The following is a 72089-nucleotide window of genomic DNA, read 5'->3' on the forward strand; positions in this document are numbered from 1 at the left end:
AGATTCTTAATAAGTGGTGACCTACGATCCAAAAAATCCTTCTATGACATCATTCTACGGTGCCTTGATTAGCCAGAAATCAACCAAGTACTGACAGAGTTACACAATGAAGGAGGTCATTCTTGGGCAGCTGCCTTAGCTCAAAAAATCAGGCGCTAAGGCTATTACTTGACCACTATGGCTGAAGACTGCTGAAAGTTCATTAAGAGGTGTCCCAAATGTCAACTCTATGGAGACCTCATCCATGCACCGTCCGTATCACTCAACTCAATACGTCCGTATGACACTTCGCCATGTGAGGTCTTGATATCATTGGAATGATATCACCAAAAGCCTCAAATGGCCATCGTTTTATATGAACGGCTACAAAGTACTTCACCAAATGGGTAGAGGCCGCATCATTTGTCAAAGTTGAGGGACAACATGTTGCCCGTTTCATAAAGAACAACATTGTATTCAGATTTGGTGTTCTTGAGTCAATCATTACTGACAATGGATCCAATTTAAAAAATGAAAAGGTCATTAAGGTGTGTAAAAAGTTTGTCATAATGCAGAAATTGTCCACACCTTACTACCCTCAAGGAAACAGACAAGTAGAGGCCACAAATAAAGGACTTCTTAGAATAATAGACATAATAATAGAAGGTGGCAAAGATTGGCATGAAAAACTAAACGACGCACTATGGGCCTACTAGACAACTGAGAAGACGCCCACTGGCATAACCCCATACTCCTTAGTGTATGGTATGGAAGCAGTGCTACCCATCGAAGTTGAGATACCATCTCTTCGAATCCTTATTCATAAAAATCCAGGTCAGGAACAAAAGGTCGAAGCACGAATCACTTCCCTCATTAATTTGGATGAAAAAAGATTACAAGCAACACAAAATATCGTTGCTTACCAAAGTTGAACTGAAAGGGCATACCAATGAAAAGTTGTTCCTTGACAATTCAAGGAAGGAGACATGGTACTCAAGAAAATCTTCCACACTCCTGCAAATCCACACCCTTTAGGCAAGTTCAAACCTAATTGGGAGGGGCCATTCGTGGTTACCAAAGTGTATGCAGGCAATTCTTATAAAATAAAAAATCAGGAGGGGTACGAACTCAACGACCCCATTAATGCAATGTATTTAAGAAAATACTACCTGAAACGGGTCCAAAAAATGGACATGGTGAAAACCTGAAAGCGAATCACGAGTAAAAGAGAGAATAAAATCTCCAAGAAGGAGCTTTTGATGCAAAACAGTCAAGTACAAACAAGTACTTGCAAGTTTCAATAATACTGCACAAGTAGACCCTGAGGATGAAGACTCCTCTTAAACCCTGTAGGTTCCCAACAGAACCAACTCAGAAAGATGTAATAGGGTGACATGAATGGAAAACCGAAGTGATTTCGACGAACACTGAGAAACATCGAGACCCTCCAAGAGGAAAGCCCGACAAGAATCCAGAGGACTCTTCATGGATCCGTGAAATAGAGGATAAAAGCTCCAAAGGTAAAAAGACAACTTCGTGATTTTTAAGTTCTCACGATCCCACAAGGAAATCCTTTCATCATCCTTGGGTAAAATCTTGATATAGAAAATAACCACTAAAGGGGCAACAAGTGGCAAAACTGTAAGGTCCATCCCTTTTGAAAATGTTGTTTCAATTTGAGTGTTAAAACCATCCATTTTCAAAGTATTTTTCCTTTTATAAGGGACTTTCTCAATCACTACAAGAGGCTAAACTGCTAGTCAAACTAACCTCGCTCTCGAAGCCAACTTTCTATGCCTGTTATGAAGGATTGAAACTAGCCAGGCACTCCATGGTTGTATGAGTATAACTACCAACTACAACATATCAGAGATGGGTGAACCTCACCAATGATGATATTGGCTAGTCTAGAAGCGTTTTTCTCTCGACTGGATCCCCTGAGCCCAAATGAGGCAAGCTCGTCCCTGTGTGTGTATGATGACCCAATAGTGCGAAATTTGAGATAAAAGACCCTACAACTAGGGTATTGAGTTTGTAAAAATTCAGTTTGAAAAGTGTGCGCAAAGAAAGTATTCCGCTATGCTTCGACGAATCAATTGCACATGCACAAGTTAAAAGACCCCCAAATAGGGGGAATAAAAAAGAAAAGAAAAGGGGAAGGATATTGAGCAAGAGAAAGAAGCCGAGGTAGAAAAAAAAGCAAAGCAATATATATATATATATATATATATATATATATATATATATATATATATATATATATATATGAAGTTTCAGAGTAGAGAGTAGTCCCCACACAAAAAAAAAAAAAAAAAAAAAGAAAGAAGAAGGAAGATATATATAAAAAAAAAACAAAAAATAAGAGAGACGACGGTTACATCTTTGATACTGAATCCTCTTCAGCCGCTGTTGTAGGACTGCACGCCTCTCCCTCCAACCTCGGTCGAACCTGCCTAGAACCCCTCGTCATCTGAGTAGACACTCGAGATTGTGACTGATTTCGAATAGAAGATGGTAATGGAACCCTCACATAATGATTCACATCTGCTAAAGAAGGGTTGCCGCTTGCAGCCAATAGAAGCCCTGACAGTCTGCCACACTTGTCCATAAGACCCGTCACGTCCTCCTTAAGCTCGTGACATTCATCTTTGGCCAAATTCTGTTGAAAGAACATGAAATGAGAGAGGTTGTGATATATATATATATATATATATATATATATATATATATATATATATATATATATATATATATATATATATATAGACATAAAAAAAAAAAACAAAAGGAGATATAATAGCAACGCACACCCTCTCCGATCAGTAGCGGTCTATGCATCTCTCTAAATCTCTTATGCGGTCGAGAGATGGTCCAGGAAGTGTAGGAGCAACAAAAGAGGATGATGGTACTAATCGTACTCTCTCTAACTTGGCCCAGACCCTCTCCAGCTCATCCCTCATGAAGTCACGCTCCGCCACCACCCCATCGAAATTCTAGTGCAGATACTCGAAATCCTCTGCTATCGAATCCCGCTCCTCGATCGCTGAATCACCCTCAGCACGAAGCGAAACGATTTCATCAATAGGAGATTGGCCCTCATCAAGGTAAGTATCCCTCAGCTCCCGCATCATCCCCTCACCATGATCGGTCAAAGTGGCTATATCCCTCAAGATATCCTTATATTTAACCTCATACTGAGATAGGGAGATACCCTCCACCTCCTCCTCGCCAATAACTCGGGCAGCCCTACTCTTCCATTCCTCTATCCAAGGAGCCATCTCTCTCAGATAGGCATCCTCATCGGTGGTGCTAACTATAATGGGAGTCCAGGGCGGGGTAATCTCACAGGACATCTTAGGAAGGCCAAGCTGACGGCGAACTCGACTAGGGAAACTATGCATCACCAGAAACATGCAAATCAAGTGAGTTGTTGTCCTGAAAGCTTGAGAAGAAGACGCGTAAACAGCAGGGATAGGCTGAACTCTCATGGGAGTCCAGTTGATCTAGAAATAAGAAAAAAAGAAAAAGAAAGTTATGTCAAAGTCAAATAAAGAAGGAGAAAGGGGGGGAAGAAGAAGAAGAAAATAAAGAAAGAAAGGATAAAAACACATAACTCACCTCCCCTACAGCTTAAGTGTCCAAGAACAACGAGTAATACAATCACAAAGGGAGCCTCTCAGAATCCCACACTCTATACGACCAGCAATGAATCGTCGAGAATGATGGCGCCAGTTGACTAGGAAGAGGGCGAGGAGTGGTGATGTGCTCCCACGCCCAGACTTGGAGGAAGATTGCACAACCCCCCAAGTAGTGGGCTCCTCTACCCACACTACAAAGGTGATAATGCAGCCAGCCCACGATCGCTGGACCCCACGCCACTCGCTCCAAGTAATCTAACTGCTTGGTCACCCAAACCATTGACAAATGGGCTCGACCCTTCAATCGATCCACAAATAAAAACTCTTCAAATAAGTATGCAAGGAAGGACTGTAGGGAATATATCTCACTATCTGAAAGAGGACCATGATCAATGGTCAGATCCACCTCCTCCTGGAACACCTCCTGCTCGTCCTCGATCATAGTCCTCTCATGCGCATCCCGGATCCTCTCTCTCTCCTGCTGTCGCCACTCCTCAGCAACACCTGAGGAGGCACCGTATCCTCATAAACGCTCAACTCCTTCTGTGTCCCCTGATGATCGAGCCTCACCTCTAGCCGAAGGGTGACTAGACTCACCCTGCACCGACTCACTCACCCCAGCACTATCGTCCTCCACAGGGGCCTTCCCCCCATGGGACGGTCTCCTACCCACAGAAACTGAAATGTGGGGAGCATGACCACCTATCATCCTCTCTACAAGATGGGGTACTCCAGTAAATTCCCACCTTAGCTTCCCAAGTTGGATCTCTGTCCTGATCTTTTCAAAAGGAATACCGAATAATTCCTTGCAGTCAGAGGTATAACTAGTAAACTTCCCTAGAGGAATACTCAAGAAAGGCTTGCCCTCACTCCGAACCCCAAGAATCCGGTAACATCCTTAAGGATAGGCACAAGCGTGCCACACCGCAGTGGAATGGAACAAGTCTCCAGTCTATATCAGAGGCATAATTCGGTAATCAAGTCATGATCTAGGCTAAAAGGCCTAATCCGACAGACTTACCATAAACCAATTCGAGCAAGAGCCTGCCTCTGCCCAAGAGTCAACAACTCCGCCCATAATATTCATTCAAAATTACCTTGAAAAATAGAGTTCACACTCAAGGGTATTTTGATCATTTTGCACTCAGGGGTATTGGGGCCATTTTACACCCATAAGAGCAGTATGTTCATCCTACCATCCCTAGTTTATGGGGACAGAAACAGTCATTGAAAACTACCCTCGAAAAATAGAGTTCACACTCAAGGGAAAGAGATCTTTGGCCTAAGTATTCCATGAAATCTTTACGGTTGATCTTTTATTTCGGAAATTGGAAAACAAGATCCTTTTTTTTAGGCCCTCCCAAGTCTAAGAAGGTGATGTGAAATCCTCAAAAAAAAAAAAAGGAGCCAACATCCATTAGAGCATTTCATCAAACATTTCAAAAGTTGGAGGCTTACCTTCTCTTGGCCTTTTGTTCTTGATATATGACCGGATCCGAGTGTCCACTAACGTTCCTCATTGTCCATCCGCGACAATCAGTTCGAGTTTGATATGAAATGGAGCTTTGGCAAGGAAAACCCAAGTGGAGTAGAGTGGCAAGGTTTGAAATTTCAAACGAGAGGGGTGGCAGGACACCAAAACAAGTGAGAGGGGAGTGTGGGAGACCCACACTTAAAAAGAACATCACTTGAGCTGGGCGGCATGTCTCATGCCGCCCGGACGACATGGTGCGCGTTGCCCAGCCTTGGGCGGCACGTCTAGTGCCACCCGGGTGACACGGTTTGTGTCCCCCGATTTTTTTTTTTTTTAAAAAGTACAATAAACAAGAGGGGTGGGGTGGTGACACAGCCCCTGTTGCCCGAATTTAAAATAAAATAAATTTTTTTTTTGGAGGCACGCCTCATGCCGCCCGGGTGACAGAGCCTTTGTCTCCCAACCTAATCCTTGAAAAAAAAAAAAAAAAAATTTTTTTGCTTGGTGCCATGCCTTGTGCTACCCAGGCGACACGATCCATGTCGCCCAACCTGATATTATATATATATATATATATATATATATATATATATATATATATATATATATATGGGCGGCACGTCTTGTGCCGCTCGGGCGACACTGTGCAGGTAGCCTGCTTGGTGGCCTCGTGCCACTCAATTTTTGTTTTAACAAAAAGAAAAAAAAAACAAAAAAAAAAAAAAAATATATATATATATATATATATATTTATTTATATTTATATACACATGGGCGACACGTCTCGTGCCGCCCACCTTAGTGACACGCCTCGTGCCCCCTGGGCGACATGTCCCATGCCGCCCATCCCATTATAATAAAAAGATTTGTACAAAATTTTGAAAAATAAAAGAGGATTCCAGAATCTCAGGAAATCAATCAGAATGCAAAACAAAATTCTAGATAGGTCACAATTTCTGATCTTATTCATCCCTTGAAAAAGGCTTCATTACATGCATTCTCACAATCAAATCTGATCTTGAGACTGAAATTCCTATTGTTCTAACAAACTTCAGCAAAACTACTCAAAAATAGTGCTGATCATGAGATCAACTTATTCATGCCAAATAATAATAATAAATATACTAATAAATAAATAAAAGACAATATGTTTGGCTATTCCTTCTTCGACTTCGGATCAACGTCCTCCTTGAGTTCCGCCACGAAGGCCACCCATCGAGCCAATTCTGCTTCAGCATCTTCCAAACTAATGTTAGATACATCCTCATCCGATTTGATTCGTTTATTAGAACAAGAGGCGCTATCTTCCCGATGGGGCACGAGATCCAGAGCTAGAGCAGAAGACTCACCACAAAGTCTCGAAGATTTAGGGAATAGTGGAATAGGGCAGGCACGTTCCCACCAAGAATCATAATTCGAAGTAGTTGTGGGTCTGTCTTTCTTAGCCAGCCCCTAGCTAAAAGTGGACTTCTTTCCCTTCCATGATAAACTCCCCTTGACCAGAAGAGTGGAAGAATGCCAACGAAGCAGAAAGATAGGACGACGATCGATTACCTCTCCTGGAGAGGTAAAATTCTGAGTATGGCGAAATTGGCGAAGCACCCTCTGAGGGAAGTACCCCTCTGTGAAGTGTTGTCCCAATAGAATAAGACATGAATGCCCCATAGCAGGCAACAATAGTGACACATTTTAAGGACCCCTGATCACCCATTCGAATGACGACAGCTCGTCAAGAATCCAGCGATAATAATTGACATTCTGGGGTTGAGTGGTGTCATTGCCATATGCTAGTTTCAGAGCAGCAGATACAGCCGTCATTGATCGAGGAGGACGGACAATAGTGATGTGTTCATAGGCCCAAATCTGCAAAAATATGAGTTCCAAAAACCAAAACCAGACAAAAAAACAAAGACTTTGAGTTCCACGGGTAAAATAAATAAAATTATGTTAAAAAATATACCTGCCAAATCAAGACACTACCCTAAATAAATCAATCACCTCACGTGACCCTGTCATGAAGACCCCGGTATATGCCCGCCAACACGGTCGGAACAATAGTGTAACCCGCTCGTTCCCAGAAAGCATGGATTAAAGGAATAAGGGAACTGTAAACCGTCTTACGACCACTCAGGAAAAAAACAGAGCCCAACAGCACAAAAAGAAATATACGGTTCTGTTCGGTGGCTTGAGATTGCTCTCGATTCGGGACCGACAACCCCATATCAACCTACTGACCATGTGAAGGATAAGCAGACCCCAACAGTTGCACATCAATGATAGAGTGGTCGTCAGTGGCAGTGGAAGGTTGATATGCAATCTCGGCTAGGTTCAGGCCAGAAATCCTGACGACTTCCTCCAAAGTCGGCGTTGTCTCACCAGTAAGAAGGAAGAAAATATTTGTTTGGTAGTTAAACCTTTTGGCAAGAGCTTCGAGAAGTGGAAAGTTCACATGGCAAGAGGCCATGTTCAAGATGCCTTTCATCGAGATTGAGGCCAGAAGGGCCATGATCTCTGGCCATTGCTGAGCGAAAAGAAACCAACCCCAGAACCATGGCCCAATAACAGGGAAGCCCTTGAAACGTCAAGGACCTTCACCCGATCGAAGGCCCTGCAAAATATGAGAGGGCAGACCTTCCGGGAATTGCCAGACCCTAAGAAAAAGTGGCAAACCCTTCTCCTCTCTTTCATTGTCAACCCCGCTCGAAAACCTTTCCTTTGCCCTTGGATATCGCGATGTCCTTCTTAGGAGCCATGAAAGCTTGAAGTTGAGAGCTAGAAAAATCTGTAAAAACAGAGGGAAGATGATGAAGAAGGGAGAGGATGAAGTTGAGAGGAACAAAATTGAGTTCGAAAGAGGTGGGAAGAAAGGGAGGGGGATGATTTTTATACATAAAAAGAAAGAAAGAAATCCGACCCCAAACGCCTCCTACAGTTATCCACTTCGGCCAACAACAGAACTGGATAATCCTAAAGCCAAAAAAATAAACTATTTTTTTTTTTTTGGGGGCGACACCCTCCATGTCGCCCAATTCCGTACTCGGACGTGGGCAGCACGCCTAATGCCGCCCAGGCAACACGGTCTGTGTCGCCAAATTTATATATATATATATATATATATATATATATATATATATATATATATATATATATATAAAGGGGGCATATGGGTGGCACGTCTCCTGCTGCCAGCGCAACACAGTTCGTGTCGCCCAAAGTGAAGCAAAAAAAAAAAAAAAATTGGTTTTTTTTTTGCTGGACGACACACCTAGTACAGCACATGTGCTTTCCCAAACCAATTTTCCCAAAATTTTTAAAATAAAAAAATAATTTGTTCCATGGTAGCACGAGCTTAAACTGTCAACCAATTTTCCAAAATTTCAAAAAAGAATAAAAATAAGAAAGGCAATGCACCTTGGTGGCATGAGACTAAACTTCCAACTCGTTTTAAAAAATAACAATTTCAAAAAATTCAAAAAGAAATGCTCCTTGGTGGCATGAGCTTAAACTGCCGACCAATTTTTCGCAAATTTTGCTCCACAGTGGCATGAGCCTTGACTGCCAACCAAAGTCCAATCCAGTTCAATGCTCCACGGTGGCATGAGCTTCAACTACCAACTAAGATTCAGGAAAAATGTCAAAATCGTGCAACGTTAAAGAGCTGAGATAGGAAAACTGTCAAACTTGTGCGACGTTAAAGAGCCGAGACAGGTAATGTCTAGCCCCGTATGATGTAAAATGTCGGATGTGTTTAGGGCACAACCACCTTGTTCAATGTATTCCAGGCACAACCACCCTGTTTAATGTGTTCAGGGAACAACCACCCTGTTCAATGTGTTCAGGGCACAACCACCCTGTTCAAACGTTTAGCCCCGTATGATGCTAAAGGTCGGGTATATCCCATTCAACGTCAAACTCATGCGATGTAAAAGAGCCGAGACAGGTAACGCGTAGCCCCCGTATGATGTAAAATGTCGGATGTGTTCAGGGCACAACCACCCTGTTCAATATTGTTCAGGGCACAACCACCGTGTTCAATGTGTTCAATGCACAACCACCTTGTTCAAACTTCTATCCCCATATGCCGTAAAAGGGTCGGGTGTATAGTCCATCGCAGCATGGCGCTAAACTGCTTAGAGGGCTCTATGGTTGCAAGAGTTAAAATTTCTAACCAACCCTATTTTTCAAAATATCTTCCTCTTTTCAAAATTTTCATTATATGTCTTGTGTATTCAAAAACATTAATTTCTTTTTTAAAATCGCAGCCTATCCTTGCTTCGGGTTTTGTTCCAAATCCCTTCCTATATTCAAAAATTTTTAAAAATACTTGTAAAAACAAAGGAGCTTGGACACTCATATATGATGAACATCGCATTGCCGCGATTACCGCGTTGCTGTGTCGAGGGGCAACTATAGACACCCCATTTTAAATTTGAAAACTTTTGTAGTTTTCTGAACCCTTAGGACCACAATTAACCTAGTAAACCCAAATCCATAGTTCCCATATCCTACCTTGTGACTCGGAACCAGTTTGCCAACCCGGAACCCTGTAGAAACCCTGTTTTGACTTAGATTTGTGTAAATACCCTGTTTTACTAAAAAAATCATTAAAAATAGTAAAACAAATATGTTTTGACCCAAATTTTCTCTAAGAGCTTCATTAGAGGCTGAGGAACACACCAAAAGTGAAAAATCTCAAATTCAACAAAAAATGAAGTGTGAAACTCGTGCTGCCCAGCCTTGGGCGACACAGAGCATGCCTCCCAGGGGACACAATTCCTGCCGCCCAAATTCGCACCTCCCCAAATTCGAATTTTTTTTAAAAATTAAATTATTTTGACCAGGCATTTATTGGTTACGGGGATAACTCTGCCCCAACAAATCCCTGGTCGATAAAAACCATTTTGGGAATTTTTTGAAAGGGAAGTTGGAACAAAAAAACTCTAGGAGACTTTTAGAAACCAGAGAGACTTTGGAAACTTTATGCTGAAAAGATAAACCTAAGAGATACAGAGAGAACCTTTACCCCAGTTTGCACCTCAAACCTAAACTTACTCTAGATCCGAACATACGATACAACCATCCCAATGACATGCTGATCATCAACACTTCAATCAGAAGGGCGAAGAGGAACCAGTTCTGATATAGGTGAGCCCCAAGGGCTCAGGAAGCCCGAGCCATCCGGCCTAGCTTGGTAATATTTCTTCTCATTTTACTATTATGTCTTTGTTTTCTTCACTTAATTTTGATCTGAATTTTGTTATTTTCATTTATAATCATATTTTAAATGCTTTTGATCAAGCTGACTCCGCCACAGATCTGAGAGTAGATCTGCTCATTTCTGGGCAGATCTGAAACGACCAGATCTGGCCTGATATCTGAATTCGATTGTTCCCACTTTCTCTACCATTGCTTTTCATTTCATTTATCAGTTTAAAGTGTCAGATTAGAGTGATCTACATTTGTAGATCACCTTGATTTTGCATTGTAAACAACATGGAAGGGAAAAAGGGGTGTAGGTTGTAGCAGCGTATTGCCGGTGGACTTTCGCTCGCCTCAAAGGATTTTCAAGTCACTTTCCCCCATCGAGAAGAAGCGGGGAAGGTTGAATAGTGGGTTTTTGGCAAGTGAAGTGATTTCCCAGTGAGTAGGCGAAAGGTCGCAGAGGAGTGAATAGTTGCTTGAAGACGAAGGTGAACAGTCACGGTGGTGAGGGGTCTCGAGGACAGAGCTGGCGTTAGCCTTTGGGAAACACAGCCGGCGTTGGGCCTTAGAAACATAGCCGGCGTTAGCCTTTGGGAAATGCAACTGACGTTGAGTCTCAGAAACACAACCGGTGTTAGCCTTTAGGGAACGCAGCCGATGCTGGGCTTTTAGAAACATAGTCGGCATTAGTTTTTTGAAGACATAGCCGGCGATAGTCTTTGTGTTGTCCTAGTCAGTGCCTTAGTCGCACGTGGCTAGCAACATGACATGCCCGGCGTTAGTTGTGCACGGCGGTTGTTGTTTTCTCGATCCTTTGATGAACGACGGTAAATCATGTTCTGCTGTGATCGTGCACGGCGACGACTTGGGTTGGCAAAGGGTGGTTACCAATGTGAGGCAGGTCTTATGAAGCTTGTTGGAAGCCAAGTCCTCCAGCACAATTGTGAGCTCCATGTTGTTCTGTGGAAGGGCCCTCACTACGAGCAGGGTATGCTCTCCATCATAGGTCAGTTCCTTGCCAGGGAAGTCTGCTTTGTATGTCTGATATAGTCTGCTTTGCAAGAGCGACGCTTGAGGTCCACCATCTTCTTTTCTTCAAATGCACGAGTGACATTCTGCAACAGCTATTCTCTTTGCGAGAGCAATACTGCATGATAGATTTGTAACCTCTCGAATAATGGGCTTTTTGGCTTGTAACTCATTCTAATGCAAAAAGATTTGAACCTTGTTTGAATGTCTTGTTTGTCTTCTTTTTACTTTCCTTTAACTCTTTGTTGTTGCGCATTAAGTCTTTTTTTTTTTTTTTGAAGTATGCATCATGGGTAGTATTTCTTTAGGTATTGCCCATTGATAGGCGACATTATTGATAGGGGGCATTGCCTCCTTTCCATCAGGATGTGCCAATATGGAAGCTCCATTTGGCGAGACCTTCTTGATTATAACGGGACCTTCCTACTTGGTTTTAAATTTCCCTTTACGCCGCCCATGCATAACAATCTACCTCTTGATGGCTAGAACTAGATCCCCACGGGAGAATGAGCGGACCTTGACTGACTTGTCAAAGGCCCTCTTCATTCTCCCCTGGTCGAGTTCGAGGTTTAGCTAAGCTTCTGAGCTCTTCTCATCGAGTGCATCCAATTCTTGAAACCGAAGTGTGACTCTCTCATCTTCAGTTAGTCCTTGATGTATATTGACATGCAGTGAAGGGATTTGAATTTCAAGGGGTAAAACTGCTTCACCCCCATAGACTAGGGAATAAGGAGTAGAATCGGTGGCATTTCACATGGTATTACGATAGGTCCACAACGCTTCAAGAAGCTTCTCATGCTAGTTGTTCTTAGTTTTTGATACGGACTTCCTTAAAACATTGCACATGGTCTTATTGAAAGTCTCGGCTAATCCGTTGGCTCGAGGGTGGTACATAGTTGAGTACTTCCACTCAAAACCGAACTGGTTAACCAAGTGATCAATGTGATGACTTTTGAACTGAGGGTCGTTGTTAGATATAATCCAGTCAGGCACTCCAAACCGATATATGATGTGATGTCGCATGAAGATAGCCACCGTGGTCCTAGGAACTTGCTTAAGGGGGACCGCTTCATGGCACTTAGAGAAATAATTTGTTGCAGCTAGAATAAAGACATAACCCATTGCCGAAGGTGGGTCAATAGACCCTACAATGTCCATACCCCACTGTGAGAAGGGCCATGATGCCACTGTAGGGTGTAAGGGCTTTGGAGGCTGGAGAACAAGGCTCGAATGTATTTAGCACACCAGGTACCTCAGCAATATCATCCTTTGTTAGAAATTTGAGGCACTGATGGAGAGTGGACGGGACGACCAGATTTTCATGAAGCCATGGCCTCCCAAGCTTGGTATAGTTTAAGGAATTAGCAATCATCAAAGGCCAATAATACCCCAATCTGCATATCCGTTAATAGAGCTTAGGGTGGGACTGATGCAATCCACGGATGCCTGAGTGTACTTCTTCTAACACCTTATTTGCTTTTTCCGCATCCACACATCTAAGAAGAATACAGTTGAAAGACCGTCTAAAGAGAGTATCTCCTTCAAGGAGGGTATACTTGGTAGACATTCGATGCACACTGTTGCGCTCGGCACGATCTTCAGGGAGTCTGCCATGTTTTATAAGCTTAATGATGGGCACTTTCCAATCTTCTACATGCTCGACTTTCATGCTCCGATTCCCATTTTTTAACCTTAGCCATTTTGCGTTCAGTCTTAATAACTTCTTTGGTTGATAAAAGTGCTCTAAATGGATAAGGTGGGCACTCAGGGAAGAGATTCCTCTCATCATCCACATCTAACTCGGTTCTCATTCATTGTGTCTCCACTCTGCTACCCAGATAGGCGTGGGCCCTGGTGAGGACAATTCAATTATAGCCTCGAGTTTTGCGAGTGCATCGGCCTGCGAATTTAACCTCCTGGTGATATGACTCAAGGATACATCCTCATATTGAGCCATACACGATTTTGCAGTATCCTGATAAGGCTTGAGAATGTTGTTTCTCACGTCATAGATCTCCTTAAGCTGCCAAATAACCAACTCAAAGTTGCTATAGATCTTGAGCTGCTCCAAATATAGATCAAAGGTATCTCCATCCCAATTATAAGGGCCTGATATTCCGCTTCATTATGGGAACCGGCTTGGGCTAGAGAGAAAGAAAAAGGCAGTACTCCTCCTTTCGGACTCATGAATATGACTCTGGTGCCTCCTCGATCAGATTGGAAGGCTCCATCGAAGTACATCTCCCACGCATGAGCAAGTTCTACACAGAATATTTCTTCATCAGAGAGGTCACTAGATAAAGGAGATTCTTCCAGTACAGGATGTGCTATGCGAAAATCAGCCAAAGCTTGGCCCTTGATGGCCTTTTGTAGGACATATGTGATGTCAAATTCCATCAATAATAATGCCCATTTAGGAAGACGTCCTGACAAGCATGGGCATGTCATCAGAAACTTTACAGGATCTACTTTCAATATAAGTTTTACTTCATGATCAAGCAAGTAGTGACGTAGTTTTTGTACTACGAAGATTCAGGCCAAGCACATTTTCTCTATAGGGGGATAATTCTTCTCAGCCCCTTGCATCCTACGCCTGGGATAGTATAACGCGATCTCTTTTCCTTCGTCATTGTTCTGTGCCAATAACACCCCAAAGCGGCTTGACCAGGGTGGTCACATACAGGATGAGGGGTTTTCCCAGCACCAGTGTAGAGAGCACTGGAGGATTGAGTAAATATAGCTTGATGTCATCATGGGCGGCCTGACATGCTTCATCCGAGCTGAATGGGGTATATTTTTTCAACAGGTGTGTAAAAGGCTTACAAAGATCTGAGAGGTTTGAGATGAACCTGCGGATATAGGCTAGCTATCCTTGAAGGAACCGCAGCTCTCACAATGTTGTTGGCGATGGCATTTCCTAATTGCCTTGATCATAATTGACTCAACTTCCAACCCTTGATGTCTAATAATGAACCCCAAGAACTCTCTGGAATGCATGCCAAAAGTGCATTTCCACGAGTTCATTTTGAGCTAATGAAGGTGTAACCAGTCGAACACCTTTTCAAGGTCTCTCATATGAGCGTCTTTCACTTCGGATTTCACCACTAAGTCATCAACATAACATTCCACCTCTATGTTCGTCATTGCTCTCTGATATGTGGCATCGACATTCTACAATCTCAAAGGCATCATTGTGTAGCAGAAGACCCCTTTTGGAGTCAAGAACGCCATGGCTTCCTTATCTTCTGGTGCCATCCATATCTGATTATACCAGGAGTATCCATCTATGAAAGAAACGATCTGGCAGTGAGCCGTAGAATCAATGAGCATCTCCGTGAATGGCAACAAGAAGTCATCCTTGGGGCAGGTGGTATTTAGGTCGTGGAAGCTGATGCAAACCCTAATTTGGCCGTTTTTCTTCTTGACTGGAACAACATTTGCCAGCCACTACTGGTACTTGACTTTGCGAATGAAACCCACTTGCCTGAGCTTGGTCACTTCAGCATCTATCTGCATTTCGAGGTTAGGCCTAAACCTCCTTGATTTTTGCTTGATAGGTTTGACGAATGGATCGATCCCGAGACAGTGGACTGCGACTTGGAGATCTAAACCAGACATCTCATGGTAATGCCAAGCAATGACATCTCGATTTGCTTGCAAGAAGGCAGTAAAGTTCTCCTTCTCTTCTGACGACATATTTGTCGCGATAAAAGGGGGCCTAGGGTCGGCTTCATCTCCTAGATTCGACTTGTCAACCATTGATAGTCCATCATGGGCGGAGCAGACTCATGTCCTTAAGGAGAGAAGTTGTTCTTCGAGCTAGGGTTGTCCATAAACCTAGCGAGACAGATCAACCGCTACCAATGAAAACCATAAAGAGACGGGCACCAAGGGCTGCTCGTCAAAGAAAGAAGACTGCTCGACCACTAGTTGAGCAGCAATTTCTCAGGCCAAGCCCTCATTTCCATCTTTACAGGACTTTATCCCTGGCGTGGTCATCCTTCCTTCCTCACTTACTCAAGAGGACGTCCTCGAGCAATCTTCTTCTTAGAATATGTCCAATGAGGGTGATGACGTTAAAATAACTCCCCAATGGTCTAAGTAGGAGAAAGATATAAAAGACTCCCTGCACATGTCCAACTCTGATGATGACGTAAAAAGCTGCCCAGATCAGTCTGATGAGGGGAACGACCTTAAAAGTCCACCTACGGACCCTTCTCCTTCTTCTTCTTCTTCTTCATCTTCTCATTCTTCTTCTTTTATGTCTCCTGCAAGTACAACTTTGAAATGTCCAGACTTCGAGACTCTTGACAGAGTACTTGAAGGAACCAATATAAGCAAGACACATCGGAGGCGGTTGAAGAAAACACTAGCTCAGGCAGCTGAATTCTTAACAATTGCTAACCCCTTAGTTGCTCTAGCCAAAGAGGAGTCGTCGTCTTCAAAGAAGCACAAGAAGTCAAAGCCAAAGAAATACCAGTGGCCCTATGAGCCTGACTTTGGGTAAAGACTGAGAGAATCAAGAAGGCAGAGCTTCTATTCTCAAGAAGCTTGCCACATGGTACAAGTATATGAAGCATCAACTAACACAAGGAAAACACTACAGATACCCATGCAAAGACCGAGCGATTCATATGAGGGTGCCTCTGGCCCCACAATCGTTGAATCTCAACCTCCTTGTAACTTTCAAATCAAACTCTTGTAGCCTGATATGCTGTCCATGTTTGAGGTTGATCCTTCTATCCCTCAGTGCGAGAAAGGCACAGAAATCATGATCTACCCTAGACCTCTATTCGAAGCGGAGATGTCAGGATCATGGGTCTCTGGACTTGAGGTTAATGAGAAGATCTTTGAAGCCAATGATGAGGAGTTGCAAGACTCCTCAGAAGAATGGGAAGAAGGCAGCCAAGCAGCCGAGCCACAACTGATGAACTCGCAGAGATAAATCTAGGGGATGAGGTTGATCCCATACCCACTTTCATTTCTGCAAATACGTCATCAGAAGAGAAGGAGAACTTTACTGAATTCTTATGACTAAACCAAGATGTATTTTCCTAGCATTACCACGAGATGCCTGGTTTAGATCCTCAAGTCGCGGTTCATCATCTCGGCATCGATGCCTCCGTCAAGCCCATCAAGTTGAAATCAAGGAGGTAAGGACCTGGCCTCGATGAGGTGACTAAACTCTAGCAAGCTGGTTTCATTCGTGAAGTCAAGTACCCAAAATGGCTAGCAAATATTGTTTCAGTCAAGAAGAACAATGGCCAAATTAGGGTCTGCATTGACTTCCAGGACCTGAATACCGCTTGCCCCAAGGATGACTTCCCGTTACCGTTCACAGAGATGCTCATTGCTTCTATGGCTCACTGCCAAATCTTCTCCTTCATGGATGGACACTCTAGGTATAATCAAATATGTATGACACCAGAAGATGAGAAAGCCACTGTGTTCTTGACTCCAAAAGGGGTCTTCTACTACACAATGATGCCTTTTGGATTGAAGAATGCTAATGCCACATATCAGAGAGCAATGACGACCATCTTCAAAGACATGATGCACAAAGAGCTGGAATGTTATGTAGATGAATTGGTGGTGAAATATGAAGAGAAAGACACTCACATAAGAGACCTTGAAAAGGTGTTCAAGTGATTATGCCTGCATTAGCTCAAAATGAATCCACTGAAGTGTGCTTTTGGTGTGCTTTCAAGAAAGTTCTTGGAGTTTATTGTTAGACACCGAAGATTGGAAGTTGAGCCAGTTAAGATGAAGGTGATCCAGGAAATGGCAGCTCCAACTACATTATGAGAACTACAGTCTCTCCAAGGATAGCTGGCTTAGATCCACAGGTTCATCTCGAACCTCTCAGGTCGTTGTAAACCCTTTACGCACCTGTTAATGAAGGATACCCCATTCATCTGGGATGAAGCATGTCGGGTAGCCCTTAATGACATCAAACTTTATTTACTCAACCCTCCAGTGCTCTCAACACTGGTGTTAGGAAAACCCCTCATCCTGTACGTGATTGCTCTCAAAGAGTCGCTCGGAGCATTGTTGGCATGACGAAGGGAAAGAAATCGTACTATATTATCTCAGCCGCATGATGCAAGGGGCCTAGAAGAATTATCCCCCTATTAAGAAGATGTGCCTGACCCTAATTTTTGCAATACAAAAGCTTCGCAACTACTTGCTTGGTCATGAAGTAAGACTTATATCAAAAGTAGATCTAGTAAAGTTTCTCATGACACACCCATGTCTGTCAGGACGTCTTGCTAGTGGGCATTATTGCTGATGGAATTTGACATCACATATGTCCCACAAAAGGCCATCAAGGGCCATGCCTTGGCTGATTTCCTTGCAGCACATCTTGTATCGGTGGAATCTCCTTTATCAAGTGACCTCCCAGATGAAGAAGTATTGTGTGTAGAGTTTGCTCACGTGTGGGAGACGTACTTCAATGGAGCCTTCCAATCTGACTGAGGAGGCGCCCGAGTGGTATTCTTGACTTTGAAAGGAGGAATATTGCCTCTTTCTTTCTCTCTCACTGAAGCTAGTTCCCATAATGAGGCAGAATATCAGGCCCTTATCATTGGATTGGAGATAGCTTTCGATCTAGACTTGGAGCAGCTCAAGATCTATGACGACTCTGAGTTGGTCATTCACTTGCTTAAAGGGATCTATGACTTGAGAAAAGACACACTCAAGCCTTATCACGATACTGTAAAATCATATATGGCCCAGTTTGAGGATGTATCCTAGAGTCAGATCCCTAGAAGGCTAAACTTACAGGCCAATGCACTTTCAAAACTCGGAGCTACAATTCAATTATCTTCACCAGAGCCGACACCTGTCTAGGTGCAAGAGTGAAGACATATTGACCTTAGAACCGAGGTAGACGTGGATGATGAGAGAAATCTCTTCCTCGATTGCCCTCCTTATCCATTCGGAGCACTTCTATCAGCTAAAGAAGTTATCAAGACTAAACATGAAATGGCACAGAGTCAGGGATCTAAGGTTCAAAACCAAGAACCAGAGTTCTTCAACCCAATATGCACGGAAATAAAGCAAGTAGAAGATTGGAAAAAGTCCATCACTAATTTTCTAAGAAAGGGTAGACTCTCAGAAGATCATGCCGAGAGCAATAGCGTGCGCTGATTGTCTACCAAGTATACCCTCCTTGAATGAGATGCTCTCTTCAAGCGGTCATTTGACGGTATTCTTCTTAGATGTGTGGACGCGCAAGAAGCAAATAAGGTCCTGGAAGAAGTACACTTAGGCATCAGTATGGCCCTAAGCTCTATGAACGGATAAACAAATTGGGCTACTATTGGCTTCGATGATTGTTGACTCCTTAAACTATGCTAAGAAGTGCCAGGTGTGCCAAATACACTTGAGCCTCATTCATCAGCCTCAAGAGCCCTTACACTCTACAGTGGCGTCATGACCCTTCTCACAATGGGGTAATGACATTGTCGGACCTATTGACCCACCTTCGGCAACGGGTCATGTTTTTATTCTTGCTGCAACAGACCATTTCTCCAAGTGGGCTGAAGCGGTTCCCCTTAAGCAAGTTCCTGTGACCACGGTGGCTAACTTTGTGCGACATCACATCATATATCGGTTCGGAGTGCAATACCGGACTGTATCTTACAACAGCCCTCAGTTCAGAAGCCATCACATCGATCACTTGGTTAACTAGTTCAGTTTCGAGTGGAAATACTGAACTATGTACCACCTTTGAGCCAACAGATTAGCTGAAGCTTTCAATAAGACACTGTGCAACATTTTAAGGAAATCGGTATCGAAGACAAAGAAGAATTGGCATGAGAAGCTTCCTGAAGCCTGGTGGGCCTATCTCACTACCACGTGAAATGCCACCGATTCCACTCCTTATTCATTAGTCTATGGGGGTGAAGTAGTTTTACCTCTTGAAATTCAAATCCCTTCACTACGTGTCGCTGTACACCAAGGACTAACCGAAGATGACAGGGTCAAAATTTGGTATCAAGAATTATATGCACTTGATGAAAAGAAGTTGGAAGCTCAGCAGAATCTTGAACTCAATCAGGGGAGAATGAAGAAGGCACTCATTCGCTTGTGGGGATCTGGTTCTAGCCACCAAATGGAGCTTACATACTGGCACATCCTGATGAAGAGGAGGCAATGCCCCCTATCAGTGGGTGATACCTAAAGAAACATTACCCGTGATGCAGACTCAATGTGCAACAACAAAGAGTTAAAAAAGAAAATCAAGATAGTTCAAACAAGGTTTAACTCTTTTATTGCATAAAAAGGAGCTACAAGCTAGAAAGCCCATTATTAGGGATGTTACAAATCCATCATGCAGTGTTGCCACTCGCAAAAGAAAATAGCTGCAATAGAATGTCGCTCATGCATCCGAGGAAAAGAAGATGGTTGATCCCAAAATGTCACTCTTGCATCCGAGGAAAAGGAGACGGTTGATCCCATGCGTTGTTCTTGCATCCGAGGAAAAGAAGACGCTTGACCCCTAGCGTTACTCTTGCATCTGAGGAGAGGATGGTTACAGACCAAAGATTGCTCTCACATCAAAAGCATTGCTCTTGCATCTGAGGGACAAAGGACGGTTGCAAGCCAAAAGTCTCTCTCACCATTAAAAGCATCGCTCTTGCATCTGAGGGAGAGAGGACGGTTAGAGGCCAAAAGTTACCTTCACAATAAGAAAAGGTGGAAGCGCTTTCATGGGATATACCAGACATACAAAGCGGACTTCTCTGGCAAGGAACTGGCCTATGATGGAGAGCACTTCCTGCTCACAATGATGGCCCTTCCATAGAAGAACATGGAGTTCACAATTGTGCTAGAAGACTTGGCTTCCAACAGGTGTCGCAAGCCACACCTCACCATTGGTTATCCCCCTTTTCCAAACCCAGTCATCGTTGTGCACGATCACAGTAGAACACGATTCATAGACACTCATCAAAGGATTGAGCGAGCAAAACTGGACAAGACTAAAGCCAGACGCATCATGTTACTAGCCAAGTGCGACCAAGGCACTGACTAGCGCTACGCTTGACTTGCGCTGGTTGTGTTTCGAAGGCCTAGCACTAGCTGCATCTTCTAAGCCTAACGCCGGCTGTGTTTTTGAGACCCAGCGCCAGCTGCATATCTTAAGGCTAGCACCGGCTGTGTTTCTAAGGCACAGTGCCGACTGTCTATCTTAAGGCTAACGCCGGCTGTGATTCTAAGGCACAACGTCTGCTGCATATCCTAAGGCGAGCACTGGCTGTGTTTTCAAGGCCCCTCGCCACTGCAACTGCTCACCTCGCGGTCACCTTCGTTTCCCTATGCGTCTTCGGCTCCCGTGACCCTTTGGTTGCCTAAGACTCTTCGTCTCCCTGGTGACTGCGCACCTTCCTGAGAGTCCTCGTCTTCCTGCAATGGATCGAAATCCCAATGCGACCCTTCGACTCTTCACCTCTGGGGGACCCCGCGACTCTTCACCTCCGGGTGAGTCTTCGTCTCCAAGCGACTGCTCGCCTCCCTATGACCTCTCCTTTTCCCACAAAAAAACTCCCCCTCTCTTGCCAGAAACCAATTGAGAAACCTTTCCTCTTCTTGCGCCCTGTCGAAAAACCATCAGAAACCAACGAAAAATCCTGAGGTAGGCCCCTGTTGTGACTTCCGCCATTTTTCCCCTTCTGTGGAACCCCCAAAATCATGGTCGGAGTCTCTGAAGCTCCCTGACAAACTCTCTAGTTTCCTCATTACCCTAGCCAAAAAACTACTTCACTACTCTAAACTTCGACACAAAAAACCCATGTGCTCCATATGTACCTCTGTCGGTATTCTCTCTTTTAGCAAGAGTCCTCTTCTTCTCCCCAGAAAATTCCTGCAAACGTCACGAAAGACCTGCGTGCTCGTCGAAAATTTGTGCTGGAGTCTCATCTCTCTCTCTCACTTTGAAACTTGACATTCTTACCTTTGGTGAAAAACAGTAAAAATGGGGTTTACCACCTTTATATTGGCACAGTCTCCCTAAAGTGCCCCTTGCAAACCAAGAATGCTAGGCAACTCCTTGAAGATCACGCGGAAATGGGCCGGATCGAGTCGGGCTCTGACCCGAGACCCGAATATAGTTTACCACCGCCCATGGAATCCCACGCGTCAGAATCCAAGACAGGGTCGGGCTCGGACCAGAGACTCAGACACAACCCACCACCAGTTGTGTAATCTCAATCCATTGCCAACTGTGTTATCTTAACCTAGAACCGGTTGTGTTTTTGAAAGCCTACCACCGGCTGCGCACAGCGCCGGCTGTGTTCTCAAAAATTTTAGCGCCACATGTGTTGTTGTCACCCGTACTGGTATGTCAATGTTGTCACCGCCCATGATCATTATTGTACGCTCCCAGTGATAATGTGGGGCATGTGTTAGCACTTGGTTTCCCTCATGCACGTCTCACCACTATCTCTAAAGGAGTTGTGAGCACGCCATTGCCAATCATCCCCAGTCGAGTTACACCCAGGTCGTTGCACCTAGGTCGTGACTAGCCATCCTCCATGGAGTCAAGAATACGCTATTGTCCCTCATCCTCAGTAGGGATTACACTCCTACTATCATTTTATCCCCAGCGGAATTAAGACCGTGCTTACGCCTTTTATCCCCTGTGGGTCAGTCCTACACCAAGCTTCTTATCCCCAGGAATCGAGTTGCCTACCATGGAGTCATACTTGTCCCCTAATCCTCAGTAAAGTCTGCTTCCCATCTAAAAACCCTGCTATCATTTTATCCCCAGGGAGTGAAATTACTATTCACATACCTATTCCCCATGGAGCTTCACCTACATGGCAACCCACACAATGGTCAGCGCTGGTTGACTTTAAATTGCACAACCCAGGTCCAAACTATATGACCTTAAACTGTCGTGGAGGTCTAGTTGCATGACTGCATGGTCCGTACTACATGACTTTAAACTGCACAGCTCAGGTCCAAGCTATATGACCCTAAAGTATAGTTCACGTCCCGGCAGCAAGACGTTAAAAGTCTTAGCTCCATGGTCCAAACTATATGACCCTAAACTATAGCGGAGGTCTAGATGCATGAACTTAAACTGCATGGTCTTAGTTGTATGACTTAAAACTGCATAACTATGGTCCAAGCTATATGACCCCAAACCAGTGCATGTCCTTACCGCATCATGTTAAACTAATTTGCATAGGTCCTAGAGGCATGACATTAAAAATGCCCTTACACACGCGCACATGCCCTTTACGTGCATCTTCATGCACGACTTCCCTAACCGACCCGTCCATGTGCGCGCACCACCTTCATCAACTCCCCAGTAAATCAACCTTCCTTCACTACCATTCCCCAATGAGTTTCACCCATGCTTACAAAACGGAAAACCATCTCGCTATCCATACTCGCCGTCAGTTAGTGGGTCACCACTTTTTCACCTACCATTCATGCGTCTTCCATCTTTCGTAGGTAGCCCCATGCCATCTCCTCAAAGTGAGCTAAAAGCACCACCATACTCACTCCATGGCCTCCACAAACTGCCGTTCATTACCACCATGGTCAAGCTGTATGACCTTAAACTGTAGTGCATGTCCTGGCCGCATGACGTTAAACTGCTTCGTAGGTCTCAAAGGCATGACCTTAAACACTCCTTCACAAAAAAAAAGCAAAAGAAAAAAACAAAAAAAAGAATAACGGGCATGGTGTATACCTAAGCAAGGGAACGCCATGAGTAAAAATGATAGACGGACATGGTTACGAAACCATGAGTAAAAAGTCCATGAATAAAAATTCGAGCATAGTGAAAACCCCAAAAAGGGGAACTGTGAGTAAAAATAGAAAAAATAAGGATGGACATGGCCGAAAGGTCATGGGTAAAAGAGCCCCAAATAAAAAAGAAGTTGTGAAAACCGTCTCTACAGTGCCGCTTCCCAAATCCAAGTGAAAATCCGCAAAGGACGCTTGGACCAATAAACAGGTTAATGCAGAACTCGGCTTCACTTCACACTCAGAAGAAAAATCCTTGGTGTTACAATACCAGGACGCAAAAAATATGATCTTCAAGGAAAGCTTTTGACAGCCTGAGTCCATTCACAGAAAAAGGACTTAAAGGATAGAAGACTCACTAAGAAGGCAAGACCAGTCTCGTGAAAAAGGGCATTATTCCCACAAGGTCGCTAACACACTACAAAAAAGTTGTAGAAGCCCCAAGAAAACTAAGTCAACCATGACTTTGGACTTGTTATGCAGCAATTAGGATTGAATCCTCAGGGGTCGCCTTGGACAAACAAGAGAGGTATCTTGATTGTTGAAATTGCTAGCAGTGGGAAGGGGTTATACTCAAAGCTGGTCACCTCAATAAACTGAGGTAACCTGCCCACCAAGGAATATCTGATGTAAAACGTAGATAGCCGCTAACTAAAGGCCCTTCAGCAAACCATCCAAGACAAACAAAATCCTCGAAATGTGGATCAACACTAGAGGATACAACAAACCCAGACTAAATGGGAAAAATGCCCTTTAGCATGTCAGTCAACTGTCAGATGGGCCTGATTCTAACCAACGAGATCTGTACAAAATCCTCAGCTTCAGAATCACAAACAGTCCACGCGAGAGTGAGGACTTTCATAAGATCCCTCAAAATGATCTCTTCTCCCCTTAAAATCTCCATGGATGGACCTGTACATTGCATCTAAATGTCTGAGCATCCTAGTTACAACATTGCGTGAATCTCCTCGAAGTTCACGTGGTCCTGCAGCTAGGAAGAAAATAGTAGTAAAGCCGAAGGAAATTTTTCAAATGTTGTCCTTCTCATTTCTCTAGAAGCACAACATTCGACGAGGCAAGCTGTTTGAACACATTTTTCAGCACCTTGAGTCCCGATGCGGAATAAAAACGCAGCTAGTCAATAAAGCCTTAACATATAGTGGCATTCTCTACGCTCTCAAAATTCCCCCAAAACGGGTCAAAATCTTCCTAAGCACTCCAAAAGGTCATCTGCCAAGTTTCGTCTCAATCTGACATGTTTAAAGCAGCGCACACAAAGAAACAATTTTGGACAAAATCATCCTCTAGCACCGTGGAACAGACCCTGTAACTAGAACTCTATTTTCAGTATATCAAACAACTATGAGACCATCACCATTAGATCCGACACGATCAAAAACCCCTAAGGGTCAAGTTTTGGCTTAATTGGACGCTCCAAGACAAAGTTATGGGTGAAACATTAAAAAGGGGTAGGTCGCACGCTATTCCCGTGCGGCCTCCTTGCACCAATCTCCATTAAAGGAGACTGGTGTGCACAGTTTCGAGCAGCAACTTCAAAGACCCATATGTAACTTGCTCTAAGATAAATCACTTAAAAATTTGGTGAGCGTGTTCGTCTTATCAAGACGAGATTTGTGATATGTGGTATGATACTTTACGATACCCGAGCAAGGAGAAAAACTAGAGAGATGTTGATGATTTGTGAAAATAGTTGCAGAAAATTCAGCAATAGCATGCCTCGTTCAATCGGCCATATCATGACGCTTGCATATCCGATCAATGTGAAATCAATAACATTATGTACGTAAGGTCCGAGGCTATCTTTGATCCGAATCTCGTGTACGACGAATGTCTGGATTCGGCACACAAAGGCATCAAAGTTGTTGTAGATTTTGGCTGCCGGATTTTTAGATTTCTGCCAACAACCTAAGACGACAAAATCTTCATCCGGACATGAAATCGAGCTACGTTCATTGCAACATGATCGTGACGGAATGATCAGTGTGATTCAATGAAGAAATCAAAGAAAAACATCAAGGAAAAAGCACACTATTGATCAGAAGTTTTCAAGATCTATGCAAATTTCGAGTAGCACGATTGTGCCCTAAAAACACAATCCATGTCTCGAAGTTGGTATCAAATGGATCATCATGCGGAGCTAGACAAGAAAGCAATCATCTTTCGTCCCAACGGATGCCGAAGCAACGCCTAATCATCCATGGAAAATCACGCAAGTTCTAGGGCAGCAGCAGGGACTGTTTTGGAATTTCATCTATTGCTGGGCAAGGGCAAAACAGTCCTTTTGTACTAAATTTTAGAATTTTTTTTAATTCAATTAAATTGTAATTATCATAAATTTAGATAGTTTTTTGGCATAAACACATGTTTGGGCCCGATTCTTTACGTACATGTTAAACACAATTGTTGTGGGACCTCTTGATTTTTTAATACTCATCAATAAAATTCTGGAGTTTACATATTCAAATTGTGGGTAAGTCTTGGAGAGAGAGAGGAGAGAGAAGAAAACATCTGATACCCTTTGGTGAAGGTAATTTTCTCTCTTTCTCGCATCTCTTTCTCTCTCCTCCCCTTATTTCTCTCTCCTCTCATCTCTCTCTTTCTCTCTCCTCCTCTTATCTCTCTCTCCTCCTCTCATCTCTCTTTATCTCTCCTTCTCTCATCTCGCTTTTTCTCTCTCCTCTCATCTCTCTCTCGTCTTGTCTATAACTGTCTTTCCTTTTATTTCTCTGATCTTCTTTATCCACTTTCCTTCTCTCTCTTCTATCTTTCCTTTCTTTCTTCTTCACTTTCTTTCTCTCTCCTTGTTCTTTCTCTTTCCTCTCTCTGTTCATGTATGGTAGAGCCTGTCGCCTGACATGATGCATTCTCGTTTCTAGGACCTAAACAGTGAGTCAGGCCTTAACCCGAGTGGCGAGCCAGGCCTCTGTCAAAGTTCATCTTATTCCTCTTTGTCATGGACCTCAAAAGCTCATCGACGTCCATGTTTTATCTCCCTTCCAATTCTTGTGTCATGGACACAAAAGCTCATCGTCGTTCGTATTTTCTCTCTCCTCTGTCATGAACGATGAAAGCTCATCATCGCCCTTGTTTTCTCTCTCTTCACTTCTTTATCATGGATGGCAAAAGCTCATCACTGTCCATGTTTTCTCTCCCTTCCAATTCTTGTGTCATGGATGGTGGAAGCTCATCGCATTCTGTGTTTTCTCTTTCATCTTCTCTCCTCTATCATGAACAGCGGAAGCTCATCACTATCCATGTCTTCTATCTCTTCTCTCATTTGTCATGAACGGTGGAAGTTCATCGCCACTTATGTTTTCTCTCTTTTCACTAATCTGTCATGGACGATGGAAGCTCACCGCCACCCATGTCTTCTATCCCTTCAGATTCATCTATCATGGACGGCGGAAGTTCATCATCGCCCATGTTTTCTCTCTCTTCACTTCTCTGTCATGGATAGTGGAAGCTCAGCACCATCCATGTCTTCTCTCTCTTCTGATTCCTCTATCATCGATGGATGAAGCTCATCACCGTCCATATTTTCTCTTTCTTAACTTCTCTGTCATGGACTGTGGATGCTTATCGTCGTCCATGTCCTCTCTCTCTTCTCAATCCTCTGTCATGGACGGAAAAAGTTCATCGCCGCCCATGTTCCCCTCTCTCTTTTCTTCTCCTTTCTTCTTTCTTCTTTCTTCTTCCCCCTTTCCTCTTCTTTCTTATTGTTCCTTTCTTCTTCGTTTCCTCTCTCTCTTTCCTTTCTTTTTCTCACATGCACAACATCTGTAGTACTATGCATGCCTTTCCCCTTCCCTTTCTTTTCTCTCTTCTCTACTTTCTCTCTTGTTTGATCAAGGGAGGCGACGTCAAGCACTGCTATGGTAGTCTTATCATCAAGCAGTACTGTCGTTGTGCCAGTTTTAGTTATCGTGCCAGCCTTATTGCCACGATAGGCTAGCCATCGTGTCAAGTCGGTCGATGATCATGTTGTTATCTAGTAATATTGTCGTTGTGCCAGTCTAATTATCGTGCCGGTCTTACTACCACGACAGGTCAATCACTTACCGATCTAGCTATTGTGTTAGTCCAGCCACCTAGTCAAATCCATATCTTCCCCATTCTTCTATTTGATCTCTTTCTTCTTCTTTCATCAATTATGTTCCCCTATTTTTTGTTTTGAATGTGCATGACTTTGTGCATTCGCCCAAAGACAAGGAGGGGTCACTTGACCCACTTGTCTTGTAAAATTAACGATGTGTGTATGATTGCAGAAACAGAAGAGTACAGGCCACGGGAGGTGATTCAGAACCAGTTTTACTACTGGGGGGCTTTCTTCGTGGTCTAAGAGGGCACCCACGCAAGCCAGCGTGAGTAAGTCTCGAGCCCACATTAAATTCCTCTCTCATTGGTTGGTATACCTACCCTCGTTCTTGAGAAAAGTTCTTGAGAGAGCGATCTCAAAGTTTCGGGTTCCCGAAAAACCCGAGACACGTGTCGCCAGATCATCCGGATCCGGAGGGCGAGATCGAGGCACTTAACCAGCCATGACAAGGACTTAATTTGAATTTCAGGATTTGTGAGTGAGGGACAAAATCATCATTTTACCCCTAATTTCTTAATTTTCTTTAATTCATTTAATACCTATTTTTCGACAATTAGGTTTAGAATTGGGCATCCACCCATGTTTGAACTTAAAATCTATATAAGCACGTGATGCTTTCATGTAATAAACAGACTCTTGATCCCATTATGATCAATAAAAAATTTGCTTTTTCTCAAGTTTGTTAAGGGCAAGTCTCACTTCTTGGAGAGAGAGGGAGGAGAGAGAATATTTTAGTGGGTACCCTTGATCATCCAAATGACTTTCTCTCTCCTCTCCTCTCTCTCCTCTTATTACCCCTATTTCTCTCTCCTCTTTCTCTCTCTTATTTCTCTCTCTTCTTTCTTCTCTACTCTTTCTCTCTCTTTTTTCTCTCTCTTCTTTCTCTCTCTTCTTTCTCTCTCTTCTTTCTCTCTCTTCTTTCTTCTCTACTCTTTCTCTCTCTTCTTTCTCCCTTCTCTCTTCTTTCTCCCTTCTCTCTTCTTTCTCTCTCTTCTTTCTCCCTTATCTCTTCTTTCTCTCTCTTATTTCTCTCTCTTCTTCCTCCCTTCTCTCCTCTTCTTTCCTTTCTCTCTTTGCTTCTTTCCTCTCTCTCTTTTTCTTTCCTTTCTCTCTTTGCTTGTTTTCTTTTCCTCTCCTCTTCTTTCCCTTCTCTCTTTGCTTCTTTCCCTTCTCTCTCTTCTTTTCTCTTTTCTCTCTTCTTCTTTCTTTTCTCTCCTTTCTTTCTCCTCTCCTCTTTCTCTCTTCTTTCTCTCTCCTCTCCTCTTTCTCACTTTTAGTTGCTCAACTTGATGACAAGCAGAGCCGTTTCCCATGTGGCAGCCTTGCCGTCGTGCTAAACTCACCGTCATGTCGGTCTTGACGTCATGCCAATCCTGCTGCTGTGCCAGATTAGCCGTTGTGTCAGTCTTGTCGTCGTCCCAGTCTTGCTGTCATGTAGTCTAGCCGCCATGCCGATCTAGCCGCCGCGCCAGACTAACCACTGTCCCAGTCTTGTCGTTGTGTCAGTCTCGTCACCGTGTTAGTCTTGCCTCTGTGCAACTCTTGCTGCCATGCCAGACTAGTCGTCATGCCGCCGTGCCAGTCTTGCCACCGTGCAGTCTAGCTGCCGTGCCCGTCTAACGACCCAGTCAAACTAGCTGTCGGGCCAGTCTTGCCACTGTGCCAGTCTCAACGCCGTGTCAGTCTTACCGTCGTGACAGTCTTGCCGTCGTGATAGTCTTGCCGTCGTGCTACTCTTGTCGCCATGTAGTATAACCGCTGTGTCGGTCTAGCCGCCGTGCCCGTCTAGCTGCCGCGTCAGACTTGTTATCGTGTCAGTCTCACCGTCATGCTAATCAGCCGTCGTGTCAAACTTTTCCTCTCTCTTTCTCTTCTTTCTTTTCTCTCTTCTTTGTCTGGCATGATAGTGTCCACTGCTCAGCACGACATTCCTCTCTCTTCTCTTTTTCTCTGTCTGGCACGATAGTGTCTATTGCTGAGAACGACATTTCTCTCCCTTCTTTCTTCTCTCTCTCTCTTCTCTGTCTGACACGACAGGGTCCCCCACCGTGCATGACATTTCTTCTTTCTCCTCTCTCTCTTCTGTTTGGCATGAAAAGGTTCACTATTGTGCACAAACATTTCTCACCTCTCTCCTCTCTCCTCTCTCCTCTCTCCTCTCTATTTAACACAGTAGGGTTCGTGCAAAAACATTTCTTCTCTCTCTTCTCTTCTCTCTCTACTTTTCTTCTCTTTTCTCTCTCTTCTCTTCTATTTCTTTTCTCACCTCTCTTCTCTTCTTTTCTCCTTTTCGTCTCTTCTCCCCTTTGGAAGGTTTAGTGAGAGCGAAGCCAGCCATCATCCTCTTTTCTTTCTTCTCTCACTTCTCTTTTCTCCTTCTTTTCGTCTCTTCCCCTTCTTTGGAATGTTTAGCAAGAGCCAACCTAGACTTCACTCTCTTTCTTATTCTTTTTCTTCTTTCTCTCTCTAAAATAAATAATTTATTTCTTTAGCTTTGAAGAACTAGTGAAAGCCAAACTAGCCTTCATTTCTATTTTCTTTCTTTACTCTTTTTCTCTGAAGAACTAGGTGAAAGCCAAACTAGCCTTCATTTCTATTTTCTTTCTTTACTCTTTTTCTCTGAAGAACTAGGTGAAAGCCAAACTTGTCTTCGTTCCTTCATTTCTCTATTCTCTCTCTATTTTCTCCTCCTATGTCCCCTTTTCTTCCCTTTACTTTCTTCATCTCATCCCTTTCCCTCATTTTACTACTAAGGATTGTAGGTCTCTTGTCAAAAAGACACCAAAAGGTTGTTCAATTGACATGGACTTAGTGGCATCATTCTCTCATTTTTCCCTCGAATGTACATGCTTGTGTGCATTCATTCAAAGACAAGGTGGGGTCCTCTGACCCACTTGTCTGTATTTTAATATGTGTGTGTGGTTACAGGAAAGAAGAAATAGGTCAAGGGAGGCGATTCTGAACCAGCCACAAGTTAAGGGGACATTCCACGTGATCTAAGAGGATGGCCACACAAGCAGCCTGAGTGTGTCACGAACCAGCTGAGGTGTGTCCCACCTCACAACCCAAATTCCACTCTCACCGGTTGGAATTCCTGCCCGCGTCTCCTTTACATGGTTCCCAAGAGATCGATCTCAAGTCTCGAGTTCATCTCGAACCTGGAGCCACGCCACCAGGTCGTCCCAACCCGGAGGGCAAACTCCAGGCACCTAACAACTTGTCCCCGCGATGATCCGATGCTTGGATGTCGAGCTATGCTTCAGTGTATTCAAGGTTTCTTCTTCTTCTTAAACAATGATTTTTTCAGGTTTTGCGGGCACCTACTTTCTAAGAGAAATTTGAATCTAGGCAATGCCACAGTGCATGCCTTAGGTCAAAATGATGAGGCTGGCGTGATCTGGAACATATATGGATCTAGGCTTCTCCTAGTTTCAGCAGAAGGTGCCATGGGTTCTTGAAGCTACTCCCCAAACACAATTTCGCAGTCTCCATGTTTGCGGACTAGTTCAGTGAAGCTGCGTTGTGCTAGTGTGAAAGTCGCATACTGCTAGGCCGCATGGGCGCAGACCCCTTTCGGCTGGTCCAATTGAGCCCAAATTTGATCCTCTGGGGTTTTTTCGAAATTCTGAATGCGAGGCCATGGTCTGGTTTAGTTTTGAAGCCACTAGCATAGGGCAACAGTTGTAAGTTCCTTCCTTGGTGTGATGGCACCGTACCCAGGTCGTATGTCTCGAGGCTTTATTTTACCCCACAACTTTGGCCTACTAGTGTCATGTGTAGCTACAGGACTAGGCTATTGCTGGCTATCTCCTTTTCTTGTGGCAGGTGCAAGTACGTCAAAAATGATGTACAACACCTACACTAAGAGCTATGGGTATAATTCCCTCTGCTTGTCTCTTACTCCCATCATACGCAGTGATGGTGAGCTGAGAAGGCTTTAGGTAAGCTAAGTCAATACCTATTTTTTCTAAGGTCCTAGCTGGACAAATGTTGAGGGCTGCCCCATTATTTATGAGCACCCTCGTGATTTCATGGCTAACAACATGGACCGTGATGTAAAGGGCCTGATTATGCTATCGATCAGTGTCAAGAAGGAGTCGTCATCACTAAAGGTAATGGGCGTTGAAGCTGTTAGTTTTGCGATCATCCCACTGAGCTGCTCGAGTCTAATGTTGAGCTGTACATGCACTTTTTGGAGTACACTTTCAATTTGGCACCAGTGAATAGGAGAGCTCCTAAGGAGATCTAGAATGGATATGGAAGCAGGGATCCTATCTACGTGTATTGGGAGGTCATAGGTGTTAGGGAGACTAGTGGTTGCCCCCTCTTCAGTTGGTTGAGCACTAGAAGTAGGGTCATTTGGGACTGTTTGTGTGGCATGGGGTAGGATTCCCCATCCTTTCTTGTAATGTGTTGGCTCTGAACTAAGTTAGTTTGAAGTGTTTCCCATGTCATGTAAGCAAGGTAATAACCCGATTGGTAAGGGTGTAAGAGGGTTGATCTTTGATCCATGAGTTAACCTCTTCACATGCACCTTCGAATTGGATTGTTTTCTGAGTGCGATACCCCTCTTTGATCCCGATCACTGCCAAGCTAGTAAGAGACAGACAGTCATCTTAATTGATTTCCTCATTAAGGGTCATCTCAATGTATTGAAATTGCATTAGGGGTTCTTGAAGGGTAAACTCCTCTAAGATCTCTGGGGTAATTGTCATCATGACATCTTCTTTCCATGTCTGAGATTCTGAGGGGTAGGATCGCCTTGGTCATTTTAAGTGATTGGCATCGAGATGTATTTGAGAGGTTCTTGAGGAATGGTTTCCCTTGGAATCATTGGAGTGGCCAGTATTATGCACAAAAAGATGAAAAAGGAGGGGTCAATGATATAAGGATCTTCGTGGTTGGTGAAGACCATGACTTTGCCCTTTGAATCCGATGATTGGACTTTCGTGCTTGTAGATGGTGGTGGCGCAATTGGCTGAGGGTCACTAGTTGATAGTGGGTCGACATAGATTCCCATCTTTTGATTGGCCTCTGTAACGAGCTCACTAGGTTTCACTACTTTAATGACCCCTCTCTCTATTAAATTTTCGATTTGATGTTTGAGGGTGTAGCAATCTTAGGTATTATGTTGATGGTACTGGTGTCATTCACATTAGTTGCTTTAACCTGTCATCTCATATGGGAGTGGTGAAGGAAGTGGAAGAACTAAACCCCCCTCCTTCAAGAGTTATCGTAGTACTTCAATCAGGGGTTTTTTCAATGGGGTGAAATGCCTCTGGGGTCTGATAGGCTGATTATATGGTCTATAACGGTTGCCCCCATTTTGGTTTCCTCGTTGGTCTTGGTCAGCTGGTCTATCCTGATTACTTGGATTTTCTTAGTGGAGGATAATATGATTTACCTCCCCAGCTTGCTTATCTTCAGGGACTTTCTAAGAGGTTTCATTGACTTTTCTATTCTCACCCGGCCTAATACCAGTCATCTAGGATTTAGTTCTTTTGTATAACATGATCCTTTTTGACATAATGTTGAAGTTAAGAGGGACACCTCCATGACTAAAGAATGTATTATATTCGCTGTTGGTATTTTCCAATATCATGTTGATCTTAGCATGGTTTGATAATGGACATTCTGTGACCTTTGAGGCCATAGCAGTAAATTGGTCGACGAAGTCAGTGAGTGATTCATTTGGTCCTTGTTTATGAGTGACTAGTTCCCTTACGGAGATAGGTCACAGTTCCTAGTACCAAAGTGAGCAACGAATCTTTTGAACATTTCTCAGAATGTAGCCTCGGGATATTCTCTCACAAACTCATTATACCAAATAGTGGTGTCTCCTATGAGACTATGAGTGAACATCGCTTTAAGGGCAACCGACCCATCTCGAGTTGTTGGGATGGCTATCTTATAGCTTGTTATGTGAAGACATCGATCACCCTTTCTACCAAAGTGATTTCTAAATTCTAGGGTAAGAAATTCATGAGTAGGTCAGCGAATCCATTTGAATAAGACTCGTCATAAGGTTCGGTGAGAGCAAGATCATCGACCTCTAACCTTTGAAGCGTGGCGCGTATGATTTTTATTTGTCCTTCTAAAGATTGGTATTTCATGTCCGCCTGTGAGAATGACACCCAAGGGTTACTTCCTAAAGTGGTAGGTTGACCAGCGATATGTCGAGGAGTTTGCTGGTGCGGTGGTTGATATACTGGTACAATAGGAGGAGTTTCCCTGAGTTGAGGGTTCTAAAATTGGTATGATGGCTCAAAGGCAGGTTGGTAATGGACCATTCCTAGTTTGGGCTGTGTTTGACTAAGTTGAGGAGGCCCTAGGTTAAGTTGGACAGCGAAGTTGGCTTAGTGTTCTAGGCTAGGGTTCCCCACAGCTTGGAGAATAGCTTGAGCTATCTTATTTGGATCTACAAGGTTATCTACCACTGGTTGGTTCATCCCTAAAGGAAACTGGGCCACACTAGTGTTGGCTGCTAGCCTAATACTAGGTTGAGAGGCCCTAAGAGGAGCTTGGTCAAACCTACAGCTGTTGTAGACATTAAAAGATCATGTTGCGCTACCCCTAGCGAAATGTTCTCTACTGGGTGGACGGGGAGCTACTGGTACAAGTGGATCACCTATGCTTAAATCATCGGCTTGACCACCACTGAAGGCATAGATCCTATCTTGTGTCCGGCATCGGGACGTGGGCAGCACTCCTGCTTGTTGGACCACTGCACCTAGCCAGATCCCAAGAGCCGAACCGGTGACTTATTCGGTCTCTAGACTGACGACTAGGTGACCTAACTATAGATCCATGCTAAGGCTAGGTTCCATAGTCCCATGGGATAGCTGCGCACTGTCTCGATGGACCTCCAGAAGACGTACCCAACCTTTGGTATGAGTTCGCAGTCGACTCGATGTCAGACTCTCCTGCCACCATACTTGGGTCATAATACATCCTACTACTTAGACACACAGTTCAAGCAAAAAGACATGGATACCTCTAAATTGCTAGCAAGTAAGGCCAAGCTTAGAGTTCTTACCTAGAGTAAGACCTAGTTTTGGGAATGAGGTAAGTATCAAGGTACACCCACATTTGGTTTGAGCCACTCCTATTAGCGACCATGGGTCCAAAGTATTGTGGGGTGTTCTTAGAGTTTGAGAATAGGGAGAAGGTAATTTCCCATTGCGGGCCCTCGATCTCGACTGCTCTTCTTTTAGGGACTAGGTGCCTACTCCAGAAGCATGAAGGCCCGATCCAGGTTTTTCAAAAAACTAAATTTGAAAGAAGTTTTACATTTTTGCACTCGAGTGCAACAGTGTAACGTGCACATGAAAGAAGTGTCCAACAATCAATATAGTGCTCAAGCAAAAATGAGCACGTGGTGCTTAATCACACAAAGTGAGGTGAAACTTCAATACAGTGAACCGGATCGAGGAGCAATGAGCATGGAGAGCTAGGCGCCCTAGCATTGACTGAGCGTCGAGCACCTTGATGTTAGGCAATGCGCGCTTCAACTAAAGAGGTTGAAAGTGCGGTCCAAATGACTTGCGTCGAATTGAGCGCTTAGAGTCAAGTATAACCTTACTCGGGGCACAAGATACGTATGAGGGAAGAGGGTCCCTCAAAAACAACGATGTCGGGGAGGCACGAAAAAGAAGGAAAGCGATAAAAGCTAGGCTATCAACAAAGGAATGATGGTCTGGAGCAATAGAATCACAACGCCAATGTCAATGGCACTCAAGTTCTACGGTCCCAAGTGGTCACGGTTGAGGATCAAGGGGTCAGGATCCTAGCAACAATGAAAATGGCGCCAAAACCTTTTTCCTTGAGGCTCAGCAAAAAAAGCCTGAAAGGGCCCCTAAGGGCGAAGTGACTTTCTAGAGCCTCAGAGACCTGACTATTTTAGGGAATTTTTTGACACTTGTATCTCCAATGAGAATAAGGAGGAAGCCAATCTCAACCTAGGCCAGCGGGTGTGAAAATGCCTTTAGACCACAGAAGCACTGTTGAAATAAACCTCGATCTGGAGTGAATTTTTGGAAGGCAATAGATGGATCCCAAAAAGCACACAGAGGTAGCACTTGACTCCTTAAGAACACCTGTCAAGTTTTGTCGCGATCCGACAACGTTAATGTGGATCAAAGGCAAAACCAGTTTTCAGATATGGCCCCTAACATGTGAAAAATGCACTTTATAACTATAACCTTGACACCAGAACTTCGGATGAATAATAGACCACTTCTATTGGATTCATAAGGTCCGTAAACCCCCAGATATCAAATTTCAACTCATTTGGATACTTCTGGACCATCCTGTAGCCGACTTACCCAAAAAGGGTGGGTTATACATTATTCTAATGCAACGTCCGTGAACCAGTTTCCATTTATGGAAACTGTGTAATATGATTTCGAGATCACCTTTGAAATGTCTTAACTTCTCCATCGTAAATCGGATTAAGCTCAAATTTGAGGAGGATCATCGTCTCATCACCACGCACATTTTGATATGTGGCACGACCCGTGACATGACTGGAGAAGGCAGAAATATTAGAGAGAAACTGCTTAAGAAAGCTTATGCTGTACAAATTTTTGCAAAGAGGAGATCCCTTCAATCAAATGATCTTATCATGTAGCTCCGACCTCAGATCAACTTGAAACTGTTGCGAACCTGACGTCGAGGGCTTCGATCCAAAGTAAACATCATACGTGACAAGTGACCAAAAAGGTTTTATTTTGAGGTTGCAAGAGAGGGTATTTTTCGATGACCGGAATCCATATTCCAACAAACTTTCCCAATTTGAAAAGTGATTGTCCAATCATCAAATCGAGCCATTCTTGTCACCAAACAACCGTGACGAATTCCCTGTTGTTCCACGATGAAAATATTGAACTAAAACACCAATAAATAGTTAATATCCATGATCTAAGATCACAAAATCCCCATCTTTTGACGGATTTTTCCAAGAGCTCGATACTTCGATTCAAGGATCAAAAGATATGTCAAAACGATCATCACGCCGAGATCATCACTTTCGCGACATTCTTTTGGCCGAAAGGTTGTCGAAAGGACCCAAAACAAGCCTCGGATGACCACCATAGCCTATGGCCCCTTTTGGGGGACCATCTTGCCATTTTTGAGATTGTGGGTAAGGGTAAAATAGTCATTTTGCTCGAAAAACGAGCTTCAAATTTAATTCATATAAAATGTATTTTTTAGAAATTTTAGTCAATTTTGAGCATCCACCCTTGTTTCAAAGGGAGTTCTATATAAGCGTTTATAACCCAAAGTTAAAAAGGGAGAATTAATGAGATTTGGCCCCCAAGCGTAAGAATTCGATCAATTTTCCCTTAGTTTGGCAATATTTTCCTCGACCACTTTTCAAACCAAGAGAGGAGCGAGAAGAATTTCTTCATAAGCCACTACCCGTAAAACTTCATACTCTTCACTTGGAACCTCCCACTTCTCACTCGGAACTTCCCACTTCTAACCTAGACACCGGTTCGGTACAAGGAGCCCACTAGGTTACCCCCCAGTCTTTCTCTCTCTTCCTCTTTCTTTATCTCTCTTCCTCTTTCCTTACCTCTTCTCTCTCTTTCTTCTCTCTTTCCTCTTTCCCCCTTTTCTCTCTCTCACGGCCAATCGAGTCAGCGGCTAAGCTGTTAGCCCACCACCTTCTTTCTTCACTCTTCTTTCTCCTCTATCTCTCCCTTTCCCATTCTCTTCTCTCTCCCTCTTTCTTTCTCTTTCTCTTTCTTTCTTTTTCTCTCTCACTCTCTCTTTCTCTCTCTTGAGCTTCTCTCTCTCAATCTCTCTATCTCTCACTCTCACAACTAAGTTATCAACTCGTCTCCTTTCCTCTCTCTTCTTTCCCTCTCTTTCACTTTTTCTTTTTATTTCCACTTTCTTTTTCTATTTCTTCCACTTTCTTTCTCTCTTCTCTCCCTTCTCTCTCTCTTTCTCTCTCTCTCATGGCTAACCTTACTGCGGGCTCACCTCCCTTCCTCTCTCTTCACTCCCTTCTCTCTCCCTCTCTTTTTCTCCTTCTCTCTCTTCTCTCTCATTCTCTATCTATTTTCCCTCCCTTCTCTCTCCTTCTCTTTCTTCCTCTTTCTTTCTCTCTCTTCCTCTTTCCTTCTCTCTTCCCTTCTCTCTTTCTCTTCCCTTCTTCTCTCTTTTCTCTCCCTTCTCTCTCTCTCTTTCTCTCTCTCACAGTTAACTGAGCCAACGGCTAAGTCGTCGGTTTGCTTACCTTCCTCTCTCTTCTCTCTTCTCTCTTCTCTCTCTTCTCTCTCTTCTCTCTATTTCTCATTCTTCTCTCTTCTCTCATTTCTCTCTCCTTCTCTCTTTTTCACCTTCTCTCTCTTCTCTCTTTCTTTAATTTTCACTCCCTGTTTCTCTCACACCACTTGAAATTACTCCTAAGCAACCAGTCCCCTCTCTTTCCCTCTCTTTCTCTCTCTTTGCTCGAACCGATGTCTCCTCTCCCTCTCTAAATATCTCTCTCTTGTTCTCTCTTTCTCTCACTCCCAGTCTCGTACAAGCAGACGGCTAAGTCATCGACTCCCTGCCTCCCTTCCTCTCTCTTCTCTCCCTTCTCTCCTCTATCTTTTTCTATTTCTTCTCTCTCTTTCTCTCTCCTCTCCCCTTCTCTCACCCTCTCTTTTTCTCCTTCTCTCTTGCACTTTCACTCTCTCTTTCTCTCACTCCACTCGAACTGATGGCTAAGCAGCTGGTACCCTCTCTTCTTTCTCTGCTCAAACCAACGACTAAGCTGAGCTGACGATCCTCTTCCTCACTCAGTCTCTCTTTTTCTCACTCTTGCTCTCACCCAAGATGACAACTAAAGCATCAACTCCCTACCTTCTTCTCTTTCCTTCTCTTTTTCGAAATGGCAGTTAAGCCATCGACTCTGTGCCTTCTTCTCTTTCCTTCTCTTTTTCGAGCTGGCAGCCAAGCCACCAGCCCACTCGTCTCCCTCTCTCCTTCCTTTGTGCTAAGTCTCCCTCTTTTATCGAACTGGCGACTAAGACGCCAACTCACTTATCTCCCTCTCTTTCTCTCTCTCTCTTTCTCTCTCTCTCTCTTGTATGAGTCACCGTCTAAGCTTTCACCTCCTTGACTTTCTCCCTCTCTTTCCTCTCTCTTTCTTTCTTTCTTGTGTTCTCTCTCACCCTCTCTGTTCTCTCTCTCGACCTCTCTCTCGTGCTCTCTCTCACTCTTACTCTCCCTCTCTCTTGTTATTCCTCTTTCCCTCGATATTCTTTCTCTCTCTTCCTCTCAACTCTCTCTCGCTCTCTCTCTTTTGTGCTCTCTCTCACTCTTGTTCTCTCTCTCTCTCTTGCCCTCTCAGTATCTCTGGCTCTCTCTACCTCTCTCCCTCTCGCTCCCTCTCTCTCTCGTGCTCTCCCCCTCTCTCTCCCTCTTGTCCTCTTTCTTCCTCTCGCTCTCTCTCTTCTATCTCCCTCAGTTTCTCCCACTTATTTCCACTCTCTCTTTCTCTTCCTCACTGTCCTATCACCCTCTTCCTCTTGTTTTCTATCTCCTCATCCTTCTTCTCTCACCTTGTTTCATTCTCTCTTTCATCTTTATCCTCTCTTAAAACCCCTTTGTTGTCTCTCTTCCATCTCTCATCAAATTCCTCTTGTCATCTACCTCTTCGACCCCAATACTATCTCTTTTATCATCCTCTCATCAACAACACTTGGTTATATTTATTCATTTTATTTATTTTCTTTTTATTTGTTCATTTATTCGTATACCTATATGAGGTTGTTTGACAAGACAACGTCGAAAGACTGCCGAATTGACAAATAGTCTTGTATCATCCCACTTTCCTATATATATATATATATATATATCTAATAGCAAGTTAGGGTCTTCTGACCGGCAACCTTCTATGTGTGTGTTCATGAGTCATAGTCTGCGAGCGAGGAGGCTAAAGTCGAACCAGCCTCAGGTTAGGGGACTTTCCGTCATGATCTTAGAGGGTGCCTACGAACGCCCGAGCGTATCACACTGAGGTAGTTCCCACCTCACACCTTATAATCCTTTCTCACTAGTTGGCACCTATTGGTACGAGAACCCCACACACCGTGGTTTCTGAGGGAGCGATCTCGAGTCAGACCCAAATCTGGGTCCCTGCACGGGCATCCGACCAGTGGAGATCGAGGCCCAACCAGCGTGGCGACTCCACTGGGGACATCACTACCCCATCGTCGATTTAGTCTGCTTACTAAGCATTCTGCTCTTCACACACACACACACACAAATATCTTCGAGAGGGAATATTTAATCCCTACATTAGGGTTGGGGATTTTGTTATCATGAGTCTGTCCCCTAGGGGCGAAGTTCCACGAACATCGTTCCCCACTTTCCTCTTGAGTACTGAAAAAGGGTAAGCCTCACATTATTCTCGTGTTCCCTCCTTGCACCAAGTCACCATTAATGTTGATTGATTTAATAATCACGAGTAGAAACTTCAAAGACTCATATCCTACTCGTCTTGAGTCGGATCACGCTCAAATTTGGTGAGCATGTTCGTCTTGTCAATACGAGCTTTTTGATTTTTGATATGTGGCACGACCTGTGACACGATCTGTGATGATACCCGAGAAGGAAGAAGAGCTAGAGAGAAGTTGGCGATTCGTGAAGATAGTTGCAACAAATTCAGCAACGACACGCCTCACTCGAGCGGCCATATCACGGCTCGTGTACCTTATCAACTCGAAACCAATTGCATTATGTACGTAAGGTCCGAGGCTATGTCCGTTTCGAACCCTATGTATGATGAACAGTAGGATTCGGCACGCGAAGGCGTCAAAGTTGCTGTTGACTCCGGCTGTCGAATTTCCAGATTTTGGCTAAAAACTCAAGATCATGAAATCTTCGTCCAAACACAAAATCAAGCCGCGTTTGTTGCAACATGATCATGACTGCATGTTCAGTGCAATTCTGCGAAGAAACCAAATAAAAAAAATCAGGCAACAAGCACACTATCGATCAAAAGTTTCAAGATCTATGCAAATTTCGAGTCACATGATCGTGGCCTAAAAATGAGATTCATGGTTTGAAGTTGGTTTCAGACCGATTGTCATGCCAAGCTCGATAAGAAAGAAATCATCTTTCAACCAAACAGACACTAGAACAACCCCGAATCATTTATGGAAAATCAAGCAAGTTCTAGGGCAGCAGCAGAGACTGTTTTAGAATTTTATGTATTGTTGAGTAAGGGCAAAACAATCCTTTTGCACCCATTTTTAGAATTTATTTTAATTCAATTAAATTGTAATTATCGTTTGTTTAGATAAGTTTTGGGCGTACACCCATGTTTAGGGCTCAATTCTATAAGTACATGCTAAACCTAATTATACAAAGGTCTTCCCTAGTTTCCTTCATTCTTCAATTTCATGAATAAGGATTTTACATTGAGATTGTGGGTGCGTCATGGAGAGAGAGGGAGAGGAGAGGGAAGAAAAATTCTAATACCCTTTAGTGAGGGTAATTTCTCACTCCCCCTCTCATCTCTCTCTTTCTCTCTCCTCTCGTCAATCTCTTTCGCTCTCCTCCACTCATCTCTCTCTTTCTCTCTCCTCTAATCTATCTCTTTCTCTCTCCTCATCTATCTCTTCCTTTTTTCTCTCTCTTTCCTAATCTTCTTTATTTACTTTCCTTCTCTCTCTATTATCTTTCCTTTTTTTTCCTCACTTTCCTAATCTCCCTCTTCCTCCTTTCTCCCTATTCTCTTCTCTCTCTTCTCCATTCATTCATGGCAGAGCCTATCGTCAGGCATGATGTTCTCCTCTCCTTGGAACATAAACAATGAGTCGGGCCTTAACCCGAGTGGCGGGTCGGGCCTCTGTCAAAGTTCCCCTCTCCCACTTTTATTTCATGGAAGGCGGAAGCTCATCATTGTTCATGTTTTCTCTCTCTTCTTAATCTTATGTCATGGACGGTGGACGCTCATCGCCATCCATGTTTTCTCTCTTTTCTTACTCTTATGTCATGGACGATAGAAACTAATTGTCATCCATGTTTTCTCTTATATCATGGACAGCAGAAGCTCATCGCCATCCATGTTTTCTCTCTTTTCTTATTCCTTATGTCGTGGATGGCGGAAGCTCATTGCCACCCATGTTTTTTCTCTCTTCTTATTCTTCTGTCATGGACGACGGAAGCTCATCGTCGTCTATGTTTTCTCTCTCTTTTGTCATGGTCGGCGGAAGCTCATCGCCGTCCATGTTTGCTCCCTCTTCTTACACCTCTGTCATGGACGGTGAAAGCTCATCACCATCCATGTTTTCTTCTATCTTATCACTCCTCTGTCATGGATGGTGGAAGCTCATCAGCATCTATGTTTTTTTCTATCTTCTCTCTCCTTAGTCATGGACGACAGAAGCTCATAGTAGTCCTTATTTTCTTTTATTTTCTGTCTCCTCTGTGATGGACAGTGGAACCTCATCGCCGTGCATGTTCCCCTTCTTTCTTCACTCTCTCTTTCTTCGTCTTCCTTCTCTCTCTTCTTTCATTCTTCTTCCCCCTTTTCTCTTCTTTCTTATTGCTCCTCTCTTCTTCTTTTCCTCTCTCTCTCTTCCCTTTTTCTTCTCAAATGCACAACATCAGTAGTACTGTGCATGCCTCTCTTTCTCTTTTTTTTCTCCTTCTCTCTTTCCCTCCGTTTGACTAAGGGAGGCTAAGTCAAGCACTGCCATGGTAGTCTCGTCGTGTAGCAGTATTGCCGATGTACCGGTCTTAGTTACAGTGCCCGTTTTACTGCCATGATAGGCTAGCCATCGTGCCAGGCTGGTCGGTGATCGTTATGTCGTCTAGTATTCCCGTCTTGCTACCACGCCGAGTCAATCACTTGCTTGTCTAGCTACTTTGTTAGTCTAGACACCTAATCAAATTTTTATCTTCCCCATTCCTCTATTTTGTCTCTTTCTTCTTCTTTCATCTATCCTCTTACTCTTTTTCTTCTTTTGAATGTGCATGCCTATGTGCATTCGTCCAAAGACAAGGTGGGGTCCCTTGGCCTACTTGTCTTGTAAAATTAACCATGTGTATGTGATTGCAGAAATAGGAGAGTACAGGCCAAGGGAGGCAATTTCGAATCAGTTGAAGGACTGGGGGGCTTTCTTTGTGGTCTAAGAGGGTGCACACGTGAGCCAGCCCGTGTAAGTCCCAAACCCACCTTAAATTTCTTTCTCACCGGTTGGTATACCTACCCTTGTTTCTTAACAAGGTTCCCAAGAGAGCGATCTCAAGTCCCGGGGTCCCTTCAAAACTCGAGACACGTGCCACCAGGTCATATAGATTCAGAAGGTGAGATCAAGGCATTTAACCATACGGCAGTATCTACTGCCGTTCATGAAATTTCTCTTCTCTCTCTTCTTTATTTAGCACGACAGTACCAACTGTCGAGCATGACATTTCTCTCTCTTCTCTCTCCTCTCTGTCTTACACAACAGCATCAATTGTCGAGCACGACATTACTCTATCTTCTCTCTTTTCTCTGTCTGGCACGATACTACCCACTACCGTGCACGACATTTCTCTCGTTTCTCTCTTCTCTCTCCTCTTTGTCTGGCACGATAGTTTCAATTGCTGAGCATGAAATCACCTCTCTTCTCTCTCCTCTCATTCTGACATGGCAGTACTATCGTGCATAACATTTCTACTCTCTTCTTTCTCCCCTCCTCTCTTTCTTCTCCCCTTTCTTCTCTCTACTTTCATCTCTTTATTCTCTTCTCTTTCTCCCTCCTTTTCGTCTCTTCTCCCTCTTGGAAGGTTTGGTGAGAGCCAAGCTAACCTTCACCCTCCTCTTCTCTCTACTTTCATCTCTTTATTCTCTTCTCTTCCTCTCTACTTCTTTTCGTCTCTTCTGCCTCTTTGAAGGTTTCTTCACCCTCATTTTCTCTTTACTTTCATCTCTTTATTCTCTTCTCTTCTTCTCTCCTTCAGTCTCATCTCTTATCCCCCTTTGGAAGGTTTAGCGAGAGCCAAGCTAGCCTTCACCCTCTTCTCTTTCTTTTCTCACTTCTCTTCTCTTTTTCTCTCATTCTTTTCGTCTCTTTCCCCTTTTAGAAAGTTTCGCGAGAGCCTAGGTAACCTTCACCCTCTTTCTTATTCCTTTTCTTCTTTCTCTCTCTAAAACAAATATTTTTCTTTCTTTACCTTTGAAGAGCTAGGAGAAAGCCAAACTAACTTTCGTTCCTTTTCTCTCTCTTCAAAAATATTTTTCTTTCTTTATCTCTGAAGAGCTAGGTGCAAGCTAGACTAGCCTTCGTTCCTCTTTTCTCTCTTTTCCAAAAATACATTTTATCTCTGAAGAGCTGGGCGAAAACCAAAACAGCCTTCGTCTCTCTTTTCTCTCTCTTTTAAAATATTTTTCTCTGAAGAGCTAGGTGAAAGCCAAACCAATCTTCGTCTCTCTTTTCTCTCTCTTTCTTTTTCTTCTCTCTCTTTTTTTTTCCTTCTCTCTCTCTGAAGGACTGAGTGAAAGCTAACCAGCCTTTGTCTCTTTCTCTCTCCATCCCCTTCTCTTTCTTTTTCTTCTCTTTAAAAGTCTCTTCTCTCTAATGTCTTTTTTTCATCTCACCCCTTTCCCTCACTCTCTACATAAAGGAAAATCTGTCATGCGTCCCCTGTTAAAGAACACTCCAGAAGCCTGTCCAATTGACACGGACTCTACGACATGTTTTCCCCATTCTCTTTGCTATAAAATTTGCATTGAGGGTCCTTCATCAAGGAGAGGGAGTGGGGTTGTCGAATTGATGCGGATTTTACCATGTTATGTTCCCATTTTTCTTCTGAGTACACACGTATGTGTTTTCTCACCCTAAGACAAGGTGGGGTCTTCCGACCCACTTGTTTGTATTTATAATGTGTGTGTGTGTTTGCATAAAAGAAGAAACAGGTCAAGGGAGGCGATTCTGAACCAGCCTTAGGCCAGGGGGACATTCCACATGATCTAAGAGGGCACCCATGTGAGTAGCCTGAGCGTGTCACGGACCCAATGAGTTAAGTCCCGCCTAACGACCAAATTCCTCTCTCACCGGTTGGTATTCTTATCAGCGTCCTCCTTACACGGTTCTCGAGAGAGAGCGATCTCAGGTCTCGGGTCCATCTTGAACCCGGAACCACGCCATCAAGTAACCCGACCCAGAGGGCCAGACACCTAACCAGCTTGACGACTCCACTGGGGACACTCTACCCCATCATATGGTCATTCTCGCTTGACCTTCCTTTCTTTTGTTTTTTGCTAACTAACACACGCACACATGTCTTTGGGGTTAGCCTACCCCTTTATCCGAGTCGCGGATTTTGTAATCCCCGTACTCGTGAGTCTTCCTCGGAAGCAGTTTTCGCAAACCTAATTCCTGGCCATTCTCTTGAGCATCGATCCTATGTCTCACTCCCAGGTCTTCACATTGATTGATGTGAGTAGGGACCTAAAAGTCCCTCACTCCCTACCTCCTAGCATTAGTGGAGCTTCTGTCAGTGCACCTTGCATGGGTGGCATAACAGCCACCCCACAGTCAAAAGACTCAAAACACTACACTAGGTTGATTGCTTTAGGTTAACATTCTGGGAACCATATAGCAATTGCTAGATGATGTGAGGAAAACCTAATACTATAAACAAATAAAATAAACTTTGTAGGAGTAGCTCGTTCCCATGTATAGGATACTTGGTTCCTTGTATGATGGAATCATGATTCCAAGTGATATTAGAGCCATGATCTTGCGCATGTGGATTTGGTTCCTACTTACTACGGAACTCGACCCCAAATAATAAGAATCCAGTTCTCATAGCTCTGGGTACGAGATCCAAGTATGCAAGGAAGCATCTGGAATCAAGATCCGGTCACTCAGTGTGCGGGATCGCGATTCGGGGGTAGAAACTGACCCCCACATGGGCGCTCCCGGTAACTATGGTCTGAATGAATGGCTCAACACCAATATGATGAAATTCATCATACCACTTTTACATTTCTTCAATGGCCATAGTTACCGCAAGCCCAGATAAGACAACTCATATTGTAATGATCTTGTACGCAGTAAGAGACTTTTCGATGATTTTTACATACTGCCTTGACATATGCATCAATTATACAAATGTAAGTAACAATGTTAAGTGCAGCCAAATAATAAAGCATTTCCTCAAGACCCCATTGATAGGATTAGATTGGGACAGTTTAAAGTAATAGCGGATGAGAACGACATACATGTGTTCATTTCATGAATGACAGAAATGCTTCCTCAGTATAATCACCGAGGACATAAACACCCAAAAGTGGTGTCGACTTTAACTGTTGGTTTAAGACCTTCAAGAAGCATGCTCATGTCGTTTACATGTGCCAAGAATTTAAAAAAGTTGTACATGATATTTGGGAAAATACAAAAGTTGCCACAAGGAGTAATTCAAAAATCTGCAAATATGGGCAATAAAATACTATCCTGATCAGTGAGGTGAACTTCACATGCAGGTAATCGCCTGGTTTACATCATATCAAAGTTTATTCAAGTATCAAAGGTCATAAAATGTTCCCTGACTATGTATTACCAATATTAACAAGACCATTTGTTCACACAGACATTAAATGTACAAGATTTGTTTAAGATTACAAAGCTATAAGACGTAGTCTGGAATCCAAATCGTATCCGTAAGGAGTATAGTATCTGTATTGGGAAATTAATTATGAATATTTCTTCCTTCTACCATGATTATTATATCGTATATAAGAACCATGTAGCTCACTCTAACACAATGCGAATATTTATAAGAATGGTCTTGTCACCTTTAAAAGCATTTCTTCTAATAGGGAAACCTTTTTTCTAATAGGTCTAGTCCAATTCAGTATATTAAAAGCCAGCCACAATGATCGACTAGGCTGGGGAATCCTAGGCAACTCACCATAGGCAGTGGACCCCTAGGCTTGACTAGTCAGCCTAAGTGCCGCCAAGCACCAAGTGGTCACCCCCAAGCCCCTATCGGAGGGCACAAACATGCATTAGGCTGGGGGAAAAATTCCTTTTCCTAGGGATGGGCTCAAGGCTAGGTGATCAAGGTGGTGGGTTGGCACAACATGACGTCTTCAGTTCTATTCCTACAACGCGGTAGGGAACTAATTCCCATTGAATTACCCAAAAAAAACAAGTCTTTCTCCCCCATCAAAAAGGGGTATGGGGTTGGCATAAGGACCATTTGAGAAACTTCTGTAAATCTCTAGATTTTTATGTTTTTATTTTAATCAAAAAATTTTTTGGGTTTGAAACAAATTTTTTAAACTTGAAGTCTTAAATTTCCAAGTTTGTGAGACCTAAAGAGTTAAAGACTTTGGCATCAAAACTCGTTAATTTAGGGAATCTGCAATTAGGGTGAAAGATATTTTCTTATTGTTTTTTTTTTGGGGGGTAAGGGAGGAGGGAGAAATTATGAGATAGAAAGAAGTGATGAATGAGAAAGCACCAAAGAAAGCAAGGAAATCATGAGAAAAAAAATCAAAGATAGAGCAAGGTTATGATGGGGAGAGAGAGAGCATCAGAGTGAAAAAAGATGAGGAGATAACATTGAGAACAAAAAGTACCAAAGCTCTTTAACTACAATAATAGAGTTAGGGCGCCTACACTTTGTTTGATAACTCTTATACCCGTACAACTTACATAGTTCTTTCATCTATGGTTTTCTCCTTTAAAGCATGCTCCACTATTTCAGAAACCTCTTCCTATGAAGAATTTAGATGACATGGCGAGCACCCCAAATAGAGACCACATAAAGTATCATAGTGGTGACCTCGATTGCCAGCTCCACACCACGACATAGATAAAGAGGGAGAGAGTGGTTCTAGAGAGAGAGAATGAGAGAACTCAATATTAGAGAAACAAAGGAAGATCTCAAATTTTCCTTTTTTAGAAAGAGAGATGTGGTTTTTTCAACATACCTTATTTTAAAGAAATGATAAATCAGCTTTCTATTGTGGATTGGGGGGAGAGAGAGAGTGTGTGGCATTAGAGAGAGGGTGAGTTCAACAAGCCCCTCATTTGAGAGAGAGAAGTTGTATTAGAAAGATAATGGGAGAGCTCAACCAGCCCTATCTTGGTGAGAGGAAGGGACACAAAATCCACCCTATTTTACAGAGAGAAATTGAGAGCTCAGCTTTCTATTATATGCATAGTTTAAAAATAAGCCGCCCAATGCCTAGGCGCCCAAAGGACCTTAGGCCGCACACCCAGTCTTAGGCTGGTTTAGAGAGGGCATGAGCGCAATAGGCCTTTGCATTTGAGACAGAGGCTCTTGTATCATAGAGATAACAGGAGAACTCAATCAGCCCTATCTTGGAGAGAGGAAGAGAAGTAAAATCTACCCTATTTTAGAGAGAGAAAGGGAGAGCTTTGCTTTCTGTCATGTCAATTTTTAAAATTGGCCGCCAAGCACCTAGGCACTCAAGTGCCCTAGGTTGCACGCCTAGGCTTAGGGGGCCATCCTTGGGTGCTAGTACCAAAGTGCATGCCCCGGTGGCCTAGGTGATTGGCTAGAGCTTGGGCCCATTTTTTTGGACATAAAGAAGGTCTTAAGGGCAGTTTGGGTCATTTTTTCTCAAAAAATATACTGGAAAGGGTGTTTGGGGTATTCTAAATGTCCTAAGTGAAATAAAAAATTAAATTTGAACCCTACAAACACCCTAAATTGATTCATTTTACAAATTTGTTTGAATTGAATATATATATATATATATATATATATATATATATATATATATATATATATATATATATATATTTATTTATTTATTTATTTATTTTTATTTATATATATATATATCCAAAAGCTTACCCTTTATTCATGAAATTTTTTTAAGGTCCTAGTGAAGGTATTAGAAGATTTTTGTCAGAAGTTCTAGCTTGACCGACATCAAAAACACTGAAGAACATTGATCGTGTGTAATTGTTTATCATGAATGGATGTTACTATGGAGTATAGATTGGAAAGTTAGAGACTAGTACACTATTGACTTGTTTATGCTTTTTCACTAAATTTTCAATGATTTGAAGTTTCGAACGTGCTTTAACATTCATGCTTATATATTTATATGAAAAAAGATAGTTGGAAGACAAATAAATGCAAATAAAATACAAAATAAACATAAATACCTACATATATGTTCGTTCATATAGCCTGTATATGCAATTCCTAAAACATTTTCACTTCAAGATGCCTGACGTTCTGGGCTCCGGTCTAGGTGCTGAGCCTGCCAACTAGCATTTTCTGGAACATTGGTCATGTCGTTAAGGTTCCCAAAATGAGAAAGGACAGATACTATTCCAATGAACCGTTAGACTGACCAAATGTTTTGCCTATCATTATTCTACTATATCTATACATGATTGGTGGTTGAAATTTTCTTATTGAGATGGCAGCTTGCCTACATAGATGATCTATTTGGGAACCACATAGGTTGTTCATGCAAAGAGCATAAAATATTTCTCCATGAAGAAATGAGTACCTTATCTTGAGATATGTGACATTATTTTTCATTAAGCAATAATAACGTTGTGAAGTTGCACTAGTGTTGTAGATAGAAGGACTCGTCAAATCTAGCCAGAGTATATAATAAATTTTTTCTTTCTTTTTCAATTTTTTTCTTTCCTTCATGACCTAAATCACTCACAAGTAGTCCTTTTAAAATATAATAACTTCAAAAAAAAATACAATAGGATCTCAAGAACTTTAAGCCATTCAAGGCCTATCTTTCAATAACAAAGAAAAGACACGACCAATGCTTGGGAATAAAGAAAACAATAAGTAAATAAGTAGAAAACAAAAGAGGGTTCTAGAGATTACTTCAACCGAGCTTTTTACACCCCACACCGAGTCACCACGTTCCCGTGAGATAAGAAATAGAAGAGATGAGAGGACCACCATAAGAGAAATCTCGAAGATGAGAGAGTGGAGTGTGCCCCTTTTTAGTTATCTTGAGGGAGAGAGAAGGTTTCCAAAGAGAGAGAGGCATTTTCCTTGTGGGGTGTGCCCCCTACTTTGGTCAAGAGATAGAGAGAGAGAGAATTCTCAAGAGATGGGGCATTCCCCCCTTTTTTCTATGGGAGAGAGAAGAGAGATTTTAGGTGTAAGAAATATGGTGTAGAGAATATTGGGTAGGGTGCATCCCTTTTTTTAGTACTTGAACAAATCTAGGGTTTTTTAGGTTTTTCCTTAGCTTGCCACTCATAAGAGATTGAATATGTATCATTGATCTTGGGTGATTTGTGGGGTGAGAGATATGAGCTCTTCATTCTATAGATGGGCCATCAACATCCTATAAAAGGTGCTAGAACCACCCATATGAGAATGAATATGCACCATTGATCTTTGGTGACTTGTGGGATGAGAGATATGAGCTCTCCATTCCATAGATGGGCCATCAACATCATATGAAAGGAGCTAGAACCATTATCTCTCACTTCCTAGACTATTTTCCCATCAATTAATTCAAATAAGAAACTAATATATGATAATATTATCCTTTCTTATTTTATGCGTAAGCCTTCTCATACGTACCAAAATTTCATTCAAAATTTCCTCAAGGCTTAAGCTTTCTTAAAACAACACAAACTTATCTGTCAAACTTTAGAGCTTGATCTCACAAAACAGAAACTATCCTAGGTGGGGCATGCCACCCATTGTGGCACCTAACTGGCCCCACCTAATTTGCTATGGTGGGCCCAAAAGTCCTATTGGGCCTCCCATGTAATTATATTACTTTTTATTTTTAGAAAAACATAAAATCATTAGTTGAATATTTATTTTCAAAGATATATCTCTATTTTTATAAATCTGAATTTGATAAAAAAAATAATTAGAGATTTAAAAAAAATTCAAATAGCAATTCTAAAAATATTATATTATTAAAATAGGTAAAATTAAATACTTTGATTGGAAAATGATCTATATGGTCTAGGAATCAATATGCACTAGGGCATTTCATCTCCTACTGCGGACTACGGACGACACATGTTTTATCAAACCGACCTAGCATTGCCCATGACCCACAGTCCATGCAGGGGATCATTAGTGGGTTACCAGAGTCTAGACAATGGGTAGATATCGCAGTCCCAGTATATGGATTTCAGATCCTTCTGGCGATAAAACCTAGGTTATCCTAACCTGAGCAATGGTGCACAGGTGGTATCTCTCGCACATGAGCATGCTTCACCTTGAAAGGTAAATGTGCATGTCGTGCGATGGTACAAATAATAGGCTTTGGCCCTATTTCTAAAGGCCTCCATGACATACAAGGGTCACACAATCCCTCGGCTCTCATCCGGGCATACTCCGACCTCATCAAGGGCTAACCCACTAAACCCTCATCGGTTATATTTCTATGCCTACGTACCTTGGGTTTTCCCCATTTAAACTGACCTAACACATTAACCACATTAACAAAAGTTGTAGAATAAAAAAATAAAAAAATAAAAAAATAAAAAAAATAAAAAAAGAAAGAAGAAGAAGAAAAATCTTTATTTATACAATAATCAAATCATCCCTCATACTTGAGGGCCCAAATTTTAATGTTTACTCAGTGTATTCTAATTTAGCCCCCACAAAATCCCAACAGTGCATTTATATTTCTTCGTACAATGAGAGGCTCAATATTTGTTAACCTGACCTTCTCTTAATAGTTCAATACAAGCATTCAAGCATTTGCTATCATATTGGAACCTACTTTCAACAACTTCCTAGTTAACGTGAAGAACCTCAAATTTACATCATAAAACATTTTCTTAAAACCTTTTTATCTTTTGATAGAGCACAAGAGTTAAACAAAGAATATGGCTTTGAATCTCTCTGTAACAATAAATTTTTGAGAATATATCATTTTCACCTACGGAAAAAATACGTCGGTTAAAACTTGTGAAGCCCGTTTTCCTACTAATATATGAAAAAGTGAATATTACATAAGATTTCTAGGCGGGCCAAGGATGACTCAGGCGCAGAATGATAATTGTTTCGGCCAGTAAGCCCAGTCCGAGCCTAGCTTGTTGGCTGCAGGCACGCCTTAATTGGTAGTCCTAATCCTGACCATGGGGTTTATCACTTTCAAATAAATGGGATAGATTAACAATTTATATAATTTCAATTGTTCATTTAATTATGGTGTGAGATAGACTTAAGTGCTTCTATTACGGTTCAACTTAGGCAATGGAGTTGTGATGACTGATCATATTATACCACCAATATAAAAGGTAAAATAGTGACAAGGAAAAACCCCATTTTCCTGAGAGAAGGGGAAAAAACACATACACACCCCTATAAATACCCATTTTAGCAATTTCAAAGCAGATAAGGGAAAAGTAAGAAAATGTTAGAAAGAAAACCCTAACTCACCTGCATTGTCATGGCCATGAAAAAACGAGAGGATCTCCTTATAAAGTATCTTCATTGCACTCGTATAGCGAAAAAATATTCAGCACCTGAATTTGCAAAAATAGTTATAAGAACACGCTCCTTACATAGAAAGTCCGTCGATTGAAAGTGAATCCCCAATGTGCAGGTGCCCTTCCAAGAAGAAGCGGCGAGTGGCTAAAATAGCAGCCATGGAGGATGTTAGGGGGCACAGCAGCAATTCGTGTTGAAACAAAAGTCATAGTTAAATGCTCAGTTTTAAACCAGAAGAATCGGTTGAGGAAGTTAGGGCCACTTGCTTGAGAGGTAAACCCTAAAGGCTTTTAGCGAAGATGTTGGGTTATTGTGTTGTTAAAAAAAAGGTTTTGAATAAAGAAAGCTCGAGTGAATGGAGAGAAAGAGAGATTGTGTGCCTTGAGTCTATAGATTGTGTACGTAATTTTTGTCCTTATCGTCACTAGAAGGAAAATATGGTTAAGCTGTCTCTCACGAAAGCATACTCCAAATCCACTAAACATCCAAAGGGAATGTGTGCCTTGATGCTATTTATCATTATTACAAGATTATTGCCGGTTGTGACAATTCACTTTCAGCCATTAGGTGTCGAATTAGATGGCTTGAAATTGTCATAAAATAAGAGTTAATTTTTTATTTTTTCTTTGAGGTAGGTCACAGGGCTCTAGAAATTACATTCCCAACTTTGGTGATCCAAAAGATTTTTCTTGTATATATTTTGCTCTAGGGAGTAGATGGACAATATATTCCCCCAGGTGTATGAAATATTTTGGCATAACAAATTCGACATCTCTAACCAACTTGAAGTTATATCTCAAGAAAGATAATCACACCAAGGAAATTTTACCATGTAATAAATTTGGAAAAATAATATAAAAAAAGTAAAATCCAAACTTACAACTCTCTACGGGCCATAAGCCAAAAACCACAACACACAAAATTCATGTGGTTTACCTTAATCTGCCATGTGGGCTTGGGAAGGATGTGATTTTATTAATATGGGATAAAAATATTAACAAATGAAAATCAAGATTTTTGGTGAACAAAAATTACTACTTCATCCAGAGAGAGTATTTTTCAAATCCCTTAGTATAAAATTATATTTTCATTAAAAATAAAATTAATAGGGAGAAAATTCAAAAAATTAAGAAGCTACATAGGCTTTATTTTGTTATTTACAAAAGTAATTTAATCCTAGTCCTATACGCATGTAAATCTTAATTATGTTGATATAAGGAGATATCCCTACCAATCACTTATTGCTATAAAATATTTTTTAAATGGCTAAATTTTGAAATCCAAAAAAATAATTTGAAAAGTTAATTTTTATCTTTTACGTGCAAACAAACCTTATCGATTAGTAACTATGACGTTAATGTAAATTATTTTTCAAATACCTTAAATTTAAATAAAAATAAATAAATAATTTCAAAAATTAAGTCATGACCTTTCATTTCAACCGCTACGATTAAATAAATGAAATGAAAAAAGCAAATCCTATAAGTGACTTAAATTAAAAATCATTATTGCACTTATTTTACAATGTAGAATTCTTGGTTTCTAGAATTCATAAATTACAAATCTAGTTTTGTTTCCTATTAGAAGTAGAATTATTTGTTTCTAGAATATCAGTTCTACCCGGTGTTATAAATAGAGAGTTGCAGGCCATAATTGCGAACAACATAAATTGGAGTTTGCCTGGTGGTCTCTTCTTGCTGCTTACTGATTATTTGATTAAATGAGGCACATAAAACTTAGATGCTTTTGTGAAACACAGATAAATTCTCCACAAAAGAAGAACCATTCTCAAAAAGGGAAAAAGAAGAAGAAGTCTAGTTTCAGTGGACTGAAAAATTTTAAAATCTTTCTATAAGTAAATTGTGCTTTTCTAGAAAGGGAAGCGAAGAAGAGAGAGAAGAAGACGAAAATATGGTTATATAGAGAAAGAGAATTCTTATTGGTCAGTGCTGTAGGATTTTTGAAGAGTATCGAAGATGGAGAAATCAATCCACAGTTTCCCCTACTTCTTCGACATGGGCTTTGAAGACTTCTGCAGAGGGGGCCTTGGGGCTTTAATATAGGATTTGAGCTATCCATCAAAAACATTAAAGAGTAATTATTTTAGGGATTATGATTTTAAAAAAAAAAAAGTTTCCTTGTAATAAAATGTCACAATATGGATTGTTCCTTGCACCTTAAATCCATTAATTTCTACTTTGTATCACATCATTTGGTCTTCTTATTTGTAACCTTTATTTCTTATCACACTATTGACTAGCATTGTGCCAATTACAGTAGAATGACAATGGAACTAGGAATATATTTGAAGTGTGAAAGCAAGCAATTGCTTGTTTGGAAGCATAAAAAACCACAAGGAAATTCATAACTGCACATTAAACTTCGTGAATTAACAATTAGGGGCTGTCCGGATCCATAGAAAGAGATTATTGCAAAAATCTATTTGGATTACAGTGCCCTACCCATTTTCGAAATAGTCAATTTTTTTAATGTGTTAGTGAGAATGGAGGTCATAACCTTTAACTAAGGCTCAAGAGGTACTGTACTTATGAGCCCAACCCTATTATCAAAAGTAAATAAAAAATACAAGACATCTTTGGTTTATCAAATCTGAATTTAAAATATGAATTTTGAAAAATTGAATGTTCTTCGTTTTAAAATATGAATTTTCATGTTTCGAATGCATCTTCTCTCTAGAAATTTCCTCGTTTCGGGCCACGCCATGACGCGGGTCATATGTCCAAACGAGCGTATCATCGAGATCTAGCTCGTGTCTGAATTTGAGCTTATGAAATATTTTGACACCAAATTTTGAACGTCAAATCCTCTCTTAAACTCCCACTTTTAAAAAATATAAAAAAAATATTATCAATAAATAAAATGACCAAAATACACCTGAAAGATTCATGGGGTATTTTGATCAATATATTTTATCGAAATACTAATTTTAATATCTATTTTAGTTGTGCCCCAATGATAACATAGCACGTACCAAATACAATTTGTGTAAAAAAATTTAAAATAAAATAGTCTAAGGCGTTGGATCTTAGATCAAACGGTGAGTGTCTCTCTTGATCAAAATTGCCTGGTTGGATGGTAGGGGAAGCAAAGATCTTCTTTGTTGTAGGGGAAGTATAGATAGGGGAAATATAGAAACCATTCCCAATAAGTAAAGGGAACGGGTAGACAATTTGGGCAGGTTTCCTATACTTCCCCCACAACGTAAAACTTATATACGTCCCCTTATCTAACCATCCATTCTAAATAGAGGGCTACGATTGCTCCAATCACAATGTTATGCTTCTACACTATTTTATTTTTAGTTTTTTTATATAAATTATATTGACACCAAATTTTGGGCATCCAATCCTCTATTAAACTCGCACTTGTTAAAAATATAAAAAAATAATATGAATAAAATAAAATAACCAAAATACCCCTAAAATATTCAAAGGGTATTTTGGTCCTTATTTTAACATAAAATTATTTTTAATATTTTTTAGTAGGTGTGCCCCAATGAGAATATGGTACCTACCAAATTTCATAAACATAAAATTCGTATAAAAATAATTAAAAATTAAATACTCTATGCCATCGAATCTAAGATCAAACGGTGAGTGACTCACTTGATCAAATTGGAAGGCTAGATGGTAGAGGAACCATAGATCTTCTATGTTATAGGAGAAGTAGAGAAACCTTTCCCAAACAATTTTAGCAAAGAAATCAATGCCATTATGAGATAAACACTAAGAATACATGAAAAAGCACTTAAAAAAGAAAATCAATGTTGTTTTAAGTAAAGGCTGACATGTCCCAATGCCTTAGAATATAATGTACAAAATTTGGCTACATTTTAATTGTATTTCAATGAGTAGGGTTCGCAATGGAACTGGACCCGACTAGGGTCTAGATACGGGTCCAATTTTTGGACCCGGTGTGTCAGGATCAGGTCCAAACCTTGGACCCGAACACTATTTGGGTCCTGATCTAAGTTCAGGGACAATCAAGATCGGATCCAGCTGCCAATTTCTAGTCCCACATTGTATTTTTGGGTCCCAGTTTATGAAATATATTTAAATATGTAGATGTTTTAAGTTTTTGGTCGGGTTAGGTCCGGGTCTGGGTCTGAGTCCCACATTACATATTTGGGTCTGGGTCTAAGTCTGGTAACTTTGGGTCTGACCGGACACAGACCAGACCCATTGCCACCCCTATCAATGACACCACCAAATTTTGAGCATACAGCCTGGATTTGTCATATAGGGGCAAATAGAGAAGGCATTAATACTGGATAAGGACAAGCTTTCCAAGATTAAAGAAAAGGAGAAAATAAATACTAAAAATGAAGAGAGTGTCTTATCAAAAGGTGGTTAGTGAATCATAGCTACCTACTGTTGGTCATTTGTTAGGTAAAGTAACCCAAGTTTCACTATTATAAATACAAAAGGGCATGTTTGTCCCACACCCAATCCCTAGCAACTATCTCCCTCACATCTCAAGGCTTCTACAGTTTTAACCACATCCTGTTTTTTTTTTCTTGAGTAGTTCTTTCTCATCCCCTTAATTCCTTCTTTATTGAATTAAAACAAATCCAGCCAAAGTCCAAAGGTTGTTGCTTGATTGACATAACTTTTCCCTATATCCTACCAGTTTGATGTCCCGTAGTCTTTTGCTCAGTCATGGGCACATCATGTATAAATCAATATCAATAGAATATTTCTACCAAAAGCCCAAGTTGTCCATAGGATTTCCTTACTACTAAAAGACAACCCAGAGTGTGGTTTTGGAGAGAAAATTATTGAACTAGAACTTGTTTTCTTAGGTGTTTCTAGCAAAAACATTTTTTGATTAATTCGTTAACAAGAGAAGACTAGAATATTTTCTTTTCTTCTATAGGTTGACGAGGATGAGATTGAAGATCCGAACATCAATTCTTCGAGCATGGAGAGTATGATGGAATTTGTGATATTGGAATAGAGAAAGTCACACCCAAACAGTATGGAAATGAGAATCTTAAGGTGCACATTGATTGCACTTTTATAGTCCTATTAAAAAAGCACAGTCTATAAGGACCACAATTTTCTCCCAGTCCAAATATGAGCACGTTGATGAAGGGTCAAACAGAGGCCTAGCGTCGTTTGAAGCATCGCCGTATGTGTACAAGAGCTCAGTGTCGTTTGTGACCCAGCGTCGTTTGTGAAATGAAGAAGAGAGAGAGAGAACCAGCGTCGCATGAAAAGTTAGTGCCGCGGGTGAAGATAGGGATGAGCATCACCGCCTATGGAAGAGGCCTAATGCCAGCTGTGAAGAGAGAGAAGGAAGAGCAATGCCGCGTGAAAAAAGGCATCGCCGCAAGTGAAAATTGGGGATTGCCGCATGTGAACTGGAGTATTGCCGCTCATGAAAGCAGAGAAGGGGGAAAGATGTGACCGTTGTCAGTGCTACACTTGTTCGTACGTGAAAGCCGCACCTATCAGAGCCGAACACGTCAGCTACAGTGACCTTCACCTACCCTGAGTACTTAAGCCTTCTCCCCTCCCCTTTTAACCTCAATTCCCCTCACTTTTCCCTTACACTTTCTCTCTCTAAAACAAGTGGGAGTAACGCCTTGTAGAAGCCATTGCTGGAGCTCGAGGTGGCTTGCGAGTGGGAGATTTGAAGACACTGTGAACACCGGGTAAGTGGGTTTAGTGTTGTGCATCATTTCATTTCATAAGATCTAAATTTAAGTTGCTATGAAGAGCAAGATTATAAAATGAGGTATTTGAAAATAAATGAATATAAAGGGGTTGAATGAGTAATTAAGCATTGAGTAATGAACTTGATAAATTTATAAAGTAGTTTTCTTGTAAAACTTGCTTAAATTGCTTGACATGAATAAGGCTTTTGCTGGGTTTTGTTTTTGGCTTGTGAAATGGTATCTATCATGTGGATAGCTTGTTGAATCGTGGGATAAGGGATTTTTCCACCAACTGTGAGGGTCTTTGCTTTGGGATTTTCAGCGACCAAACGACACCCAAATATGTCCAAATTAGTCTTGAATGAAAGATATGTATGTTTATTTTAAGTTTTCCTCATTTACTATTTAAAATTTTGAATGGATCAAAAGATATGCCACAAAATATTAGGGCATATCACTGCCCACAGTTGCGGTTAATTCCAGCTACTGTGACCCGTCTTGTGCTGCACTTTTGGCCTATCAAAAGGTGTCCAAATGGCTTCAAAATTCTACCATTTAAAAGATCAGTGAATAAGCTTGAAGTTGCATGTTTTGATAATTTTTAGATTTCTCGTAAAATTCTAGTTACGCCCTGAAATGTGTGGGTACGTCACTACCCACTGTTGCAGTAAAATTCTAGCAACTTTCAATCGTTTTGAGCCACGTTTTTGACCTATTAGAAGGTTTTCAACTTCCTTCAACTCACCGCCATTTTAAAGCCCTGGGTATGAACTTAATGTTGCATGTTTAAAGTTTTTCGAAAATCCCCCTAGATTGGGGAATTATGCCCCCGAGCAGAGGGGTATGTCACAGTTGCACCTCACATAATTTGTGTTATGCTCGTTTTCTGACACCTCTCGGAATTACTCATTAAGCTATTCAAGTAGCTATGTAACGTCTTTGATAAGTGATAAATGTGAGTAGTAAGCGATGTGTTTCATGCGAATGCCATAGTGTTATGTGGATGGTGCTATGCAAATATGTGTTATGTAATAAATGGATAACTGCAAAACTAATGTGATTATTCTAGGATGAATGTTACATGATAAGTGCTGAATCACTATGTCAACTTCTAAGCGTAAATGGCTTGTGATAGCTCATGCAATGGATGCTCCATAATAAATGTTATAATGTTTTGTGAATGCTGGATGTTTCTGAGTAAGACTTCTTTCTTGCATGATGAAAATTTGATTTATCTGTTACAATGCACTGATTTAGCATGAATGAAATTAAATGCTTGAGCACGATAAGATGCCATAGTAATGACCACTACGCAATAAGACAGTCATTGGTAGTGGGCCCTATGCTATGGTAATACTGTGATATTAGCCATTATTTCACTGGTACTGGTCACTACGTGATGGGGCATCCATCGGTAGTGGATACTGTTTTACTAGTACTGCTCTCTACGTGATGGGGCACTCATCGGTAGTGAGGATTGCTATACTGAGGAAAGTGACGCCGGTTTTGCTGAATGATAGGATGCAGTTAGGGGAAAGTGAAATGGGAGGGTCGTACCCCCCGAGATTACTGAGATGAGACTAACGACTGAAGCCTTGCAAGGTAAGTGCCTATCGAAAGCCCCAATACGTGCTGGGGACCGTGTGTGTGAGAGGGCATTACGAAGTGGAATCACCCACTTATCATTGCCCTCCCTCCTGTGAGATGGCAGAGGTCCTAAGCAAAGTGATTGGTTTAGCCTGGTGGATAAGGCCTCTACTTTGAGAGTAGGTGAACTAAGGAGTGAGTGGGTAATATTTGGATAGTGATTGTGAATGCTGATGATTGCAATGATTGAATGATACTAGACATTTGGATATGATGTCGTAATTGATATATTGATCTGATTTCTAACATACATGACTATTGCTTGATGACCTCTTATAATTGGAAGAATTGCTTATGATATATTAATGGACTCATTAATGATGCATAACACCTAGATCTACATACTGGACTTTCTAGCTCATCCCCCTGCATCTCCCCACTTGTAGATTGATAGCGCCAAGTTGAGGGCCCAAAGTTCATGTGTTGCAGTTGGGAGCTGAAGTCCTTTCTCCTTAAGAGGAAGTCCATATCTTGTATGTAATTGGGCAGTTAGCCCTGTATTTTGTTTATTTCGGAATGTATGTACTTTTGGGATCTGGTGCCCCAGACTCAAGTGTAATATTTTTGGAAGAACTTTCTATAATGTCCTTTTAATGATGTATGGATTCTCCAGGTTTTAAATATTCTTTGTACTTAGAATTATTGATTTAGTTATTTTCCATGGTTTGCTCCGTTTACCGCATTATTAAAGCGTTGAATTCACTCCGACCTGAGTACGGAATGGGCAATGAATTCACTCCACCGAGTACGGAATGGGGGTTGAGGCCATGTTCATGACATATATGGTATCAGAGCCGCCAAGAAAGGATTCTTGGCCTAGGGGGTTTTAGAAGAGTCCTTGGAATAGTTTTAGGATTGATTAGTGACTGGATGCTCCTTTGCTAAGTTGAAGATGCCGAGGGCTCGTGCCAACAATGTGAGCTCCAGCAATGAGAACATCGAGATGCTCGATGAGTTTGATAGAGCTCTGGGGGAAATGACCCAAATGATGAAAGAGTCAATGTCAGCTCAGTCTACCCCTACCTCGTAGCAGAATAACAGTAGCCTTATAGAGAGGTTTAGAAGGTCAACGCCCCTGACCTTTTTGGGGCAAGGAGGAGTAGAAAAAGCAGAGAGGTAGAAGAAACATATAGAAATGATCCTAGAAGTGTTGCATTGCTCGGATGAGCAGAAAGTCAGATTAGGAGCCTTCATGCTGGAAGGATAGGTAGAACATTGGTTGGACTCGGTTAAGAAATCCTAAAGGGAGTAAGGAACCGAAGCCACATGGGAAAACTTCTTAGCAGTGTTTGACGAGAAATACTTCCCAGACTCCGTTAGGGAGAGGAAAGAAGTAAAGTTTATTGAACTCTGGCAAGGGAGTGTGAGAGTTGAACAATAAGCCGCTAAATTTTTGGAACTGTCTAGGTACGCGCCTCACATTATTAACACCGAGGCCCAAAAGGAAGCCAAATTTGAGAGGGGCTTTCGGACGGATATTAGAGGAAGAGTATTGTCGCCCAACTTGAAGGCTTACGCCCCATTGGTAGACCTTGCCTTAAAGATTGAAACGGATTGCGAGGACCATAGATTGAGGAAAGAATGAAAGATGAAGGTTGTGCCACCGGGGAGGTTTTGAAAGAAGCCTCAAAAATTTATGAGGAGGGATATTAGAGGAAGGCCCTACCAGCTTAATCAGATGGCTTAGAAGAATCCTCCAGGTAATATAGAAAGTGATCGACGCCCGGTTTGCTCTCATTGTGGAAAAGACAACCACACTACCGCGAATGCTACAGGAAGCGAAACGTGTGCCTCATATGTGGCAAGCCCGGCCATTGAGCTAAGGATTGCCCTATGATAAAGGCAGAGGATCGACCAAAGGCACAAGGATGAGTGTTTTCCCTCAACAAACAAGAAGCGAAGGCATCCACCTCGGTGATCAGAAGTAAGCTCTCTATTTGTGTTGTTAAAGTTAGAGCCTTAATTGACCATTCCTCTCAGTCTTTTATTGCACCCCATTTTGCTTGTTATCTAAATGTTGAGCCTGCTTGTCTTGATTTTACTCTAGTAGTATGCACTCCTATGAGGGATTCTATGGAATTTGATAGAGTGTATAGACAGTATGGGTGTTACCTGCCTGTGGACTTGATCATTTAGATATTCAAGATTTTGATGTTATTCTGGTCATGGATTGGTTGTATACACACGATGCCACTGTAAATTTCCTTGAAAAGATGGTGACCTTTAAACTCCCTGACCAAAATAAACTACACTCTAAGGACACTAGGGATACTCCACCTCTATACTTTATTTCTACTCTTCATGCCTCTCGCCTCCTGGCTAAGAGATGTGAGGGATATCTAGCCTATGTAGTAGAGAATAGGGATATTCAGCCCCAGCTAGAAGAGATACCAGTAGTAAGAGTATATCCTGAGGGATGAATAGGGCTACAGAGTGGGGTTATGTTGGTTGATTAGGTTATGCTCTCTTGTTTGTGTGGATCTGTTGAAATTTGATATATTGCTTCTGTAGATGATATCTTACGTCTTATATTGTTCCTGCTCTACCATGAATAGCATCATCCTATAATTGTGATGTAATTGTGATGCATGACTCCTGTTTTATGAGCATGGCTTAGAACCTTGATTTGTGATTTGTGATAATATTCCTAGGCAGGGAAGCATGATATTGCGATCTACTTACTGGGATTTCTGGCTCATTCCTTTACTTCCACCCTTGTAGATTAGTAGCTGCAGGTCGAAGACAGGCGGGCGGTGATCGTGTTTGGTGGACTGAAGGCCTACGCTAGACTAGAAGATCTCCTTGTTTTTGTAGGTGTCAGCTGGTCGTAGGCTGTACTGTGTTGTTTGTGAAGCTTTGAAATTTCGTTAATAGGATTTGGTGCCTTGGATGAATTGTAATATTCTGGATATTGTAGTTATGACTTTTGGAGAATGCATCTGGATATGAATAGTTTTAATTTATTCAGATTTTGTTGTTGTTTCTTGTGGGGGTTTGTGCTTTTTCTCGTGGTTGCTTTGATTCCGCAATTAAGACACGTGTTGATGCCACTCCCACTTAAGTGACGTACGTGACCTCCGGTCGCGATCCTGCACTTTGTCGCCCTCTAGTTTAAGTTGAAGGTAGGTCAAGGGGAGGGATCATGACCCCAAGGGCTGCTCACCGAAGGAATAAGATTCCCCAATCGTCGGTCGAGCAAGAATTCCTTAGGTCACTTCCCTTGTTGCCAACCATATAAGACTTCATTCCCGGCACAATTATCCTTAGTCCTTCACTTCACCAAGAGGAGACCTCTGGGCCATCTTCTACCTGGGGCACATCCAATGAGGGTGACGACATTAAAAGCACCCCCCAAGGGACTAATCAAGGGATAGATCTAAAAGTCCCCCTGCACACGTCCAATTTTGGTGATGACGTAAAAAGCTGCCCAAATCAGTCCGATGAGGGGAATGACCTTAAAGGCCCCTCAGCTACTAACCCCTCTTCCTCCTCTTCTTCTTATTCTTTCCCTTCTATATCTCATGCAGGTACAATCTTGAAATGTCCAGACTTAGAGGCTCTTGACAAAGAACTCACAGGAATCAATTTAAGTAGGATGCACCGGAGACAGCTGAGAAAGACACTAGCCCAGGCGGCTGGATTCTTGACAGTCGATGATGCCCTAGCCACTCAAGCCAAGTCAACGCCATCGTCTTCTACAAAGAATCACAGGAAGTCCAAGCCAAAGAAATTGCAGTGGCCTCTTGAGCCAGATTTTGAGTAGAGGCTGAGAGAATCAAAAGGGCAGAGCTTCTATCCTCAGAAAGCTTGCCACATGGTACAAGTTTATGAAGCATCAGCTAGCATAGGGTAAACACTGCGGATACCCATGCAAAGATCGAGTTATTCCTGTGAGGGTGCCTCTGGCCCCACAATTGCTAAATCCCAACCTCCCTGTAACTTTAAAATCAAACTCCTGCAGCCTAATATGTTGTCCATGTTTGAGGTTGACCCTTCTATTTCTCAATGCGAGAAAAGTGTAGAAATCATGTCTTATACTGGAGCTCTATTGGAAGTAGAGATGTCAACATCATGAGTCTCTACATTTGAGGTTAACGAGAAGACCTCTGAAGTCAATGATGAGGAGTTGCAGAAGGCCCCAGAAGAATGGGAAGAAGGTGGTCAAGCTACGGCTGATGAACTAGAGGAGATAAATCTAGGGGATGAAACCAACCCCAGACCCACTTTCATCTTGGAAAATATGTCGCTAAAGGAAAGAGAATTTTATTGCCTTCTTGCGAGCAAACTGAGACGTCTTTGCCTAGCATTACCATGAGATGCCTGATTTAGATCCTCAAGTTGCAATCCACCATCTCGGCATCGACCCATCTGTCAAGCCTGCCAAGCAAAAATCAAGAAGGTTCAAGCCTGATCTCGAAATGCAGATAGATGCTGAGGTGACTAAGCTCAGGCAAGCAGGCTTCATTCGTGAGGTCAAGTACCCAAAATGGTTAGCAAACATTGTACCAGTCAAGAAGAAAAATGGCCAAATCAGGGTCTGCATTGACCTTCGTGACCTGAACGTCGCTTGCTTGAAATATGACTTTTCGTTGCCATTTATGGAGATGCTCATTGACTCCACAGCTCATTGTCAGATCTTCTCCTTCATAAATGGATACTCTGAGAACAATCAAATATGAATGGCACTAGAAGATGAGGAAGGAACTGCGTTGTTAACTCCGAAAGCGATCTTCTGCTACACAATGATGCCTTTTGAATTGAAGAATGCCAGTGCCACGTATCAGAGAGCGATGATGACCATCTTTTAGGATATGATGCACAAGGAGGTCGAACGTTTTGTTGATGACTTGGTGGTGAAATCTGAAAAGAAAGAAGCTCACATGAGAGACCTTGAGAAGGTGGTCGAAAGATTATGCCTTCATCAGCTCAAGATGAACCGGTTGAAATGCGCTTTTGGTGTGCGCTTAGGAAAATTCTTGGGGTTCATTGTCAGACACCGAAGGCTGTAAGTTGAGCCAGTCAAGATCAAGGCTATCCAGGAAATGCCATGACCAACTACATTATGAGAGCTACGGTCCCTTCAAGGGCTGCTGGCTTATATCCGTAGGTTCATCTCGAACCTCTCAAGTGGCTGTAAACCCTTTACGCACCTGTTAAAGAAGGATACTCCATTCATCTCAGATGAAGCATTCCAGGCAGCACTTGATGACATCAAGCGATATTTACTCAATCCTTTAGTGCTCTCTACACCGGTGCTGGGAAAACCCCTCATCTTGCACATGACCACTCTGGACGAGTCACTCGGGGAATTATTGGTGCAAAACAACGACGAGGGGAAAGAAACTGTGCTATATTATCTCAGCCGCAGAATGCAAGGGGCTGAGAAGAATTACCCCCATATCGAGAAAATGTGCCTAGCTTTAATCTTTGAGATACAAAAGCTTCACCATTAGTTGCTTGGCCATGAAGCAAAGCTTATATCGAAAGCAGACCCTGTAAAGTTTCTCATGACACACCTGTGCTTATCGAGACCTGTTGCTAAGTGGGCATTTTTGCTGATGGAATTCAACATCACATATATACCACAAAAGGCTGTCAAGGGTCAAGCCCTAGCTGATTTTTTAGCAGGACATCTTGTACGCCGCTTCCTTCTGTTCATGCACGCCGCTTCCTTCTGTTCACCGCCAGGGTAGTGCCGTCTGGAGCATCGTAGTAAGGTAGCGTAATATGGAGCATCACCGCGAGTGTAGCGCCATCTAGAGCATCACCGTGGGTGTAGCGCCGTTAGGGGCATCGCCATGAGTGTAGCATCATCTAGAGCATCGCCACACATGAAGCAAGCATAGCACCATGAGTGAAAAGCGATGAGGTGACTGCTAACATATGTTGGAAGATATTTTACATCATCATGGGGCTCCCGTTCAAAAAACCCTAGCAAACAGTGGAAATCTTGGCAATCTCAAAATAGCCACAGAACAAGCCAAGATCTTCATGAGGACTCTCAAAAGTCTCCTACCAAGTTTCGTTGCATTCTAACATGTCTAATACAGTGCAGACTGAGAAACAGTTCCGGCAAAATCACCTCTTGCACCCTGAAACAGACCCTATAACTAGAGCTACATTTTCAGTGCCTCAATTTATTGTGGGACCACAACCATTGGATCCGACACGGTTGAAAACCCCGTAGGGTCAAAGTTTAGCTTGAACAGACACTCCAAAAGAAGTTATAGGGAAAAGAATGAAACAGGAGGAGCCTCACTCTATTCTCATGCTACCAACCTACAACTCTACACCATTGAATGGACAGTCACGACCAATGAATTTCGACGCTCATATCTCATTCGTCTGAGGTCAGATCAAGCCCAAATTTTGTGAGTGTATTTATCTCATCAAGACGAGCGTTTCGATATGTGGCATGCCCCATGACGACACTCGAGTTGAAGAAAAGCTAGAGAGGAGTGGCTGATCCGTGAAGAAAGTGCAAGAAATTCAACAGCGTCGTGTCTCGCTTGAGCGGCAAACACACGCTGCTCACTATCTCGATCGGTGAGAGACCAATTCCATTACATGTGTAAGGTCTCGAGCTATCCCTGACCCGAACCCCTTACCTGATGAACGGTTGGATTCCGCACACGTAGCCAACGAAGTGATTACAAATTCCATCGCCGGAATTCTAGATTTTGGCCAAAACTCCAAAGTTGCAAAATCTTTGTCCGGGCACGGAATCGAGCTGCGTTTATTGCCCCACGGTCGTGATGGCATGATTTGTGTACTCCAATGAAGAAATCACAAAAAAAATCAAGGAACGAGCACACAATCGATTCGAAGTTTCAATATTCAATTAAGTTTCAAGTCGCATGATCGTACCGTAAAAACACGGTCCATGGCTCAAAGTTGGTATCAAATCGATCACCATCCAAGCCCAACAAGAAAACAATCATCTTTCGATCAACTGGGCATCAGAACAATCCCGGATCATTTATGCAAGATCACACAAGTTCTAGGGCAACATAGGGACTGTTCTGAAATTTCACGAATTGTTAGGAAGGGGCAAATCTATCATTTTGCACCCTATTTTCTAATTTCTTTGAAATCATTTTAATCTTAATTTTAAAAAATTAGGGTTACTTTTGATCATCCACCCATGTTTGGGGCAAATTCTATATATACGTACCATCATTGTACGCACAAAAGAGAGCACACAAAATCAATCCCTCACAAAAGAGAGTTTTTGCTTAATACAATTTATCTTTCTTACCATTGTTGGTCATGTTTGGAGAGAGAGAGCAAAGTGATAGAAACTTTGAATCGGTACCCTTAGGCTTGAGGTAGATTTTCTCTCTCTTCCTTTTCTTTTCTTCTCTCTCTTCTTCTTCTTCTTCTTCTTCTTCCTCTTCTCCGTCTGAGTTCCTCGTAGAGGCCATGTGCGGCAGTGGCCGTGTCGTGCATGCCTCTCCCGTTGTCTCACAGGTCACACATGGTGATGGCAGTGCCATGTGCGAGTCTTCTTCCCCTTCTGTTTATCTCTCTGTCTGTCCTAGTGAGGCCTGCAGATGGCGCTGCTCATTGTCATCCGCAGTGGTAGCTTCGACATCCCAATGAAGAGCCCAGATGGTGAAACTCATTGTCGCCCGTAGGGGTCATCCCCTGTTGCGCGCTTATCGCAGATGGTGATACCTATCAGTGCCCGCTAGGGGCCTTGGCAACACTTATCACCGTCCACGAGCTTCCTTCGTGTGCTCGGTGCTTTCGTGCGTTCGGTGCTCATCGCCATTCTTCTTGCATCCCATGCCTGTCGCCGTGCGCCTCATGAGAACTATCGTCGCGCTTTTTGCAAATGGTTATCGATGCGCGCTCCATGAGAGGCTATCGCCCCCCACGCAGGGGAGCGTTACCTTCTTATGTTTCCAACAACAATGTCTACGCCATCCATAGTCCTCTACGCACCCTCTAGCCATGAGCAGTAGTGTCTAATGTCATTCTAGAGCCATGACACTGCTACCTCACAGTCATGGGTGGCAACGCCTAGCACTGTTGGAGCTCTATCCCCTCCACTGTCTCGCTCTCTTTCTTTCTGCTCCTTCCTTCTCTTCACTCTTTTCTCTCCTCACTTGATTGAGGGTAGACTTAGCCTAACGCCACCATATCGGTCTCATTTTAGATTAGTAATGCCGTCATGCTAGTCTATAGAACCATGCCCGTCTTGCTACCACTCCGAGTCGATAGCTTTCCAACCGTCGTGCTAGTCACACCCCTTTGTCAATTTTTCTTCTCCTTTCTCTCTTTATTGAAGCCTTCCATTTCATCACTCCCTCATATGAGCATGAGATGCCCTAAGACAAGGGCTCTTTGACCCACTTGTCTAGGAAATTACCCATAAAAGTGTTGTGTAGAAAACAAGAGGATTGCAAGTCAAGGGATGCGATTTCAAACCAGCTAAAGCAGCTGAGGGGCTTTCTTCATGATCTAAGAGGAGGCCCACGCGAGCTAGCTCGAGTAAGTGCCGAATCCACCATAAATTCCTCTCTCATCATTGGTATACCTGCCCTTGCTCTTGAGCAACGTTCTGAGAGAGCGATCTCAATTCTGGGGTTTGCCAAAAACCCGAGATACATGTCACCCGATCATCAAGATCCGGAAGGCGAGATCGATGCACCTAACTAGCTTGGCGACTCCACTAGGGACTAACTACCCCTTAGTCGGTTTGCTCTTTTTTGAGCAGTAACCTCATTTACTTTCTGCATTTCTTTCTATGGCATCCGGGTTGTTAAACCCATTCATTCGAGTCGGGGATTTTCTCATCCCCGCACTCGTGACTGTCTCAGGGAAGCGAACTGCTCAAGCTTCCTTCCCTACTCTCCTTTTGAGTTTGACTCATGGTCCGGCTCCTAGGTTCCTACCAGGGTTAGCGCGAGAGGGGACTTAAAAGTCTCTGACTCCCCTCTTCCTCATCCTGGTGGACCCTCTACTAAGGCCCCTTGCATTGGTGGCACATATGCCACCGCATACAACACAAACCCTGCTACCTGTAAGTCCCTTGCCAGTCATATTACTAAGGCATACCGGAAGGCTGCCCCCATCACTGTGGCGAGAGGGCAGCAATTGTCGTCGCTCCTGAGGTTCGCCGCAAGGCAACCCCTTATACTCTTTCATCTCTTCGAACCTCTAAACTTAGAGGCTCGACAAACCAAGGCGGAGACCATGCAACCTCCACCTCTTGTACACACCCAAGGGCTCGTAGTCCATCCACTCGAGCCACACTTCGAGGAAACCCCCATGTTGCCTTGAGCTTGCATTAACGGCTAGGCCTTCTTGGGCTGAACCCTGTGTGCGCCATGTATTCGCTTTCCACAGCTCGGGGAAGCACTAGCTCCATGCCACCTCGAGTACATGAGGGTCGATCGCTTTGTCCTCCTTCCCAGCACACACGGCCCCACTCTGTGAGAGATGAGCTTCTGCCTCTTCCCTCACAAACACAAGCTCGTGGGTCTCGACCTCCAAAGGTCGAACCAATTGACCAAGCCCGGGTTGACCCCAAGTCACCCAGATGGCTAACCTTCAAGGTGCACACACACCGCTTTCACAGGTTCCTCCCCAGTCCATACTCAGGCGGAGTCATGAACTAGCTACTTCCTCTATCGCACGCCCAAAACCCATCAAGAACCTTAAGCCCTGGTATTCAAAGGTCTTCTCTAAGAGTACCATCTTGAGCCAGCCTTAGGTCAGCCGTTCCCATGGCACCATAAAGGAACTTGGGGCAGCGACCTGATGTCAGACAGAGTACTCTAGCCTCCAAGGCAGAAACCTAGGCTGCCTTCTGTCCTTGGACCCCACTCCCTACTCCAACTCATAGACATGGCCCTTGCATGTTCAAAGAAGGCAGGGCAGACTTGGCCTCAAGTTCGGTTCTGGAATGAAGTCCACAACCATCTCAGGATTAGCAAAAGAGAAGCCTTCAGATCCTGACCAGAGAAGCCTCCAAGGTAGTCGAGGTCACCACCCTTGATGACCTCCTGCCTCGTAATCCCTTTTTCCCTCTTAAAACTCTAGAACCTGAGTGAGTCCAAGAGTATTTATGGGTCGTCACTGCCCAGAAGCCAAGGTCCCAAGACCCTCGAAAACCGGTCCTCACAAAATCGGCGTACAAGGCTCGAATCCAATATAGGCAAGCTGAGTCCTTGCAAACTGACTTGCCGGCCATGACTCGCTAACCTTGGTAGTTCGCTCCTCCTCCTGGCTCTGATCTGTCAGAAGAGACGGTCAGTGTCATGGTGATCAATGACCCCGAAGAAGCCCATGAAGACAGAATGACCAGGTTCACGGTAATGATGCCTTCTTTCTAGGCTCAAATCTCCATCTTGGAGATACTCCAGCACACAGGGCCCAGATCAATAGGGTCCTCGTCAAGACACACATCCCGTTCAACACACAACCGAATGCATTTTTCGGTATGATCAACCAACTAATGGCAACAACGTCAATCGTTTTCACAGACGATGACATCCCAGCCAGATTTAACAGCTTTCATGTTTAACCTCTGCACATCACTGTTTTCATGCAAGGATATGAAATACTGAGAGTGCTTGTTTATAATGGGACATCCCTAAACATATGCCCTATCAAAACGGTGAAGCAGATAGGTAAAAGCTCGGATGACTTCGAGCTGTGTCAACTAACTATCGTTACGTACGATCGGACCAAGAGACAAGCTGAAGGCATACTGCCTTTCACACTTAAGATCAGCCTGGTCATCCAAGCAATAAAGTTCTATGTCTTAGACATAAAACCTTCATTCAACATGCTTCTAAGAAGACCGTTGTTGTACGAAAACCTTGTGGTCGCCTCTACGCTCCATCAATGCCTCAAATTTCCAATGAAAAATGGCATCGCGAAGGTATGTGCTGAACCCCTTGCTTTTCTCAATCCTAGCATACATAACGGGAAGCTAGCTGTAGGGGTCGAGCATGGAGAAATCCCACTCGTGTCCATTGAGCAAGCCGATTATGCAACCCGACGACCCTGTTCCTCAAATTTTGTAAACATCTGCATCGATGGAGGACATTATCCAATGTCAGCATCGATACGGTTTCGGGTCGTTCGAAGCTTGGAACATGCTCCTCTAAGAAGGCTTTCAACCAGGCCAAGACTTGGGGAGTCAAGGGCAAGGCATAACTGAGGCGATTTCTGAATCACCCCAAGCGAAAAATAAAAACACAGATCGAAGAGGACTCAAGTGTTCTCTCACTTTATTTCACAGCCGGATGAAGCCTTCAAGCTACTTAGGATTTTTATCCATAAGCATTCAAAGCCTCGATCCTCTCGATGCCCGTCCTTTAAAACGGCCAAAGGTGATCCTTGATTCCCCAACAGGGAATAACTCTTCTTCCACATCTCAGCACACACAATCAGCTCTGACACAGCCAAGCATGCTCATCCGCCTACTCAAACAGCATTGGTCGTTCATTTCTTTATCTCGAGAATCGTTGGAAGCATACCAGTGGCACCTTCATGTTCCGCTGTCAAAAAAAGGATAGGCGCGGGGTGATCATCCAACCACCTTGCGCGCCCAGTCCCCAACATTTCTCTCGCGAGTCCCATAAGGGACACCTCATGCGACATTTCAAAAATCGTGAAAAATTGAAAACAAGATAAAGATGATAATAATGAAAAAGAATTTTCGAAAACGGCGCTCACTCACGATAGCCCAATAACAGTTCATAATACCCAAGACGATGAATTGGACGACCAAGATGAAGATCAAGAGAGTCAAGAGTCTGAAGAAATCTCTCAACCTAAGGAACTTACTCCCCATGTTGAACAATTCAACAAGTGGTTCGATGGTGACACAATGACTCCCATCGAAGAGACGATTGACGTAAACCTAGGAACTGAGAAGGACCCAAGGTTAACCAAGATTGGAACCTCCTTATCTTCTGAGGAGCGGGAAAATGTGATTTCCTTTCTCAAGGAATATCGCAATGTCTTCGCCTGGTCATATGATGATATACTAGGGCTTGGTGCAACATCACCTAATATTCAACGAAGGGGCAAGGTCTGTAAGGCAGAAGCTCCGACGTCAAAAGACTCACCTTGAGCTCAAAATTAAGGAAGAGATTGACAAGCTGCTCAAGGCGAGGTTCATCACCCCCGTCAATTATTCAGAATGGTTGGCTAACATAGTGGTTGTACACAAGAAAGACGGGCGAATCCGAGTGTGTGTCGACTACCGAGACCTCAACAAGGCATGCCCAAAGAAAAATTTCCCACTACCAAACATATATTTTAGTTGACAACACTGCGGGACATGAGATGCTGTCATTCATGGGTGGCTTCTCGTCTAGATTCTCATGGCAGAAGAAGACCAAATCAAGACATCATTCATAACACAATGGGAAACCTACTGTTACAAAGTCATGCCCTTCGGTCTCAAAAACGCAGGAGCAACTTATCAATGGGTAATGACTAGCATAATCCACGATCTAATGCATACTATTATGGAAGACTATGTCGAGGACATTCTAGTCAAGTCAAAGACCAGATCTAATCATCTCACCAACCTAAGAACCATTTTCGAAAGATTCTAGAAACATCAACTCAAACTCAATCCACAAAAATGTGACTTTGGAGTTGAATTCAGTAAATTACTAGGCGTTCTAGTAAGCCAAAGAGGTATTGAAGTGGACCCGTCCAAAATACGAGTCATCAATGAAATGCCACCTCCTTAGAACATCAGAGAAATCCATGGGCTTCAAGGTCTCATACAAGCCATAAGGCGTTTCATTTCATAACTGGCAGATAAGTGCGCACCATTCCATAGACTCCTTAAGAAGGACACCCCATTCATATGGGACAATGAATGCCAAGAAGTGTTCGATCAAATCAAGGAGTACCTCACCAAACCACCCATTCTTAGTCTTCCTAGTCTAGATAAACTCTTGTTCCTATACATGTCAGTAAAAGTCAAGACCATGGGGGCAATGTTAGGACAAGATAACGACCATGGAAAAGAACAAATGACATACTATATCAGTAAAACCATGGTCGACTATGAGACAAGATACACGGATGTGGAGAAACAATGCTTAACACTTATGTGGGCCATGCAAAACTAAGACATTATGTCTTATCTCG

The 72089-nt window shown here is 42.6% G+C and overlaps 1 protein-coding gene and 1 long non-coding RNA gene across 3 annotated transcripts; both read right to left on the reverse strand.

Annotated features, from left to right (window-relative positions):
- Nucleotides 1–2239: 2239 nt before the first annotated feature.
- On the reverse strand, nt 2240–51967 carry LOC148780516 (uncharacterized). 2 transcript variants are annotated; one of them, XR_016040026.1, is made up of 2 exons: nt 51581–51967; nt 2240–2638 (listed from the first exon to the last, which is right to left on the reverse strand). XR_016040026.1 is itself a non-coding variant. In XM_088845799.1 (2 exons), the coding sequence occupies exons 1-2, from the start codon at nt 51596–51598 to the stop codon at nt 2973–2975; spliced, it is 528 nt and encodes a 175-aa protein (XP_088701925.1). In that variant the 5' UTR covers nt 51599–51967; the 3' UTR covers nt 2794–2972. The 2 variants fall into 2 exon arrangements, 1 of the variants encoding a protein (XP_088701925.1); XM_088845799.1 differs by lacking the exon at nt 2240–2638 and adding an exon at nt 2794–3482.
- Nucleotides 37224–46119, reverse strand: LOC148780517 (uncharacterized). Its single transcript, XR_016039925.1, has 2 exons — nt 38707–46119; nt 37224–38426 (listed from the first exon to the last, which is right to left on the reverse strand). It is a non-coding gene; the product is annotated as an uncharacterized LOC148780517 (long non-coding RNA).
- Nucleotides 51968–72089: the final 20122 nt, after the last annotated feature.

Source organism: Amborella trichopoda, chromosome 9, assembly GCF_054954075.1.
Source record: "Amborella trichopoda isolate Santa Cruz 75 chromosome 9, AtrichopodaSantaCruz75HAP2 v2.0, whole genome shotgun sequence".
Lineage (NCBI taxonomy): Eukaryota > Viridiplantae > Streptophyta > Magnoliopsida > Amborellales > Amborellaceae > Amborella > Amborella trichopoda.